Consider the following 72,089-nt stretch of genomic DNA (forward strand, 5'->3'; position numbering starts at 1 on the left):
ACAAAAAGAAAAAGTTTGCAGGACTATTCATATTGGTTTATCAGCGTATGTGCAGTGGTGATGCTGCCTACTTTATCTGTCGCGGCCTCCTCTTGAAAACAATATGGTATAGATGTACAGCAGGATCTTAGTTGTCTTTGGTGAAGTCTTTGTAACTGGAAGTGGATTTTGTGCACAATGTGGTCAGATGCATGCTTTGTTTCATGTACGTGGGAATGCCTGTAGTACAGTGTGCTGTGGAGGAATTTCTGTGTCCGTAGATGGTGATTCTGATATTCATGTTCGTTAGAGGTGTCCCATAATGTGTGGAGAAAAAATCTAGTCCTTCGGGAATACCTGTGGTACAGTGTGCTGTAGACAGATTTCTGTGTCCGTTGACGGTGATTCTGATTCATGTACACTATAGCATGTTCTATAACGTGGGATCAAGTCTAATCTTGTGGAAAAGCAGACACATTTACACCATAGTCGTGTGAGGTACGACAGAGTTGATGTGTTGGCCAAATCACTTTGCTCTCATACATGTAGATAAATTAAGCATTTTATTTCTCTCGTTTTGCTCCCCATTGGAATAGGGAGGTATGAATTCATAAAGCTATTCATAGCAAAGAACCGTGCCTCAAAGATGCAAATTGTATTTAAAACCTTTTTAATTGTTCATTGGAAACAAAGTGTCGCACACGAATTAAAAAAAAATCTATATTTTCTATCTAATAGATGTTTTAAAAATAACGGAACCTGTGCTGACTCTGTATTTTTTTTTTTTCCAGTCTAAGTCGGTTTTAGTACTTCATCCTCCAGAAATGACTCTTTGCTTTCAATTTCCATTGAAGCAGAAGCGAGGAAGTTGAAAATTCCCTACTTCTGTTATTACTTCATTGTTCGTGACCACAGCAATGTTGGTTCGGCTCTGTTTCATTCAGTATGCATTTTTTTGTCTGCAACTGCAAATCTTGTAATTTGAGCATTCATCCCATTGTTTTGTATGACACAATATATGATCAAAATCTGCATAATTGTCTTCATGGTTAAGATTGACTTTTATTTTTCTAATTCACTCATCTTGATTTTTTGTTATGGATGTTACCCGAAATTTGTGACAATTGTTTTTTTTTTTTTCTGTTGTACATGTAAATCTGCATAGCTGTGTCTTGATGGGCAAGATTGGAAAAGTTGTCTAATTCACCTTTGTTGTTTGTTTGCTTTGAATGTTTGGTATTGGTATTGGTATTGCACTAATCATGAAATTTTGACATCAAGCGTAATACTAAAAAATAGCAAATCATTGGCACAGAATTCAACAAATCAGTTTTAAACCTGATGTTTTGTGAACTGGCAAGAATCCATAATGATTGTCACAAGCGGTAGTCATAAGCTCTTCATGAATGTAATATGCAGGCACTGAATGTACCGTCTACAGTTTGGAACAGAGCTAATAAGAGGCTAATTTCAGTGACTGTGCATTTTGGTATCGTAGTGTTTGGACTATTGTATACTTAACAGTTCTCATCTTTTTCTTTTGTCCCTGCCTCTGTGTGTCTGTCTGTGTGTCTGTGTGTCTGTCTGTCTCTCGCTTCCAGGGTCCACCCGGCGGTCCAGGTGGAGGGCCTCCAGGAACTCCCATCATGCCTAGCCCACAAGGTACGCCCACTTAACCCCTACAGAGCCATCCTCTCAAAAAGTGCCACAGCATTGTGCGCACTTATAGGTCACCCTTGGTAATCACAGGGTTAAATGTGGTTAAGGGAAAGGCCTTTCAGGAAATTCATACAAAATATGTTGCCTTTCATTTTTAGAACATTTCCTTGCAAGTGATTTCAGGGAACTTGATGTCCCCCATCTCTTTGTAAAGAACTTGATGAATATGTGCAGAATATGTTAAATACGTTCTTCTACCTTCATTCTGTGAGCAGAAACTAAAATGTATCCAGGGCACCGTTTCATGAAAGTTGTCAGCCCTGACAAAATGTCAGTCTCTGATAATTCTGGTAAAATCCCTGGTTTTGATTGGCTGAGAAGGTCTCATCACTAACTGTTACTGTGGTAATTGTTAGAGACTCACAACTTTCATGAAACGGTGCCCTGGTGTGAATTTGTATCAAGTCTGTAAAAGTGGCAGGCAGGAAAGCAAATGCTTTCATTTTCGGAATAACGTAAGGGAAACTTTGGAAAAATTGCAAAATTTAGCTATGTGTCCCGAGTGTGAATGCAACCAGGGGGACATTGGATTTTCTCAATTTCGTACTCAACTGTAGAAATTGATTATTTCTCAGAATAACAGTTTGGTAGGTAAAAATCTCTCTAAACTTATATTGCAATGGGAGATATCTTGAAAGATTACATTTTTGATTCCTGTTCATTCGTCTGTATTGAATATATGTGGTGTGGATATCTGTTGTTACCTGTGCATGTATCATTCGTGCTATCATTGTCCATAATTGCATGCTTGTTGGTTGTGTGCTTTTAGATCCGCCTACTCGTCTTCATCGTATATAGTTGTACAATTGATAACCATACATGTAATTACGCTGAACAAATGGCTAGTTTCTGCATGGTGTAAATTGTTCATGAGAAATGTTAACGAGAAGAAGTAGGCTGGGACGAAACTGTAACTCTGACACACACTCTTTTGTCTTCTCCCATGTAACTGCTGCCAATTTATGAAGTTAAAGGGATCATATAGTTTTGGTTGAGACCTAATTTCAGGTTTCTAACATTTTTATGTGAGATAATGTGAAACCTCTTATGAAATATGAAAAAGCATGTAATTCTATGAGGATTTCATGGTTTATTTGATGAAAATTGGTTTTGAAATGGCTGAGATATCCAAAAAAGAGCGATTCTGATAAAGTGTGGGACCCACACTTTATTGTGATCGCTTTGTTTACTTTGTTTTTTGATGTTTCAGTCATTCCAAACCCGATTTTCATCAAATAAACTTTGTATTCCTCTTAAAATGGTATGCTCTGTACTATATCATAAGTGTTTTTTTGGTATAATCTCGCAAAAAGTTAAAAGCCCAATTCTCATCTCCACCAATACTGTACCATCCCTTTAATACTAATGGTAGCATGGCAAAGTTGACATTCATATGCTTACTGATGCTATACACAACCCTAAATACTTTTTCAGCTAATTCTTTCAGGGATAGGATATTACCTCTGATGTAAAAACTTTCTTTAGACCCATCATGCGGAAGAGTGAATTACTCAATGCTGTCGTTTTCATCATAATGCCCGAGAAAAGCCCATCGCTCATAGTTGAATTCTGGAAAATTTCTCGGCAGGAATCGTATAGACCAACGAATGTTCTTCATGTTTGAAATATTATTTCTTAAATCGTGACCAGTGCGTCGCTTGGTCCTTGCAAACCTGCAACCAACGTTTCAGCGATGCATGCTTGTCAAATCAGTTCTATCTCTTGTTGTCGAGTTTGGCGTTATCATTTTAATGTCGCCATGCTTGTGGCATGGGAAACGTTGACTAGATTGTGTGAAAGGGATATACACTAGTGGACCTGCCACCTGACCTCTATATTTTATCAGCCAAATTTGTGTACTAAAGCTTTTGACATGTACAACGCTCTGCTAATGCATTACATATCTGAATTTAACTTACTGGCCCAAATTCACAAAGGTGGTACAGTTGAAACCATGGTTTAAACCATGGACAATTTGTATGGAGCGCCAAGTGTCGCATGGCCTATTTCGTTACAAAATCAGTCATTTCATCAACGAAATGACCATTTCATTAATGAAATTATCATTTCATTGACTTAATGTTAACATTTCGTTGACGAAATCGACAAAATATCTGATTTCGTAACAAAATAGGCCATGCGACACTTGGCTACGGTCTTTGTCCATGGTTTAAACTATGGTTTCAATTGTATATGTACCACCTTTGTGAATTCAGGCCACTGTGTCCATGTGTGTGTGTGTTGTTTTCTTATGTGGTAACAGAGAGACAGAGTACTGTAAAGCGAGATCTTTTCGTGGCATGAAATTTTCTGTTAATTAGAGCCGACGGCCTTTTTCGCGGCATGATATTTTTGCGAATTGTCACTGCCATTCAATGCACATACTGTAGTGTTGTGTAGATGAGATTTCACGTGCATTTTAATTCAGCGAATCTTGGCTTCCACAAAATTTGTGAAATTGAAATGCATCTGAACATTCCTCATTTTACAGTAATTCTTTTCTTGCCAGTGAACTAACGTGTGTGTAATTCCGTGTTGCTGCTAATGTGTAATTCATGTCTTGTCTTCCTGTTACAGTACATGTATATAAATCACAAAATATAGAAGTACTTGTAATGCAAGCAGACATGTACATGTATGTTTTTCGTGTATCCAACTGCTCCATACTTGTCCAGTGCCCCATGGAATATTTTCATTGTACTCTTCTCTATTCCCCCCTCAAAATAATGTACAATGAATTGTGAATAGAAATATGCAAACATATTTTGTCCTGCATTTCCTAGTTACGGACACTGTATGTTCAACAGTTGTTTACAATTTCAACATTATTCATTACTCTGCAAGTGTTTATACAAATATTCAAAGGAACTAGATAACTGGTGTCTAACCATATCTATTCTTCTGTGATTGACTGTGTCTACCTATAAGACTTGTCTACTCATACTTAACAGTATGTTACGATGACACTCCTCTTCCTCAACCCCCCCCCCCCAAAAAAAAAAAGAGTGTTTGCAAAGTGCTCAGTGTGTTGATTGTGACCCGGACCTGATTGGTGTCTTCTTTGTGGCATTAATTTATATTGTGAGTTCTTTCTGGCCTCTTGTGAGAATGTCAGCATTTTCGTTAAAAGAAAGAAGAGAATGCTGATGTAGAGGGAAACTAGGAGTAGGACTATATATATATATATATATATAATTGATTCTTCATTTTTCCTTTTTTTCATGTTAATTGGTCTGTTTATTGATTTCTTAAAAACTTTTTATTTTATTTTTGAGATTTCTACCCAATGGACAATGTTATCAAGGATTTTCTCCTAACAGTGAGAGACTGTACATATGTCATCTTTCTATTTTTTAGAAAAATAAAGGAAGTGGTTGGCATTTAGATAATGAGATAAACAAATATTGTGGGTGATACTCAAGCTTCATTAATGCACGTAATGCTAGAGTAAATTATAACGCAGGAGATGGATGGTAGAGAGAGGGTAATGAAACTTAGTTTCTGTCATTTTTAAATACTGGGACTTTGGCCTCTATCCACTCAACCGGCGCACATAGGTAGTTAGTTTTTCTGCCACTAAAACCCTCTGTTTTTACATAACACTGCTAACACTAAAAAATAATAGTACAATGTCCTGTAACATTCCTGCTGTACCATCCTGCCTTGATTTTGTGCAGTGTTCCTCATCGGCAAGACTTTTGTGGGAAGAAAACAAAACAGTTTAATGTCATCGTAAATCAAAATAATGCCTCTCAATTGTGATCGTTGTGCCACGTGATTTAAAGCAATTTCTCAACTTTTCCTCAGAAAAGGAATGAATCTTTATTGAAGTTAACCTCTTTGCGCAAGGCTCGACGCACACCTGCAATGAGACGTGAAATGATTTCCTTGACTTTTACGTCGTTCATCCCACCACGTGATTGGCGGTGTGACAGTTGCAAATGCCATAACAGGATGAAATTCTATGGCAGGTGGGGTGGGCATGAAAATGAGGGATGTTATCAACATGTACCATTTGAGATGTGCTCATATCAAAGGACTGCTTTACTAGGCATCTAGCATTTTTGTTAATAAGAGGTCTTTGCTTAATGGCTGTGATCTGCCCTTTTCCTCATTGCAGCTTTCGCCTGTCATGTACTTACTGAAAAAATACGACAAAAAAAAAGACAAGAATGGGGATAAATAACATCTAACGGAATCAAAAAGTTTCTGACAACACACTTTTATCATTATCACTACTGCTGCTTCTACTCCAGCACAAACTAACAACAAATTCAGTCGCATTTTGTACTAATCAATGCAAGCACTGGGGAATTAAGGCTGCTGATTCTTTATCTCTCACTCCATATATATATATATATATATATATATATATATATATATATTTCTCTCTCTAATAGGTATCGATTCCTTTGAGAGACGGATGAATATAGTTTGTCTGTGATCTATCTCACTCGGGCTTGATTTATTCCAAGTTATTTACTTACTAATTGCCCGTTTGGGAGAAGACGGTCAATCGAATCCAAGATGGAAACGCTTGCTGCGCACTGGCTGTTGCCGAGCAAAAGAAAATTGATTCTGCTCCAGGAATAACAAATGTTTGATAGCCCATGGTTGTCACTTTTGTATAGATTGTTATTAGATCGGACGTGTCCCATTAGGTTTCTTTCGATTGGAAACACTTCATGCCGAGTGTATTCATATCTAAACAAGATCGCATGAAAGAAGCAGTGCAGTATTTGCTTTCTGCTTTAGAGAAGCAATTAGATTTTATGGCTTTTTGTGAAATTCAGGCAGCCTTTAAGACAGATTAAGTAGCAAAAAATTGCTTATCCAACAAATCAATAATTTGAATGAGGCATTTGGCAAGGTGTTTTGACAGCTTATGTGAATATGATGGGATGCATCTATCTCAAAAAACAAATGCAAAGGGCACAAAGCCGTCATCTTATTTGTAAGACAAGATGGAAAATGACACAAAGTTCTCTGTTGTTGTTTTTTTAAAGTGCATTTGACAAATGTGACAGCAACTTGAGGGAAAGACTCAACTAGATATGTCCCTGTGACACATCGGTCATTTTGGCACTCATAGTTGTCTTGTCTTTTCTTGTGTCCAAATATTTTGACTTGTATTAAAAAGTTAAACACTTCTGACGGAAAGAATTATGCATACCAAACCACGCTTACCTTTGACTGCCTATGTCCAGAAAAAGAAAGAAAAAACGAAAAAGACATTTCACATTGAATACTCGGATTTGCAATATTTGGTATTCAGGGGAATGTATATGAAATATTCCTAGATGCCATAGCAAAAAAAAAAAAAAGATAAAGAAAAAAAGAAAACAGTAATTTTCCTTAATAATCGTTAGTGACTCCCAAATGAAATGAAATTCTGCATCTGTAAGAAAAAGCACACACATATGATTTCATGGCATGCGCCAACATGGCAACGACCGTTTCAGCAAGTGTTTCCATGCTGAATTTGATTGCCGTCGGCTCGGGAGAGATCCAAAAGAGTCTTGAGACTTTGCTGATGTCTTTGCGACAGGTGCGTCACAGCCCATGACGTCTGACAGAAGAATGTCGCAAGGTAGTGCGAGAAGAGGTGACTATTCACATTTTTTCCGCCCCCAAACTTTTTTTCCAACCATGGTCACGTCACCTGTAGGTCGCAATTTAAACCAGAGGGGGAGGGATTCCATTATTGATTTACTTTTCTTACATTTTCCCCGTCTTTTCCATAGTCAGGTGTTGATTAGAAGTCATAGCAGTAGATGGCAATGATATCAGATTCATGGGTAGACACCCTGCGTTTTTCCTTTCTGTTTAAGTTATTTGGATTGAATTCTTTGCTGGCACACGGCAGTAGTTGGCCCTCTTGTGCTCAGTAGATCTTTCTTAGCCAGTGCTTCAAATATTGTCATTTTTGTCTGTTATTATATTTCTATAGTTAAAATATTTCATTTTTCTTTCGTTGGAATTCTTATTTATTCATTTATTTTTTCATTTGTTGTAGTCCAACCCCTTAAGGATTTTTTTTTTCTTTTTAGATTTCTGTGGACATGTCTATGTAAAGAAGACTTCGCACAGCACGCTCGAAAGGAAAATTTTGTCCAAAACTAGAGAGTGCAAGACATATATATATATTTTTTTTTTTTCGGGGGGGGGGGGGGGGGGAGGAGGAGGGAAGAGGTAGAAACCCTAGTCATCTATGTTGTCCCACATATCAGCATCCATGTTAGTTGCCCTTTGAGTTCAGGATGTGCAGCAAATCTTCGTAATTTTGTTACACATTTTCATTTCAGTGTCCAGGTTATAAGTTCATAAGGTGTATGAAAATGCTTGTTGGTATGTGTACATGCAGAGCCGAGTGTTGTAATGTGGCCAGATAATGTAGAGACTGATTTAAACTACCCTCAATCCAACACCCTCCCAAGCACCTTGTGAGATAAACTAGGCCTACAGATTGCATCTTGACCATGTCAATAAAGCTTCCATTTCTCCTGTGAAACACACTGTTTTAGGTAGAAAATACTCTGTATGATAACTAGTATTCACTTCTGTGATTTGTTTGGCACATTAGTTGCATTATGTAAATTGTAAGTGTAGGTATGCAGTATGTACACGTATGTTGCATGCATGGCTTGACCAATAATTGTACAGTAGTGTATTTGTGCCCAGAATTAGTCTTGTCAATTCCCAAATTTGTTTTGAAAGTACTCATCACTGTGGAATGATAACTATTTGATTGTGATGTGATATTGTGGCCTCCTCACAAAATGAACATGTATATTAAAATTAGGTGGACATACAATGTACAATGTAGTACGTACTCTTGTAGTGACACAGTGCTGTGTAAATGAATGTTGTGCTATGTCCTTGCATTCGTAATCGTAAAATGTTTCAAAAGGCTGGTTTAAAGAAGTTGTAGTAATGTCTTAAATGTGGTTGGTTGTTGTTGTTGCTTTTTTTTTAATTCAATTCTTTACATTAAGAGCATTTGGTTTTAACATTGTGTTCATGGCTGTTTTGTGGTTGCTTTTTTTCCTCTGGCAGACTCCTCCAACTCTGGTGACAGCATGTTCTCCATGATGAAGCCAGTTCCTGGCGGTGCCATGGGGCCAGGGGTGAGTTCAGCCTGCCATTCTCTCTTCAAATAATGATAAATGTTTATTGTTAAGCTGTTGGTTTTTTTTTTGGTCAACTGAAAGCTTGCTTGCCTGTTCCCACTCCCATTGGAAAATAGCAACATTGAAATAAACCACAGCCTGCAATTCGTGTTGTGTCAAGAACCCATCTGAACCCAACCCAGAAAAATTGCAGACTTGAGTACTATAGGGCATTTCATCAATTGTTATGTCAGTGACTTTCAGTGGCAAATTTGTTCTCAGCCAATCAGATGCAAGGATCTCAGTAATGTAAAACAGTTGTCAGTGTCAGTGACTGACAGGTTTCATGAATGTTGCCCATATTGGGCAGGCCCAAGGCCTGGCCCACAGGTCACTGTGTGATCTTGCCTACTTCTCAGTTTTAGGGAGGAACGAATTGAGGACAATATTCTGTAGTTTTGTCGTGTGTGGCAAGAATTGTCATCTGCATAAAGTGCCTGCAGTTGATTTTCAGAACATGGAGGGGGTAACAGTCAAGGAAAAATCGGTTTGTGAAATGTGTTGTACTTTTTGTCGCATACCAACCATTCTTATGCCTATATTAGGATTAAAATAAGTTACCCATTAAAGTAAAGTGGTTACTGTGTTTTTCTATTCTCTTAAGGCTTTTTCCTCTGTTCTCTTGTTGTGCTGTATTCCGAGTTGTGGGTTTTGATCCTAGCCTGTATTTTCACCCTCGTCAGAGCTTCCCAATGGGCTCTGGGCCGGACGGTCCGATGCCAATGGGCAGTCAAGACATTCCCCCAGTCATGAACGGTGAAATGGACGGTATGCCCAAGAGTTCACCCGCCAGCAACCCGCCGGGCGGCCCGGGGGGCCCCGGCACGCCCCGAGAAGACAACGGATCCATGACCCCGCAGATGTTCCCACCATACGCAGAAAACGTAAGTGGAGACGCGTGCTACAGCTTCCCTGCCAACCCCTAGAAACCCATCCCTCACGCGGTCCTCCCCCAACCCCTCCCCCACCCCCTTAGGATGGGGAGAGGGTCAACTCCTCCCCATCTCCCCCACCTTCTTTCTTGCTTCCTAGCAAAATGTTTATTTCATATAGCTTTGTTTCATATTGTACGACATGAATATATCAAAGCGATGTGTGACAGAACTTGTGTTACATGTATGTAAAGTTTGATGTTATAGACCAGTTAAAAGTGTTGAAGGCTTAGGCAAAGTACAGTGTGGTATTCATATCAGACTGATGAACAGAGCATTCATATGTATCTTAAACTGCAATGTATACATAGAGAAATCAGCAGTTTCAAATAATCATGTTGGGTTCACGTATATTTGTTGTAATGCGTTGCGATATTCCAATTGTATCATGTTAAAAGAGAGTATAGTATAAGGAAGAAGTAAGCACGGTTGCATTTTGATAAGACACAAGGGCTGATGTTTAGCATTGCAGTGTGTGATTCCAGTACTTGTTATGATATAGTATGTTTTTGAAAACAGAATTTAGATATGATTCATCGATCTCATTAGGAAAATATGTCAATTGTTTTGATGATATTTCGCAAATGTTGAGGTATGTGTGAGTTGGTGTTCATCTATATACATATATACCGAGATAAGGCTGCCTCTTTCGTAGCTTAATAACAAAGTCTAGTTTAACTAAATTTCTATCTATCTAGAGCTACTGTATCCTGCTGAACTAAAGACCTTTCCTTTACAACCCATTTCTGCATCATAATACGTAGAGCCGAATCGAGGGCACTGTATATTTACAAAGGGCACTACACTCCAGTTCGCCAACAAAATATCTTTCAAAAGCATTAAAGACCGTTCACTCTACCCCCTGCTGTTGGTAACACACTGTTTATCCACAACCCCATCCACTCCCGATACCCCTCACGCTGCATTTATAACCCTGGAATTGGTGATGGTTATATTAACCAAAAAGAAGAAGAAGAAAAAAAATTGAAATAAACCAACAATCTGACGAAATGACTACTAACAGCTGACGAACAGAAATTAAAAGATTCTTCCCGATCAAAACGATTTTGTTCACAGTTGGCGGTCTTCTAAATTGAAAATCAGGATTAAGTGATAGGTGAGTGCCTCTTTCCTCCCAGTCCAAATTTATTCCAAATCCAATCGATGTTTTAATCTTATTTGATGAAGTGCCATATACACTCAACCTGCACAGCTTATTTCTCGTCTCTCTATCTCTCTCTCTGTCTCTGTCAGTTAGTTCCTGTCGATTTATTTCTAGAGCATCCATTATTTCTGTTACTGTAAGAGCACCAAAGTGGTAGAATAGACTTGTAGAACAAGTAGAATAATAATCAGAATTATTCTAAGGGTAAGGAGCATATATATATATATGAATATATTTCTTTTATCAGAATTATAGAGGCTAGAGAGATGTTTGCTAGCATTAAAAGTAAAGAAGTAAATATTGGATTTGAAGGATATGTGAGTATCTTTGGTGTAGATTTGAAGTGCCATGATAAGAAGTTTAAGTTGGTTCAGATGGGAAACAATGGGGAGAAAAATTAATAAGAACACATTTTTTTTTTCCCACTTTGGCATCAGGCATCTTTAGTAATTTCCAGTAGACACAAAGTAGTGACACTTTTGCACTGAAACACTGTGATGACCTTAGTGAATCATTTTCTCTTTTTTTTTCCTGCTTTTTTTTTTGGGGGGGGGGGGGAGGGAGGGGAGGAGGGCAGGGGTTGTGCAAATTAGTACCAAAGTTGTTCTTCATATGTTTACAGTTTCTTTCCTCTGATTAGATTTACAAAATTGCCTTTCTCAAACTAAATTTATTTGTTTGAATGCCTATACAGAGTGTCTGTATAGTTGCATACGTTTCCCTGAGTCTGGATGTCATTTCAGCGGAAATCAAACTATCAATAAAGAACCCTAAAGTTCAGCTTCGAGAAGCATTTTCAACTGTCGGTGTCATTGAATAGTATTTGATGTTGGGTTTCATTGGGCCTAAGGTACCGTTGAATAATCATGGTTCATTCCTCAAGGGATAAAAATAAATCCCTTTATCTACAGAACTCAAATTGAATCGGCATCCTTCTCTTGAGCAGTGTTTTGACATTTCATGTATCGTGAAATGCAATATGATCACCCCATGTGGGTAATAGTGTCAGTATAATAAGTGGTGTTCAAAGTTCTTTAGAAGTGCCTAATCTGTTGCCTGTATGGGGCTCAGGTATGAAAGAAAGTGGTACATATTTTTCAGATTAAACTTGCAGAAATCTACATGTTAGAACTGAGAAGATCAATAATTTTTTAGTGTCAATGTGCACATACAGCAGCAACAACACAAGGTATCAAATGCCTAAAACACACTCACGGACACACTGCACCAGTGTACAAAAATCCTGGCCAGTATATATATTTGGTGGTGCTTTTTTTTGCCTTCTGGTAGATGCGAGAGAGGAAAAGATGCCTATCTATTGTAGCTTGGATTACAGAATGAATATATAGTACTTCTTGCAATAAAGTGTCACAATGTCAAATGATACTCAACACACACTGGCACCATTATTGCGCAATGTGCAGGGTTTTTTTTTTTGTACTTCAAAGGAGGGACTTGCTTTGCTACTGTATGTACACTTTCAGAAGTTCAGTAGGTTAGCTGAGCAGGTTGATACACTTGCCTTTAAGATGCATGACTGCAGCCGCTTTTTTCCCGTTGTATATTTCGTCATGAGTCTGATCAGTCCTTTTGAGATCAGACCAAGCACCCTCCTGTAAACATTGTTTGCACGGCAGCGATAAAACCTACAGTTTATACCTCTACTGTATACAGAGTTTGTTCGCTTTTGTTACTCAATCCTCTGATCCTTGTTGCATTATCGCACCCAGTGGCCCCCCGGGGCGCGAAAGCCGCAAGGGAATTGCCCCGAGTTGGCCTACAGTCGAGAAAGTTCAGATCAATTTAGTCTCTGCTTGTCGAAAACAAAAAACTTGCTACACGTACATGTACAGTGTATGATGCTGTTTGCTAAAAACGGAATATGAAAAGGAAAGAAGAAAGATCATGAGTTATGTATATTGTACCTGTTGCTTCTTAATAAACCAGTGCTGTGATCTGTGTACATTTACTGCATGAATATTTAGAGCTTGTACAGTACATCAGTTACCGTATGAAGGCATGCACACCGATGTTCCCATACATGTGTACCTTATATCACCCCCTTAGACCCTGAAAGAGATTTGTAACATAATCACAAATTTCCTTGTTTTTAAAGAGATGTCTGTTCCACAAACTAAGCCCCCCCCCCCACCTCAAAAAGCAAAACAAAACAAAAAACAACTTTTTTTTCCCCTCTCAGGACGTCAGTAGTGATACATGACTTTCCTCTTTGTGTTGTATTGTCCCCCCCCCCCCTCCCGAAAAGTTACTTGCAAGGAAATATGAAAGCGTGGGGGACCCTGAGTTGTCTGTTATTGACGTAAATGTAGGTTGTTGTTTAAGGCAGAAATAAATCTTGTACCATTCAGTGTCCCTCTACTGGGTCAACATGCTCAAATTGACGAGAGCAGTACTCACACAAGTCTTGACAAAATCTCAGCAATGTGTATACTACACTATCCACCAGTTGCTCTGTTAAGATGATTATATGAGTAATGAGTGTCTTAGGTTGTATTGCACAGTCCTACATGTTCATAAAACAAAGCCACTTTTGCAGTAGGGCTCATGCATTGCCTTTTGTGAGGTTTAATATGATCTATGATCTGTCTTTTTCAGATTCAAAATTACCATGTTTTTTTTTAAATTTTATTACAAATGTACATGTGCACGATAGTGATAGGAACACATATCTGAAATGTAATGAGTGGGTATGCATGTATTTGGAAGAATTAGCCTTGTCTGCCAGTTGTTATCTATGATTATCACCGTTGCAGCACCATGTCGATGCACATTGTCCTAATCTAAAGCATCTGTTTTATTTTCTGTTTGTTTGTTTCCTCTCTGCATTCCCGACTCCTGCTTTGATTTTCCTTACCTTCATCCTCTCATCCACTCTGCCCCACCCCCATCTCTGACTTGCCAAACTTTCATGTGCATCATCTACCACCCCCACCACCACCACCACTACCACCTTTCTGGTCTTTACTCCGTCTGTGCCCCATCCTCGACACCTTGCTCTGTGCAACTACATGATGTGCTCATCATATATCTCGCTTTGTGTGTCACTTCTCTCATTCTTTCCATCAAAATCCATCTATCTCTGTATTTCCTTTTCTCTTGAAACCGTCCACTTCTCCTTCCATACCTTCTATGTCTCTCCTTCCCTCTACCAACATTAATTGGCCTGTCTGCTGTCATATCCTTTTGAAATCTGTTGCGAATCGTATGTCACTCTCCTCTGGGCACCCATTCCTCATTGGTTACTATTTTTTTTTCTTCACCTGGTTAATCCCACGTCTTGTCCTTTGTTGTTTGTGGATACTCCTCTTATCGTACGTGCCACATGTCCATTTCATTCTATGCCGATCCTTTCTCACCATCCGTACCATTTCTACCACCTATCTGTCTTCCTATAACCGATCCTTTCACCCAACATCCCTTCTTTCCATACTCATTCATCTCTACCACATTCTTTCTTACCTTCTTTCATCCTTTCTTCCTTCGTGTTTTCTTCCTCTGCTCATCTCCTCTACCGTAATCCTTGTCACGCCGATCCTCTCTCCTGACATCTTTCCTTCCCATACTCGTCCCTTCATTCTCTATACCTTCTCTCCGTCATCGTCCTTTCTATCATTGTTCTTCCTACCCCGTCCTCTTCCTCTATTCCTGCTACATATTTGCCCCATGTGACATTCGTTCTTTTTTGGTACCATTGTTCTCAACTCATCTCTCTTTGTCCTTATCTCTCCCACCTGTCTCTTCCTCCATTTTGTCTCCCCCCCCCCCCCCCTCCTGCCCTGCCCTCCTCTCCTACCGCCTTCTCCCATCTTACAGTGTCCTCAAGATCAGAACGAGTCGGCAGCGATACTCAAGATCAAGGAAACGATGCAAGAGGAAGCGAAGAGGTTCGAGAAAGACACACCCGGTCCCGATCATCCAGAATACTTCATGCAATAATAGTAATTTATATTTCCACCTTTCTCCCTCCCGGAAAACTCTCTTCAACTCTTTCTGTCGATCCCGCTCTCCTCATCTTTCAGGACAGAAAATCGGGGAAGATTTAAACGAGGAAAGAAACAAATCCGTTTCACACGAATCAGAGTTATTCTTTCCCCTTCACAAAACATTTCATATGGAAGCCTTGTTCACGTTAATCCATTTGTAAACCTGGGGAGATCAGAATGTTGATTTTGATGACAATGTCAATATCCATATCGAGTTATGAAAATATATTACAGATTCTAGTTCCCCACTGAAGGTGGGTGAGCATATTTTTGTCACACAAGATGTCAGGGACGTGCATACCATGTTACATTGATTCTTAGTTGTTTTGTTACTATGGTAATGAGATTTAATTGAAAAATAAGTTGGGTTGGGGGAGGGGGCAGTTTGGGCCTAGTTGATGTATTGTACTCATATGCAAGTATGACTTCGATTACTTTCTAACGGTGCTCTGTACATTTTGATGGAATCCTCTGGTTCCTGAACTCGTCCCCCGTGATTTCTCTCAAACACCCCCCGTCTCCAAGACAACCAGCTAAATGGATTCTTCCAGTGGTGTATGTACTCCTTACATGTTGGTTGAATCTACTGGCACAAAAGGGGGGAGGGAAGGGCTAAGGCAATCCAAGTGCTTGACCCATCAACTGACAGAGTTATGTTGTCATAGTCTGCTGTATTTAAGGTCTATTTATTTGTTTGAAGAGAAATTGTTCACTGCAGCAGTTTGTGATCATAAAGTGTATGAATGACTTTTCTTTGTTTATGCAATGTTTTAAGACTTGTCCCAAACATCTGAAGATGCATGCCACCCTTAATATGTACATTTATGCATATGAAGAATGTGAAAAATGTAGTGATTTTGTAATTTCTTTTGTCTCCTGTTCTGGCCTGCTCCTCTAATGAAGGAGTGTATGCTGTAATGGTAAATCTAACTTTGTGAGGGAAAATCAATTCTACAGGGGGTTGCCTATGTGTGTTTTGGACAGGTTTTTTTTTTTTTTGGTTGTTTTCAAGATAATTCTGTCAATGCAGAAGTGCAGATTGGCATTTAGGCACAAAAGAAGGGTTTCTCATATGGCTTATCTCTTTCTGGAGATTATTTCATCGATGGGACTTACAGACAATCACAATTTTGGTACCGACTCCAGGTGACAGCGGATGTGTCCCATACTTAATTTTCTCCATGGAGAGATAAAACAGGCTTGAGGCAGCTCATTTGCACCCATTTTCCAGTCGAGAGAATGTGCATCCAAACTCCTTACCTCTCTGTAGATAAAGCACTCTACTGACACTTCAATCTACTACTGCATAACGCTTTTAAAGAGATAATACTGCTATGTACTTATCATGGTATGAATGTACTTGTACGCTGGTGTCTTGGGCATGCGATATTGTCCCTATCTGGCCAGTCAGGTTAAAGTGCATGGTAGCGCCTACATGTCGAGAGATAATTGGCCCCCATGTTGCGTGCAGAGGGGAGATATTGTGATCAATTGCATATGTGCAGTTTTAAGATATTTTGTTGGTAGTTTTTTTTGCCACAAAATCCCTTGAAAGTATGACAATCTGCCCACTGTACCACTCATCATTCCAGAAGCATTTTTTCTTCTTGACTGAGATATCGATGGTTTACACACCCAGGATATCAGGGTTTGAGCATAGTTTTGTAGCTACCATGGAAAGATACTTAAAAAAACAACAACAACCAAAAGCATAATGAAAAGTGGGGAAGAAAATATCCCTTCTTCTATCCTCAATCTCAATCGCCTTCCACCCCCCCCCCCCCCCCCGCCAAAAAAAAATCATGTTTTACTCCAAAGAGAGATATATACTTGGTGAATGTCTCATCGGGAGGTCCCAAGGCAAGAACTATATTCAACATTTTTCTCTGCTCACCAGGGATATGTTAAACTTTCCCTTCCATTATGTTGTCCATTTAATAGTAAAAGACTAACCAGGCTTACGTGCCATGCATTTTGGCCAATGTTGTTTGCAATCGTGGTTCCATCCTTCACAAGACATGTTCGGCCTTCGTTCTCTTTATTTGCCTCCCCCCCCCCCCCCCCCCCCCCCCAAGAGAAAATGATTGGCAGCTGGTCATGTTACCACGGAAAGGAAAAACAAGTTTTACCTCCTTTGCTGACAGAATATATATGAGTCACTCCAAAAGAATTGTTTGTCGTGACAAGAGCAAGAAAAGATTGCGGAGATCATTTAAAAAATAAAAAAAGAAGAGAAATCTAGTTGTATTGAACGACTGCTGAGATGATAATGATCCAGCTAAAACATCAGTGAAGTGGAAAGAGTGGGTAGACTTTTTTATTTGACGTAAATTGAAACATCCAACCTGGCAACCTGTGGTCACAGGAAAGGATCTGCCATGGTCGTTTGGTCACATGACTTGGAGCAATATGACTCTCTCCTCGGGAATGGTATAACGCCAAGATATCAATTTTCCTGAGTGACTGCCTATGAGGATGGAGGTACCCTGATCAATCACGAACAGAGTCTTGGCATTGAAAAGAAGTCTCTTTAATTACAAAAAAAAAAGAAGCTAAATTGACTGTGTTTGCATCAACGTATTAAAGAGCTCGAGTGACATCACGGTCACATGATCAGGATCCTGCATGCTGAATGGGCAGTTGTGTATATCGGTGAAATCGTGACATTTTCAACGCAAATGACTCTGTAGTTTTGTGCTAGTGATATTACCCCTTTTAATTCACTGATTTGTGCGCTCTGCTTTTGCTGCTTTCATACCAAGTAAATTCTCTTTGGGGTAGCTCTTCCCCCTTTTTCTTTAGGGGTCTGTCACAATTCCAGCAGCTTACTGTATTCAGTGGAGTGTAATATCTATATAAAGATTCAGGACAGTCTATGAAATAGAGAAGACTTTAAAGAAAAAAAGAAAGAGAGAGGTTATACTTAAGTCATGTTTTTGCTGTTATCATTACATTACTCTGTTAAATCATCAACATTTGTTCTTCACATGCTTTGGCAAGATGCTCAGGAGCAAGCAAATTAAGAAGAGGAATTGTGAGAATTCTGTAATTACACACAATGAGAGCCAAATACGAGCGCGACTGTTACAGGGGGCTGACCGCACATCCTCAAAACTCGTGGATCGTCAAGGGTGAAAGTTTTTTGAGCCAAGTTCCCGGCAGATACGTCTTTACCCCCGCCCCGTGAGAGTAAAATGGAATCCTTTTCCTAGAGAAGAGATGCCCAGAACATATTTTGTCTTGTCCCGTCCTTCCTCTTTCTTCGTCCGATGATCTCAAATCCCCCCCCCCTCTTTTTCGACTTCTCTCCCCCATCTTCCTCTGCCTCATTTTTTCGCAAATATTGTAAATACTGTGATCATAATATACTTCTGTATTTTGCTGCTACCGATGCAGCAAGTCTTCTTTCACCTCCCCAAACACATTTGTACAGTACCTCTGGATCTCACACTGGTCTCAAATTCAAATGTACAGAACTATCTACGATTAGTTAGAAAAGAAAAGAAAAAAATGAAAGATATCGAAAACGAAAAATGAGGAAAAAAAAAACGGGGCTAAGTGAGGAAGAAGGTCGAAGACGTGTTGACTTCGAACTCAAAACCTGTGCAGCTTTGTAACCATAGTGTTTTTATATTTCAGAAAGGAGGACATTCTGCATCTCTTGTTCTTTTCTTGTCATGAAATTGAATGGATGGGACTGGAGAAGATTAAATGATATTCTGTACAAAACTTTTGAACAAACGAAAAACAGGAAAAAAAAAATGACACCTCTTTGTAAACGTGTACATTGTACATGCATATTGGTAGAAAAAAAAGAATGTGTATGTAGGGGAATTATTGAATGTTGTACAACTTTGTTTAGAGAAATTCATAAGGAAAATAACTATTTATGGCATATTTTGTGTCTTGTGCAGTCTTGTAGTACAGAGAATTTCAACTTTTACATGGTCATCTGTTTTCTTTCTTTCTCTCTTTTTTTATATAAATTGTGAAAACGTCCAAGTACAGTCAATCTCTCACACCACAATTTTTTTTTTTGTGCTCTTCTCCTTTTTTTTTGTTGTAGTTATCAGTTGTGTATAGAAAATAAAACTATAGTCTAGAATATTAATATTGGAGGAGAGAGAGCAACAGTGGATTGATAAAATAGCAGTGTGTACCAAACTCATTTGGGGAACTCTGCCAATAAAACTTTATTACTGTTATTATTATTATTTTTTCTTTTTGATTTCCCAGTGCAGCAGATGAGATAAGGGGTAGTGAAGTTCACACAAGACGATATTCTTTCCCCTCACGGGCCATTCCTCACACGGATGGTTACCGGTTTGGCATCTGTTTGAATCGGATGCCACCCCCCCCCCCCCCCCCCCCCCCACCCTCCTTCTCGTCAAAACCAGAGTTTTGCTGGTGGGTACCCGTGGTCAGGTGTTATTACTTGTCCACTGGAGGATGCGAGCAAATTTGGTTTTGTGTTGCCAGCGCAAAGGAAGGATTAGCTTCCTGTGGTACAAAGGCTCCTGATACATCTATCATCAAATTATTTTGTATTTTGTCCTGCTTTGAGAGTAAGCTTGTTGTCATTGAAACATGCTGCCTTCTCTTACCCATTGCAAATGCAAACAGCTATTTTGCTAGTTTTCATTTGAGCTTGGGTGGTGTGGGGTGGGGGGTTGCAGCTGTAGGAGCCCACACTCAAAAGGAAGGCAAACATTTAGTATGAATTTTAGAGTTGCATACAGTAAAAAGATATCTGTGCATGAATGGATGAGAGAAAGAAGATCATTCAGTTTTAATTCTCAAACCATTGTTTCATTTTGTTCTTTTGTTTAAAGGACAAATAAACACATACAGTTTCTAGAACCAAATCTGCACAAAGGTGATTAGACATCAGTTTGTATTCATACACCTCCTTCCTACCTTTGCAACTCGCATGTGTGCATATTTTTACAATATGTGGGGACTCTTTTTTTTGTGACACTTATTCACAAGCTACTGTTTCTATCCCCTCATCTGCTGCACTGGCCCCCAAAGATTCCCTGGGGAATTTTGGTAAAAATTTCTGTGCCAGAGTACCAAACCTCATTTTGTCCACTCACGATATTGAACCGAAAATGTGTGTTGGACAACATTTCCAGAAAACTCTGTAATTTCTCGTTGCGCTTTCATTAAATGTCCCTGCAGACTGAACAGTTCAATGCACTTAACTTGTGCCTGCATTCCTTCATGTCAGTTATTGATTTATTATTATTATTATTATATATTTGTTTTGCTCCGGTGAATAGACGAGTTACAGAAAAGAGAGAAATATTCTGGCACAAAAATTTGTGTGCTGTGGAGGATTGATTCTGAACCATTCTCTAATACAACAGCAGTCTATCGGTGGTTGAGAGATGAATGCTCTAGTCAACTGCAACAGCATCTACGAAATGTCATGCCGTTGCATTCATGTGGTGGGATGTACTGTCATAGACCTCTGAATAGAAAGAAAAAAGGAATCTGCAACATTTATGGCAATGTTTACAGACAGCATGGTGTCCTTCGAAAACAAAACAAAACAAAATAATGGGGTGTGAGGAAACTGGCATTACACCGGTTGGCACCATGACAAACCAGTGCTGAAAAAATGGACGCCTTTGGTAGGCTCTTGACCGTGTCGCATGTTACATTGCAGGGGGAGAGAGCACAAATAGAAAATTGTATACACAAGAAGCAGATGTGCAGTTGTAGCCAGAATATTTCCCACGCCGTTTGGGTCGCCTTCTCCGATTGTCGGTTACGGAGGGATCCGGGAACATGCATGCTATCTTGCTGTTATCGTCACTGCCCAAATAAGGTCTATTCAGTATTAAGGTTGCCGTGTCGGGGGTTAGGCATGCAGTTGGCGACAGCGGCCACCGTGTTTGCGATCCCGTTGATGGTTTCACCATCATCGGTGAATCGTCACGACGTATCAGCCAGTTTATTAAATCTTCACGGATACCTATAGTGAGCTGTTGTAACTATTAGTGGAAGAAGAATGTACGTGTAGGTCAATGATATGCAAACCATCAGATGCGTGACACATTTGAAAGGAAAAAATAACATGTCCATCTTGAATCCGTGACTTAGAAAAAATATGAAGGTGCACTATATTGAGATACTATCAGTATTCATGCATCTGACAATGAAAAAGAAAAACAGCATGTGAAAAGTTTTTGAAGATATCTCTATTCTAGGATTTTAATTTAAAAAGAGAGAAAAAACTATGTGTATTCCAGTTGATGTCAGGATATTCACAGGGCCTTGTTTGTGTGAGGGACTTGAATGGCTGTTGAGTTATTGATCTGTGTAAAAGTCATTCGATTTTCGTCATTTGTAACATATTGGGTATCATAAGAAGCACAGCGTACAGAGTTGTGTACATTTACACATGTGGAGAAGTGTCTCCATGTATTATACGTCAAAAATGAATGAGTTGTTTTGTGTTTGACGATATATATTTTAACTTGCCAATTTTGTTTTCTCTCTATCTCTCTCTCTCATTTTTTTCTCTCTTTTTTTTTTTTGTTGGAGGTTTGGCACATTGTAAAAATAATGTTTCTGTATAAATGCTTATCGATATTAATGTTTAAACCCTCTTTTTATTTGTGTAGGTCCAAAAAGAAGAAGAAGAAAAAATCTTATTCAGGTTTGGGTTTGGTAAAACAAACCCTTTTGTATTTGACAGAAGCTGTTGCAGCAAATGATCAAGAGAAAATGATTTGTCGTCATGTATATCGTTCACAATTGTCTGTGGATTTCATTCCTCTCCCCCTTTTTGTAAAGATGTGTACATCTTGTCTTCTGTTTTCACTGTAAGTAATTTATTCCAGTTGTAGAATTTTGTAGAGTAAGAAATCTATCTTGTCACAAGTATGGCTCTTTTTTTTTCCTCTCCTCTTTTTTCAAAATCTACTTCATTTATGTGGATTCTTGGTATAATGGGAAAGAAGTGATTTGATTATCTGTATTTATTGAATACAGTCTCTCAATATTTATTTGGACAGATTTTTTTTTTCTTTCTTTTCCGTTCTCAGCAGAAATTTTCTGTGTGTGTGTCTGTACAAAATGATTAAAACGTGGCACATTTTTTGTCAAATCAAACCAGTTGTGCAAGGATTTTGATTTGGCACCAGCTGAAATTCTGCTGTGTGTCGTGTACTTGTACCTTGTGGTTTGTGTTTGTGAATGCGTGTTTGTGTTTGTTTGTTTGTGTGTGTGTGTGTGTGTGTGTGTGTGTTCTCGTATAAGGCTTCGATTAGCGGTATTGTACAAGTTATAGCACACTGTATTTCACTCCAGGTAACTGGGGATACACATGCCTGTTTGTTCAGAGTATTTAAAACAAATGAAAAAGTGCCCTCTAAAGGCCATAGGGGTACCTTAGGGGTATATCATGCACTTGCCAATTCTGCATATTTAGTGGCTCCATTTTGGAAATATTACTTCACACTATTCAAATGGGAAAATCCTAAAATGTTTACAGGGACATGTATCTTTGATTATTGTGTGAGCACCTTTACACTTCATGCAACCTAGTTTTTGACTTGCACCAAAACTGAACTTTTAATATTCTTTTTGATGGTTTTCAATTTCAGGTGGTCAGTTTAATATAATGAAGAAAACAAATGATGGAATGTGCGTGGTTACCTTGAGTAAACTATCATATCCCAAGCTGAACCCTTTACAAGAATGTGTGTGTGCGGGGGTGTTGGGTATCCACATGCAATTTTTTATTTTTTCTTTATTTTTGTGTGTGAGATGATTGTAACGTGTGTGATGAGATGACAGAAATATGGAATGCTAACTTGTTGATCATACGTAATATATGACATAACATATATACACATACATGTACTTGTATCTTGACAAGCAGGTGGAAGAAAAGAACTTGGGATATAGGTATTTTAAAAAAAAAAAGTCATCTATAAAGGGATGATACAGTTTTGGTTTAGATGGGGTTGCAGGTTTCCAACTTGTGTGTGTGTGTGTGTGTGTGTGTTTGTGAGTTCATGAGAAAGCTCATGGAATATCAAACACATGCACAATGTAATTCCTAGAGGAATTCACAGTTTATTTGATGAAAATTGGTCTTGAAATGGCCGAGACATCCAAACAAAGTGGTCCTAATGAAATGTGACAGTTTTTGGAGATCTCGGTATTTCAGAACCAATTTTCATCAGATAAACTTTCAATTCCTCGCAGAATTGTATGCTCTTTAACATTTCATAGAGTGTTTTCTATATATCTTGCAAAGCTCTAATAAATAGAATAAAGTAAGATGACCAGAATGGCAGAGGCTTCATCAAAATCACACCAAAAATAAGAAAGTTACGGAATTTAAATGTTTCTAATGTCTTTAAAATCAGTGGTATATTAGCTGCACCATGTATTCAAAGTGACAGATGTGATGTCATCACCTCGCATGTCTCATATTGATGTGTCCACAATCCTCATAACATTTTCCTTTTTTGATGTGAAATACCTGAAATGAGGTGAATCATTCATAGTCTGACTGAAGTCACGTAGCAGTCTAGCGATGACTCCTCTTTAACAGAAAAAGAGGTTGCAGTTTCTAAGTGATCGACAAAAAACCCCATGATTTTTATGATGGATTTGTGCAAAAACCAATGGGAAAGGTGAAGATATCACCCTACGCAAAAGTTAGTGAAAATGTGAAGCTTTAAAAGGGAAATTTACCTTGACTATTTACAATTGGATTGAAAGGATGCAGCAATATTAGAACACATCAGTGAGGTTTGAGGGCACATCAGTGAGGTTTGAGGAAGACCGTACAATTCATTAAAAAATGTTGAATTTCAACATTTTGGTACTGCCATTGCTTGATTTGAAGACAACAGTTCTAGATGTCATTGTAGGATAATAATATAAATAAAAGAGAACTCAACCAAATTTTATTTTATCTTTATTTTTAAACTAGAAATGTCGCTATGGCGACTGATGCCTCCGCCATAATGCATGATTCTCCCAATAGGCGTATAGTACAATGTCTTCACAATGTGTGATCCATGACAGTTTCACATAACTGGCAAAATATTGAAATGACAGGTCTGTTAGAAATGTCTTGAACTGGGTTTGCTATAATTTTCTATAAGAGTGCAGGTACACATATTTGGGGAATTGAGAATTTTTACTTGAATTCTGACGGACCTTTTTATAAGTTTATGCATTGAGTAATTCCCAAGGTATGAAGAAAGAGTGTAATGACGGTACAAAATAGATTTGTTTGTATATATATATATATATATATATATTTTTTTTTTTTTTTTTTTTTTTTGGGGGGGGGCATTGAAACCTGGCCTTTGACCCTTAACCTCTGACCTTTGACATTCTGGCTGGAAATTTCCTGGAGAATCTCCATTAGGTAATGCATGTATTAAGTTTTGAAACTAATAATGCAAGCATTGCATATACTAGTATATGAGGGAAATAGTAAAATTTTGAGGAGTTGACCTTGACCTTTGACCCCTGACTATTGACTCATGACCCCTAAATTCCCTAGATAATCCTTGCCAGTCAGTACATGCTATGTACCAAGTTCCATGAAGATACATTGAACCATTTGCAAGAAAAGTGATATTGCAACATTTTCACCTCACCTTTGACCTTTTGACCTCTGACCTTACGACATGAAACTCTCTCTGGAGAATCTTTACGCAGTAGTACATGTCCACACCAAGTTTCAAGAAAATACCTTTTGGGCATTGCATAGATATGGGGGAAATTAAAACATTTGTAGCATTTGACCTTGACCTTTTGACCTTTGGCCTCTTGCCAATGTCACTCAAATCTACTCAACTAATTTTCCCATCATGCATCATCCTTGGACCAAGTTTGGTGAAAGCTGCTTCATCCAGTTTTGAGTTATCACGTAAACAGATAAATTTTAGGATTTGACCTTGATCTTTGACCTTTGACCTCTGTCCGATTTCACTGAAAAACTAATCAAGTAATTGTCCTATCATACATCATCCTCTAACAAAGTTTGGTGAAATTTGCTCGATCCAGTCTTGAGTTATCGCGTAAACGGATACAATTTCATGATTTGACCTTGACCTCTGACCTTTGACCTTTAGCCGATTTCACCCAAAATCTAATCAAATAATTGCCCCATCATACTTTATACTTGGACCAAGTTTGGTAAAATTTCAGTAAATATTACTCAAGTTATCGCGTAAACGAAAGCGGACGGACGTACGGACGTACGGACGTACAGACGTACGTACGGACGGACGGACAACCCGAAAACATAATGCCTCCGGCACCACTTCGTGGCGGAGGCATAAAAAGAAAAGCACACAATCCTTTTGACTGGGGAAGGGTAAATTCATTCTTCCTGCCTTCTGAAAGAGGTACATTGTAGTGCTCTTTCATTATGCTAGAAAAATGAAATATATTGAATTCTCTGTAGGTATACATGTACACTGGTTGTACATTGTATAATATTGTCTTTGTATGGTTGCCCTGCTGTGCCATGACAAATTATTGTAGTCCTCTTTTCATCCAGCAAACGACGGCACATGGATTTCACCCAAACTTTGATACTGCATAGAATGTGAACTGATTGTTTAATTTTCCTCAGACTTCTCTGATGTTTTTCTGCATTCACCCAGCCACTTTTGTCTGATTTTGCTCAAAATGTAAAAGTCAACTTTAATTTGGTGCCATGTCGGTCTGTCATGTCGTCTATAGTACTCTCTAATATTCTTGCTCATCAGACTATTTCTTACAGAATTTTCACACTAGAAAGAAATCTGACGTACAAAATTCAGACAAAAATACACCAGGGTTTAAAACTTCAAATGATTTGTCCAATTTTATTACAAAATACAGAATGATGTCCAACTCATTCTCAATACACACTGGTCTCAATTTACACTTCAGAGCCAAGTGAAGTTGACACAGTCTGTACTGTACACAATGAATTGGGTTAAGTTCATTTTTTACGTTCATCACATCCTCGTAAAAGGCCTCCATATATATTTGGCAATGAGACGTTCTAAATTTTGTTCTGACCGACTGATAATACTTCACAATTAAAACCCAACCATAGGGGAAACTGCAGACCTTGCTGCAAATTATATACTGCAAAAAAGATAAATAAATAAAAAAATATGAGTGTGTTTATATGGCTGCTACAATTCAATCGGGATGTCATAGATGAACAGAAAACTTTTATGAGACAATACTGTGGAATATGTTGATGACACTTAATCTTTTCAGGACTTTATCTCAGCTAATCAAAACATGATTGCTCCAAGTATGAAATGGTAATTTCATATGAAGGTCATCAAAGGGAGGAAAGAAACTGAAATAAATTATGATAAAATGTAGCCATGGATACTGTCATAAAAAAAAAAAAAATTATGAAGAATACACGTTTGGAGGTACAGTTGTAAATTCAACAGCTAGCATAGGATTGGCAATCACCCAACAAGTAGTCCATAAGCACACTGAGCCGTGGCTAACCCCAGCTTCAGCCTGGCAAGTAAGGATGCATATTTTAGGCCCTTGATAGAATGAGGCAATGGGCCAACCCTCAAGTCCTCCACATTGTTCTCTGGTGGCTGTATGATAAAAAGGGTCTTATTTAAATTTCATTCACAGTTTGTTGAGCCTGAAAAACCTTGGCTGCATGCTTGGAATCATTACATAGTAGACAAAAGACTGAATTGTTGGTGGCAAATTACATGGCTTCTCGTCGTGTAACAACATCAACAGTTTGATGGTACCCTCTACCCTATGTGTAATTGGTATTTGGATTTCAAATTAGATGGAGCCAAGGATTGAAGTACTCACATAGAGTAGGGAGACTTGGCACAAATTGTCTACTGTAAAATACCTCTCCATTGTCTTTATCCATTTCCCTTTTAAATCTGTCTATTAAATGCCACTGGCATCCTGCCTCTGTAGAGTAAAGCATGATGGATGAGCTGTCCTCCATTAACCCGTTGAGGACGGTTTGATTTTGCTACAACACGCATTTTCCATAGCCACCTGCCCGAGTATACTCGGGACTCGTCCTCAACGGGTTAACCACCAGGCAAACCACCTTTTGCAAGAATCCTCCTCCTCCTCTTAGCCAAACCTGCAATTGTGCTTCTCAGTTAAAGAGAGCATGGATGAATACAGTCAATCATGGTTGAGTCAGTTGCCACTCGCAGCTTTTTCGTGGGCCAACCTGTATCTGTGCTTCTTGGGGTTGAGTCCATAGGCCCTGAACCGTGCCTCCGACATGTTCCTGTCCCCCATCCTGACCCTGGGCCTGGCCCCCTGCAGCCGCTTGGGCCCCTTCGCCCTCCGCATCGCCTTGAGTTTGGCCAGGATCTCCCGCTTCCTCTGCTTCTTCTTCTCCCTGGATGAGAGGGTGCCGGCTGCTGCTGCTGCTGCTCCTGGGGCCACGGGGGAATCCCCAACCGCAATCCTCACATTCCTCTGTGGTTCATTTCCCTGTATGGCATCAGCCCCGCCCACTTTCTGTGCAGTCCTTGTGTCACTCTCCACCAAACTTTTCCCCCTCTTTGCATTTTCAGTCCCCCCTTTCTCCTCCTCCTCCTCCACTCTTTCACTAGTCCTGGGCTTATCAGCTGTGGTGCCGTTTTCTTTTCCTCCAGAGGGAGGCTTTGATGCCACACCTGTGTCGTCCTTTGCTGTAGTGTTGGGCTCGCCTTTCTGCCTCTTGCGTGATCTCTTCCTCTTACGGCTCTGTTCCTCACTGTCTGCTGAAGCGGATGTCTGAGTCTCGGGTTGCACGTCGTCGGCTGTAGTTTCCTCCTCGTCGCTGAACATGGGAAGAAACAGCCATGGGTGAATGTTACTGTAGTGGAGCATTGAATTTGTATAATGTGACCGTGCATCACAAATGAACACAAAGTCGCACACCTTGATTTTACGCGAGGACTCAAAAAAGGTGAAATAGGTCAACCGAATCAATCTTGAGTTTTTCATATTTTCTGAAAGAGCTATCCTTCTTCTACATTATTCTTTAGTTTGGGATCATAACATGAATGTGAAAGTGTGTTTTTTAGCAGTTTTTTTACAACCCATTTTGGGGGAAGAATAGAATGATCAGGTATGTCTTAGAGTCCCCTTTTCATTTCTTGAAATCCTTTACACTCTTCACTTTTAAGTCTAATAACTTTTGAAAGGATACCTCTACTGCTTTGAAGGTTGGCATTAATCATGGACAGAATGTGTTGATAAAACATGCTCAATTTCAGCTTAAGCTGATAATCCCTTCATTGTTGTTGCTCGGGTGGTTTACATCCTGTGTTTTGTCCCTTTCATTGCACAGCTAGCACGGCTTGGTAAAGATTAAGCGCTTGAATTAGACCCTGTACTTCAGAGCCTCTTTTCTCAGTTCACACTTTTCCAGAGTGTGTGCATTCTTTCCAGTATTTAGATAGGCTAGGGGAGTCCATTTGAATTGAGTTATACATCATTTTAAGGCTTAGAGTCTGCTCTTTAAGAATCTGCCCTGAACTAAAAATCCATATTTGGCGACTTTTTGTTGGTTTTGTGATGCAGGGTCACATATTATGTGCATTTAATCTCTGGTGCGACATGGATCTAAAACATCACTTTCACAGTGAGAAATCATGTTTAACAAGACTATTTATAGAGTGACAATATCTTAATTTCATAAATTGAACCATTTTGATACTCCTATGCTTCAATTTCATTGCTTTAAGATGTTCATGCTTAAACTAGTGAAGAATTCCTTACTTTTCAATAATGAATGTATGTGAGTATTGCTAGTTAGACTCGTGCCTAGTGTAGACAGTAACTTATGTTAAAATGAGTTAAAAAGCAGTTTATCAATGCATCTAGACATTAACCTTTCTGTGTACATACAATTTATAATGTACACACATAAAACAAGAAAAAAAAACCCAAAACAAAATGAAATGGAGCAGCTCAAATTATTTGAAGTATTCTCTGCAAAGTGTGAAGCAAACATTATTGTCCCATATTCTCAAACCCTGCTGTGCCCTGTGAATTTTCAGGTAGTGCCAAGATGCTAACCATTCAGTTATTTGGAGACTCAATAATATACTCTCCAGTCCTGCAAAATACTTCTTTAACAGGCAAAATCAAGTGAGATTTGGTGACACCTCAAAAACACACAATCCCCAAAAGAGAGATTAAAAAAAATGGGATATGACATGTTACATTCTGCCATGATCAATAAGCCAAGATTATGTTGACTGCCGGTAACCATAAATCTGGGTGACCGCTTCACTATGTGGCTGACAATATGCATGGAACACTTTGTAGACGGCAAGCATGCAAGAACCTGACATGTTGAGGGTTAGCCATATTCACTTGGATTACTTGGATAGGGCAAAAATGTTAACACATCCTCACCTTTCCTGGAAGCTGAGGAATATTCTCTTCTTCTTGCCAGCATTCTCTCTCATCTTCCTAAAGAGGGCGACATCCTTTTTCTCCTCTTCCTCGGTTCTGAAACAAGCGATACACATTCAGACCTCTATGTGAGAACGGGCAGTGCAGCCTTTCATGAATTCAGTAAAAAATTAATTAGGTCCATGACATTCGTACAAGTTTTCATGATGAATAGTTTGAAAATACAGAACAATGAATTGATGTCTAAATAGATAAAATCTACTACACTATCCAATAAGAATACATAAGCACAGTGAAGGAGTTGATGACTACCGGTAAATAGATGGGATCCGCAATTCTTTGAGAGAAAATAGATACACAAAGCAAGGAGATGACGGCTAAGTACATAGAGAGCCAAAATTAATAAGAAAATTTTTTCCACAATCATGATAAAGTACTTTGATGGGAATTTCCAGACAATTGCTCACTACCTGTTATGATCAGTGCAAGCCAAATCCTTGTTATAGCGAAGACTGTTTGTGGAGACATAGTGTGCAACTTCCCTTTCATTCAAATAACAAGTCTTTAAGGAGACTGATGAATTGTTGATGAGACCAGAGAAAATGAAAGTTTGCATGAACTGCCATGAACTCATATCAGCTCTGTTGGCAGTGTGGTTACTCACTATGTAGCAAGTGACAGGTTCAAATCCAGTCTGGTTCTAAACCTACCAAGTCTCACACCCCAGTGACCTCACTCATGCTCGCCCGCCCAGCGATAATGTTCTCATGCCTCAAGGTTGGTTAGAGGATAACTACACCCTACATAACTGTTTCTTCAAGTTACAACTACGTGTATTTACTATTCTATATAAATAATCAAGAGGTCTCTATTAAAACTGTGCCATCTACCAAGTCATGTCAGTTATACAGTACATTCTACAAGTCAAGACTCATTCACACTTCAAGAAAATCTGGGGAAAATGCTCAAAATGATGTCTTTCACACCAATCTTCTATGTCACAAACAGATGAGAATTATGTAAGTAAAAGTGCATTATGGGTATACACCAAATTGCACAATTCCTAATCCCATTACAGTATGAAAAAAACAAACAAACAAACAAACAAATCCTCCCTACCACGGAATGGGGATACCATCTTCTACATCCCATCCCCACACCCCTCAGCTGTATGCTGTCTTACAGTTACTTACTTCCAGTCAGTGAAGAAACTTGGCATCACTGTGGTTCCTATGTTTTCATTTTGGTCTATCATAATACAGACTGAATAATATGTGATCCAACTTGAGGACAGCACCAGCCAAAAAAAAAACACTTTGATGATAACAAATCCTTGTTGTTTAGGAGCAAGACTTGCCACCATGCCTCACCTGTACTGGCAAGTTTTCTTGAGGGAGGCCCACTGGTTCAGTTCCTTCTCCCTCGCCTTGAGGATCTCCTCCGTGGACAAGCCAAAGTCGTTGGCCTGGACGGTGCGGTACTTGAAGCGGCACGCCAGGTCCCCGATCGTGTCCTCGTAGTCCAGGCGGTAGTACTCGTCGATGTAGTCTTCAAAAGACTTGTCCTCTGTGGGGCCAAAAATCCAAGTTGTTGTCTTTTAATCAACTAAATGAGGTCAATTTCACCATACACTGCATGATCTTCATTATCTACAAGGGGGCTTGGATGTACCATAAGGGTTCCAAGACATTTGCTCCTGCAACAATTGCTCAAATGAAATATCTGCATGCTATTAAATAAAGCCAAACACAAATTCTACCCACAAACATAATCCTAAATCCTCATATCAAACTAACTAAAATCCTATCACAACCGAAACCTTGACCTGAAGTCCTTGGAGAAAATAAGACTGGAGCAATTGTCACAGCAGATGTGGTCTCACCACCATAAAAACTTTCCTGGTAAGAACTGAATCAAACTATTGTAAAGTTGGACTTTCCCTTGCTGGGAGGGAGAGTGAGAGATAGAGTTAGATGGAGAGGGAGGGAAAAAAAATTGTTTGTTCTATGTTTTGAGGTGGAAGCTATCATAACTCGAAATTTATGTAGAGTGCAGTGCGGCATCTAATGCCACACTGCACTCTACATCAATATAAATCAAGAGATTTGTACACCACTGTAACAATTTCATCACTTATATTCGTCCCTCAATGCTTTGCACATACTGGTTGCTTGTATTTTATTGTTCCCTTCCAGATAGATTGACAGTAGTGCAGAAAAATGCAATGAGAATTGCACCCACTACCCAAGCTTTCTCCCACATACATGCGTGTCATGGTATACTGTATAAGGTGTTATTTTCGCTTACTGGTATTTTCACGAATGAGGAGATCATAGACATTTCTGCAAGATGTTGTCTTCGCAAATTGACACAAAGCTGTCGCAAGGGCACTATCACACCAGCGCATGGGCGACATTTCCGTGCGTTGTTAAGTTTGTGGTCCAACAGTGATTCCCATTATAAGGAAGTCCTTGGGACTGACAGTTTTCATTTGTTATATTGAAAGTTTGTCATAGGCCAACAGTAACGTATATACACATATATAGATGATGATTTCAAGACCTGAATTTTACTCCATTGTACTGAGAATTTTGCTGTAACTGTGGCTGTTTTAACAGAAGTGCACTGTATACAGTCAACCTTAAAGTCAACCTCGCATAAGTTGAATGATTGCCTATAAAGTCGAAGGTCTTTTCAAGTTCTCTTCACTTTATATTCTACTGATTTTGATCCAACATGAGTAAAATATTCTCCAAGTCGAAGCTATTTCTTCAGTCCGAATAGATTTGACAAAGGCAAGCTTGGCTGTAGTTGTCAAGAAATTCGAGTATCAGAGTGTGGAGGGAAGACATTGTAGGCATATATTGAAATCACAACGATTCTACCTGGGTTGAAGACGGGCTTCTTCTTGAGAAGAGACCGGGCGAACCTCGACATCTTCTTGCGCTTCTTGCGGCTGGCTCCCATCATCTCCTGAGCCAGCTCCTTCTGAGACAGTTCTCGCCTCTCGGCCGCACTCTGCTCCTCGTAGTCCGCATCCATCTGAAAACGAGAAGGAAGAAGGGGGAAAACAACGTGACTCAGGGGCCTGTTTCATTAAGATTAAGAGTTGTGATTGACCTTATGTTCGATTTACATGTATTGAGCTTAACTCAGCGAATCAAACGTATGTTCAATATTGAGCGGAAGTGCTGTTTCATAAAGACACTTACAATGTATGTGTGATTTCAATAAAAATCAAGCGTAACTTTCAGTAGATTGAGCGTTACTTGCGATCAATTGCAATGTTGTTTATGAAGTACAATTTGTGATTGATCGCAACTTACGCTCAATCTTTATGAAACAGACCCTGACCGTGAGTGGTTAAGAGTTCAGAAGTGTTCAAGTCCTTGGTTCCATTTCTAGGGAGACCAATCAAGAAGGACAGACAGCACTTTGGTCTGTTTCTTTCTTTGTCTCCAATCACATACCAGGTTTGGGGTGTTTAGGATGCTGATAGCAGTGCAACCATGCATCTTACAAACACGAAACAACGCTGCATAATGCCGTTACTAAGGGTATGACGGTACCCCGGGTTACAATGTGCCGCATCATATGCATCCCTCCAACATAGGGCAGGAACAAAATCTCTTGGTTAAGACATCTCATCAAAGTCCTTCTAACTGAGCGGATCTCAAGCTCAATAGCTGTTTAGAACAGCCAGTCGAACAACCCATATACAGATTCAGCTAAAAGTCACACAGGACAGATTTGTAGTCTTGCTGTAAGTAACTATTCTCAAGACAAAATTTGACACTTTCTTGCAGTTTGAAAGGAATTCTATATTTTTGAGGAGCAAGAAACAAACAAACAAACAAAATAGAGATATGAACTGAAAGAATTCACTCACAACAAAGTCAGCATCCTCACAATGGAGCCCTTCTGTCTCCTCAAACTCCTCATCATACCCTTCATAGTATCCTCCATCGCCATAGTTACCAGATTCATAGTCCTTCCGGTTCCACTCATCCCAGTTTTCTGGAGTGGTCAGAAGAAGATTGCTCTAACTGTCACGAGTGGCCATGAATCAAGAGTTACTGACACATAAGATCATGGCTACAGAGGATCATACTACAAAGGACCACGATACCATGTTAAGTTTCTCTATTAAAGGAAAGAAAGCCATACAAACTTGTCCACTGAAAGCGTCACAACAATCAGATAAAACTGTAAAGCACCTCATGTTTCTATGAAACAGTGATATCTGTAAAAATTACCGAAACAAATCATGAGCAATGAAGTCACTTCCTTCTATCTTTTCCAAATTCTTTACACTTATCCCATTAATTCATACATACAGATATTTCACACATTAGTTGTTTTTTTTTTTTGTTAACAACTTGACAACTACAAGACCCCATATGAAAATGTCTTCATTACAAAATCATGAGAGCTCCATTAGGACGTAGTGTGAAAGGAATATATATTTCTCTCTCATTTGATTCAATTCGAAACCAAAGACATTCAGTAAAGTTTGAGTGTGAATAAATTGGAAACATGTGCTACAATGGTATCATATTCCATGTCTTTTAACTCAGGATGTGTATCAATCAACATACAAATTATGAACTGTTCATTTAGTATGTCATTTATTGTTGTTTTTCCAGTAAGAATGACAATCCATGCATTGAACATAAATATTTCTGTTTTCAAATCACGATATATTCATCAAACTGATAAACATAATTATTCGAACAGGTTGTATTAGAAAGCTCTTTTATTTGCATATACATACAGGCATATTCCTGTCAAGAAAGGGAATTGAATCAATATCGATACATTTCTGTCAACCTACAGTGATAGTGTAAAGCTACTTTTTACATTATCATACCTTCTCCAGGTTCATCCTCTTCATCAAATGTTGGTTTGACATCCTCCTCTTGCTCATCATATTGGTCATTGAAAACTTTCTGCAAGGACATGGAAAACAGAGATAAGCATTTTTCTTTTTTCCTTTTTTCTTTTTTGGAAGATATGCATCTACAGCGCAGTTCATAAAATCCAGCCTGATGCCGCTTATCAAAATTTGAAATATTCATGGTTTCATTTTCGAAGTCAAAGTAGAATTTTATCTTTAAATCATGCAAACATTTCTTGACAAGATAACTACACAAAGAAAACAGATAACATAATTTCATTACAGTTTCTGTCAAATCATCTATATTCATTAACGTACCAGTAATTCACACATGCAATTATCATACATTTCAATAGTTTGGGTGCATGAAACATTGTGTGAGGTGGATCTGACAACTATTAAATGCTTTCACTTTTGAAGTACAAGAAAAACCCAAGTCTTGGAGGCAGTATTAACCCATTCCATACTGAATTCAGAAATCTGCATAGACTTAATACACAGGCCACCAGGTTCCCATAGGGAATGGGTTAACAACATATTAGCCAGCTCAAATATGAAGTGCACATCTGTATTGCCACTTCAAGTTCATTTACAAGGCAGAAGACTAAACTCTCCCACTGTGAAAAATTACAGTGGGCCACAGTTCACTGACCTGCATGAGACGGTCATGCTCTTCCGGGTCAAAGTCGCCCTCCAGGTCATCGAGGTCAAATCCCACAGCCTCATTCCCAGTCACTTCTTTCAGTTTGTCCAGGCGCTCCACAATCTCCTGCTTCTTCAGGTTCTTGAGGTGCTTCAGCTCCTCCTGCTTTTTGGCTTTTTCCTGTTATCAAAAGATGTATTCATACAAAAGGCTGTCATTGAGACTATTAGCTTAGTGAGTGAGCTAACAGTGGGAAGATTCTATTCAGTCGACTACGCTTTTCAAAGTGAGGCTCATGAAGGAAACTGCCAGTTATAATATACAAGTCTAGATTAATGTCCATGAATTATTTCCTGAAATTGTATACAAAATGCCTATGTGGAATCAAAATCATCTTTGAATAAAGAGTTGGCGTAAATATTCTTTTCTGGAGTGATAAATGCTAAATAAGTAAAAAACAATAACAACAACAACAAGTTCAAGGTTTGTTTTCCTCTTGAGTTAAATGAATAAAACAGAACACAAATTGTACACATGCAATTACACTGAGGCACTCTCAGCACAGAGACAACAAGAAAAGATATACAATAGATGCCCTACTTGGACAGAACGTAACTACAAATGCAGAAAAGCAAGTACCAACCTTGCCAAGAAGAGTCAAATTCAATTGTTGTTGTATAGACAGATGGCATCAAAGCTGATTTGATTGGTTTGAATATGCTGCTAATTTGTTGTTTTGTTCGTCCCAAAAGACATCAATCTCTCACACTGGTGTTAGCATACGTCTGTTGAGTTTAGCAAGTTTACATTTTTAGTATTTAATTATTGCTAAAGTATATTATGTAATGTAAATTATTGTAGAGTTTTGTAGTTATGTTGAATATAATATTACGTTTTGGTATAATTATGATATACAATGTATGTAAGGCGCTTAGAAACTGTGTATTAAGTGCGATATAAATGTTAATTATTATTATTATTATTATTATTATTACATGTCAGACTCTGTCTGTGTTTCTCTCTCTAAGTACCTCTTCTTTTCTGCTTCTCTTTTCTTTCCTTTTGTCCGACCTCCTCACATCTTTCCTTCTCACTGTGTCTGCCACAGTTCGTGGATAACGTTTGATCTGTAAAACAGAAATAAAAACATGGGAGAAATAAAAAGAAAAAGGAGAAAAAAGGGCTACAGAATAAAGGAAACAAAAAAACCCTTTCATCTAAATCATGGTGATAAGCCATCACAGATCTCTAACTGCATGAAGATGCTACACTGTGTATATATACATGTAATTTGATGGTAACCTCCACACATGATGATAACTGACAAAATGTACCAGTCAGAATCATTCATCAATGCACAAATGCTTCAATACAATTTACAAAATGCTATTTGGCTGATACATACAATGTAATAAAATCTGTGTCTTAGTCTTCAGTTTATTTTGCATAACATCAATCACAGTGAAACTTCAGGAATGCCTAGCTCCATTGGTTTGCAGGTCTTTCTAAACTTGACTGAGGTCCTGCAAAGCACATACCCACATGACACTTCATTCAGTACCTTCCTACTCTTTGTCAGGTAGTTGCTGAATGAATATTCCAAATGCGTTTCAGGACTGCGCCCATTATAATGCAATTAACGATGTTTATTCATGGCTGAACTCACATTCTTTGAAATTGAATACGGATAAATCTGAGTTTTTAATGTTTGGTTCGAAGACACAATTAGGTAAACTTGACATAAATTTCATCTCCTTTTCCGGCATGTCAATTAGTGTGTCCCAAACCTGTCGCAACCTGGGTGTAATGCTAGATTGTAATATGACTATGTTTCATCAAGTTTCTAGCATTTTTAGATCTGTAAGATACCAACTTCGCAATATCGGCTCCATTAGAAAATATTTGAACCGATCTTCTACCGAAAAATTAGTCCATGCTTTGATATCCTCTAGGCTCGATTTTGGAAACTCTGTCTTATTTAACTTACCACAAACTCAGCTCTCCATGCTACAGGGGCTTCAAAATGCGGCAGCACGCATCATTACACTATCCAAGAAGCACACTCACATCACCCCTATTTTGAGATCACTTCATTGGTTACCAGTCAAAGATCGCATTATTTTTAAGATTTTACTTCTGACTTTTCATTGCATTCAGGGCGCTGCTCCTCAGTATAACATTGACTTACTCCATATTTACATCCCTGCTAGATCTCTACACTCATCCAACTCGGGTTCTCTGATAATTCCAAGATTCATTACAATATGGGGCACACGTGCCTTTGGCCATGCTGCTCCCACCTTATGGAATAACTTACCTTCAGCCGTAAAAAATTGTTCTTCATCAGACTCCTTTAAAAGCAGTCTAAAAACTCACTTGTTTAAAGCTTCAATTTGATTACTCATTACATGTATTTGATATTTGTATGTCTTTTATCTCCTTCACTTTCTCTTCCTTCCGCGCCTAGAGCACTCTGCAGAGTGGATTTGGCACTATATAAATCATATCAGTTATTATTATTATTAGAAGGAATCTATTAAAAACGTTGACTGAATGTTAAAGTGCTTTTCAGGACTGCACTCATCCAAGAAAGAATCTAATAAGTGTGGCAGCACACACCAACAGAGCTAAGAGGCTCTTCCCATACAAAACTACATTGTATGAGGAACATCACAATTATAGGTTGGACTTTGCACAGTCTCTGACATCTTTTCCCTTTCACTCACAAAGTCTGAATCGGGCTCCTCAAATCTAAAGTTGTACTTCCTCTCAAACTCCTCCTGCTCCTCAAGAATCCTCTCCTCTTCCGAGAAGTCCTCCTGGTTGGCATCTCTGTCGTCTCCATCACCATCTTCATCATCATCATCATCATCCTCGTCATCGTCATCCATGTGGAATCCACTTCTGTCAAAGCAAGCATTTGTCCAATGTGAATTAGAGTAAAAGAATGGTACAGTGGGGCATTATAAGCATATGTCTCTTTGAATCATTTCAAGCCAAAATTCATATTATATTCAATCTCCTGAAGCAACAAGATGAAAGGAGTTGTTGTTTCTCTGAAAACAGTGAAGTCAATCAGAAATATCTCAAACTCTCACTCTATTTCTCCTTTCCCTGTCTCTTATTTTCTTTGCATTTCACCTTAGCTTTACTGAGAACTATGCTGTCTTATAACAACATATCATCTTCCCTAAGTTTTTCTCCAGTGATGTCATTATATGCCACTCATACTTTCCAGCAAAAGAATTTCTCTCCTCTTAGTTCATCTACCTGTATTCTGACATCCTTACTTCTCATAACCTCTGCACTGGCACTGATTAAAAGCAAATTGCCCTAAAGACATTTTACAGATTACATGATATGGTGCCACAGAAAATTTATCATCAGCTCAAAATTACACTATCAAAAGGATTAAAGACCATCTTGAATGCTGTAAGAATCTACTACACATAGATGTAGACAGACACCAAGCCAAATAGGCTATTTGGAGCATCAACCTTGTGTAAGGGTTAACATTCTGATGTCAACTTACAGGCCAGATGGATCTTTGTCAATGTAGCCCTTGTTCAGGATGAAATCTCTCAAAAACCTCTCTCCTTCGTCAAGCTTGGGGTCATTCCAAAACTTTCTCAATGCATTCTATAAAACGGAAAACAAGCAAAAGATCAAAACGCTATATTACGCATGAAAACATCACATTAAAAACTACTGGACTCTCGAAAGGATATATGCAAATATTTGTGTCTTCAAGATTTATCATTATCAAGTGTGAAAAAGGATTATAAATAGATTTTTTTTTTGGAGGTTTGCAATGATGGACTGATAATTGTAGCCCCAAAGCTTGGATATAATTTTGAATCAAGAAATTCAACATATGATAAAACCTTTACACATGCCGAATCCATCAAGGTAAACACAGGCTTTCACATGGTCATTAATTGGTGCATGAACAAACTTTCTTGTTAATATCCACAGAGACAGCGGGAGAGTGCAGCAATATTTCAACAAGAATTTCTGACCGCAAAGAACTTTCACACAAGGTTGATAATCATAGATTATTACACTCAAATTTCTGGGGAAATGTACAGTGTCAAATTGCCTGGATTTGGAACACTGCAGAGACCCTAGAATGGTAGTCAATCATGTATTATATTATCATACTCTATCACGATGGGCTGACTGAATTTCCATGAACAAAGCAAGTCTCGGTGATGTAACATTCTTAACCTTTTTAATGCCAGGGACGTTGGACAGTGTGTACAATGCCATTGGGTTTTCTGTGCCAATAGGCCTCAAAGCACACAAAGGGTTAATACGAAACACACATAGTTATAATTTGGATGCAAAATCGAACCGGTGTAACATTGCTGTTATTCACATCTTCATGAACATTTAGAATGAGAAAACAACAAAGACAACAACAAACAAACAAACTCAAGTACTACTTATCATGTAAGCCCATCTCTTACCATTTCTGATGTTCCCATCTCATCTGTGGCTGGCTCACTCTTCTCTCCTTTCAGCCATTTTATGTAGTCTTTCTCTTCTTCTTCCTATGGGAAATCAGAGTGAAAATAACAACAAGAAGATAACATATCACATCTAAGATCTCTTCTCATGTGTTACAGCTTTGACATTATCAATTTGATGTCCTTATTTCTTTTGTCATAATTTTGTCTTCCTGTATTTGTCAGCTGCCTTTCTGCAAAACCACTGAAAGATCCAATCTATATCGGCAAGGTGTATCACATTGTGTACAGTAAATAAAATTCTTGTGGCTATTTCAAATACGGAAATACACTGGTGTCTTGTTGTTTCCCAGAAAAGGGCCACTTCGGTGATGTCTGTAAAGTTCGTGACAGATTCCATTTTTTAAAATAGCAATCTATTCTCCTTTTGTTTTTCTTTTTACAATAAGTATAGATACATATAATTACAAGTCTTATCATTTCTTTTCCATTACCTTTATGGGGAATCCCATTTTATGATTAAATTAGAAACAACCAAGGAGCTTAAACCTCACAAAGGTCACTTACATCACAGAACTGTGCAAGTATCCTTAAAAGAATCCTGGATCTGAATTATAATCTGGATCAAAAGCTAAAACTAGTCACCTGCTTCTCTTACTACATTGAGCCCACCTTGATAATTTCACTAAAACCTTACATTCATAACTTTACAAGTAATATTTCTCACAGATAAACAAACAAAGAAATGCAGGCAAAAATATGACTCCTTTGCGCAGGATTTAACAACGTCACAGAAATATTCTTACACTTACTGTAACACAGAACAATACCTTGTACTGACAAAAAAGAGGGACTGCAAGATCAAAACAAAGAAACAACAAAAACAAAAAGATGTCTCTGCTCTTTGCACAATCACTAAAGGTGCCAAAAGTACATGGCACTTTGTTATCTCATTTACATACAAACAATCATAACTCTTTACCCATAAGGGTCTGTAAATCGATATGATACCTGCACTACACTGATAGAAAGATAGAAAGAGAAAGAGGAAAAGGTGATGAGTACGGATCTCCAATGATGTGAGTATGGCAAGATGGAGAGAATGGTTCTGTGCAGTTGAAGGCTAACAATGCAGCTTTAGGATATCACGGGTTTTATAGGATCTGAGAATGAAAGGGCTAACAAAGAGGCCTGTACACTAGAAGGGTTGACCAGAAAGGCTTCATACCTTCTCCTCCTTTGACTTTTGTTTAACCTTGAGAACGTCACCATCATCATCATCATCATCTGACACATCATGGACTGCTGAGTAGAAACTGTGATGGATGCAGACAAATGTGAGACAAATAAGTGCTTTCTCTATCAATATCACACTAGAATTTTACTTCATAATCTACATACTTCCTAACCTAATTTTAGAGACAGTAAAGATGATCCAATCTGATATCACACTATCCAGCTCCATGTGAACACAGCTACTGGAACATATCTTTACAATGAGTGTGCTCTCTACTATAACGCCGTTAGACCGTGAAAGGGAGAGAAGTCAATCAAAATTCCCACTACGTGATGTCATCTTCATATTATTTGATATGCTCCACTACGTGAGTAACTTCATATTTCATGTTAAAATGTATGCATGCTATCTATGTGGACTTGCTGCGCATTAGTGGCAATGCACAAATGCACTACTGGCACCTGATCAACTCTTTGAGATTCAGTCCATGGAAAAAGTTCAACTATGCTCACCTCTCCCTGATCTGCCGCTGCTCCTGGACGTATGTCGGGGATGCAGCCCTAAGAATCTCCTCCTGATCCTCCTCCTCATCGTCATCGTCCTCGTCTCCCTTATCGTCGGTGTACTGGCCTTCCTTTTCCACGATGATTTTCCTCTCGTAGTCCTTGAGGTACATGGGCTTATCTCCCTTGGATCTCTGCGCCTGCTTCTGTCTGCTGCCCTCTTGTGGATGTTCACCGCTCTCATCAGATTCTGCCATGGTATTTGATGATAAGGAGATTATTAACTCTACAACACACACATACACTCATGGGTACTTAACTCAGCTGAAAACCCTCTGGAAGGGTTTTGATTGAAATATGACCAATGTTCAACGACATTATCGGATGAATGTATGTAAATATAATTTGTTTCCTCCTCTAAGTATGAAATCAAATTAGATAAACTCTTGAATACCAAACCTGTTTGTGAAACCATACTGTGTGTTTGATAACATTCATGCATATCAAACAAGATTTTTTTTTTTTTTTTTCAAATTTGTCTTTGGATGACATTCTTCATTTACATCAAGCTCAGTTGTCATTCCAAAACATGATAATGTCCATGCAGTTCCAGTGACATAACAAAAATGGCCAGCTCTTGGTAAATTGTTGGACTAAGTGTCTTCTTCACATCTCAGTGATGTTGCATGGCCATATCCCAATCCATACCCAGAGTTGCCATGGTTTCAGACATTACCTTCCTCCTCATAGAAGTGGACATCTGTTTGGTACATCTTGGGGTCTTTACTTTTCACGATGGAGAGTGTCCTGAAGAAGTCTCTCTCAATCTGAGGGGTAAGGCCCTTTAGGAAACAAAGACAGGCATGGATCAGAGTCAACAGAGGATAAAGATTTTCACATAATATGATCTTATTCAAAAATACCTAAACATGCAATCAGAGTAAATCTGATCCTCACCTAAAGGGATATTCCAAATGATTAATTTCACATCATGTAGTGCATTAATCAAAAGTGCCATGTATAGATTTTTGGAATTTGCTGTTAAGTAGTACTTGAATGGATAAAGCAAAAGCCTGAATACCCCAGAACATAATACACTGTACAAGAACGATGAATTAGGAGGCTCACATAGTCTACAAATGCTGTGATTAATTCCTGGAACGATACCACTTGCTTAACAACTTCACCTGTACAAAATCTATGCATGCTTTCTTTATTTGTTCTGCTTCCTTGAGCATCCAATCATGTATTTTTACATGAAGCGGCTATGTCATCATCCTTGTTCATTGCGATTTGTTATGAATTTGTTAGGAAATCTCCTTTAACTCTGCTGGGCTTGGCATAAAATCACTATCAAAAGTAAGTACCGGTATATGGTGTATGTGGATGGCATACAGTAGTCTCATTTGCACTCGCATGGAAAACTTTTCATGGGGCCCACTGATCTTAAGACATACGAAAGTGGTTTCTGGAGTAGGTGTGCAAAAGTGAGATGTAGAGAGTATGACTTTTGGCTCAATACTGCTCATGCAGGTCTTCAAAATTCTATATAGAATGGCTACTTGATGGAGATAGATTGCACAAATCTCAGTAATAGGCAATAAAAGTGACTGGTTCAATGTCTTTCAGAGCAGCTCTGCAATGCAATAAATATGAATGCATAGAAATTTTATGTAATCATATGTTAGCGACCCATGCCCATTTTTGTTAATCATAAAAACATGCTTCATGTTTGTATTCACCACCATATTGTAGCAGCACTTTCAATATCAAACACGCTACACAGTTCATTGTAAATTTAGCAGTTAATAATGATAAGTTTATATAACTTTTGATTTAAAAAAAAAAGAAGACAAATAAAAAACAATCACCTCTGCATCTTCATCTTCAGTCTCCGATGAGCTGGAATCCTCTTCATCAATATCTGCACCATATTTATCTTTATCTACAGATATCATGAAACAAATGTCATGGAAAAAAAGTCAATATAACTTATATTGCACATCAATCCTTTCTGCAAGATACATTCTACACTTATTGACACTTGGCACAATAATTATAACGCCTTTTTTTTTGTGAGTAAAAGCCTGAAATTGTAATGCCATAAGTCTTATTGTTTGAGTGGTGAGAGCTGTTGTGTAATCAAGACATGCCACCAATAACCAAAAGATATGACAATCAATGGTGAAATTTCCTTATTTTCACAAAGTGTTTCCAACTGTCTATAAACTTTATATAATAATCCATGTCAGTGCAGAATTAAGTTGAGAAATAGAGGTTCTAGCTTAACTTCTACACTCTTAAATTGTTCATTAAAACAAAATCAAAAGATTACAATGGACAACTGTACAGATCACTCTCAGGTTGGCTTCACAAATATGTCGGTGGTGACTATTGGTCATTCTGCCCTTTGAAGCTTTTAAAAGTATATCTATTGATTCTAATATTCATTTGTAGAATTCTAATCACATTTTGTAATGACTTCTTGTGTGTAGACTACACAGAAACTTGGGTAATCATGTTGAAATGCACACCTACCGTTCGCTTCGCCATTTGTCTATCAAATTTTGTGCAGCTATTGGAAATGCTAAATTGAACCACATCAGAGATTTGCATGGAATTAGAAAGCCAAAAAGGGAAGAAGAATGAGAAATCGGAGCTGCACAGTACGTCGGTCGCGAACATAATCTCCGACGTAGTAAGTAGTGCATCGATTTCACAGAAAACGACGTCAACAATTCTAATCGATTCTGGTAGTCTCTAATTAGCTGTTTACTAACAATATCGAACACGACTCATGCAATATGTGTAGGTCCTACTTTCTTTTTCATATTTTTTTCTCATTGTTTTCATTGCCACTATCTTCACGATCTTGATTTAACCACTATTCAAATTATTGATACAGATTATTCATACCAGGATTTGGACGTCCTTTCTTTAAAAAATTGTGGCAAGTATTGATTTTATCTTGACAAAAGTTGATAATTTAATATGATTAGTGTTGAAGGGAATAGAATGAGGTTGAAGGAAAAGTGGAAGAAAAAGGTACCCTAAGGCTATTAGGAGGGAGAGAGAAAGAGAGAGAAAAGAAGATGAGAAGGCAGTTGAATTCAAAGGGGATTTGTTTCTAGTAATCTAGATAGGCCTAATTATAAACCCCAGGTCTCTATCTGCTTTTGTTTGTAGTAAAGGTCCATTTTATTGTGCAATTTTCATTTCTTTTTTTTTCATACATCTTTTACTGTTTTGTACACATCCTTCCATCACTTCGTCAGCAAAAAAATGTTGACAGATATACAGTCACACGCAGGAGAAAATTATTAAGGATAAAAAAACAAATGCATCATTGATCACTTTCTTTCTTGCACTTTTTACTGTCAAGCCAACTAATTGTGGTTAAACACCAAACAAGCGGCTGTATCACAGAATACAATGATTGATTATTTATCATCGTTTTATTAGCGCTCTTCCACATAATCGATCATCCATCATGCTACGCTGATACAACCGTCTATTGGCGTACTTTTGAGTCAAAATTAGCTACTTTCCTTCTGTAATTGGCTATTAAATTTCATGACACTGTCAGATATGGTCCATCTTGACATTTCTGATAGCCACAAGAAGTTTTCATTGACAAATTAAGGAAGGAAATGGTAGTTGTGCATTTCTACATGATTACCAAAAACTTGTAATAATAGTATAGAGCAACTGCGGCAGTAAGCGGCCGTGCAGCCATTCGCGGCAGGTACAACATACACGGTAATATACCGCTAAACACAGCATTGCACTGTTACATGCACACTACACATATACTAACACACTAGCAATCAACAAAAACCAACCGATAAAATGGGCACGATCTCTGACGAAAGTGAAATTTTCTCACCTAAATGACAACATATTGCATCCAAAATAAAATTTTCGGTACTTCTTAACATAACAATTAAGAAATAATGGTCCAAGAAACTTGATTTTTTTGTCGTTTTCCTGATGCTCATGGATTTTGAAAACATATCCTCACATAAAATAGAACTTTCGCGAGCCGATGTGGGCCGCCATTTTTGTTCCGAAAGTGGATGTTACCATCGAAAAAATTAAGAAAAACACGAGAAAGACATCAACAACACCGCCAGAATTGCGATCTTGTTTGCGGCCAATGCATGTGCGCCCGCTATTTTCATGTGCTTTTGCAATGGGAATTGGTGCTCTCATTCCTAATTTATCTTTTATTAATAAATTTTACAATTTACTAAATTACTACGATAAAGAAGTTCTAGTTTTAATTTAAATTTATGTGTTGTCAACACAATCACGAACTGAACATTGAAGTACTCAAGTAGATTCGGTATAGATTCTATCCCATTTCTTCCACTTTTCTTCAGATTGTAAACCTGATGATGACAATTAAGACTTCTTCAACGGAAGGACTAGAAGTGAGTTATTTTCATCAAAAGCCTGAACTAAGAATTTAAGATTCAACTCTCAAGAAAGTGCGGTTAAGCGCGAACTTTATGCATGCATCCGCATGCTGCCCACCCAAGGTTATGTTCCCTACAAATTCAGCAATGCATGGGACTAACATGACCAACTGAAACATGCCTCATACATACAACATTCATATCTTACTCTTCCATTTGCCAGTTAAACATAAAGATATTACTGCTTACATTTTTGGAGTTCTTCCTTTCTTCTCCACCTGTTGTAGTTATCTGCATAACCTTTGTTTACACGAAACTCAACTTCTTCTTGGTTGTTTAGCTCCATGCTTTCAGGTCACGCAGCTCCTCGACGCTTTTCGATACCGATCACTCAATCGACGATACTGGGGTAGATATCGGGGAAATCCCGAAAGCTCTTTCGCGCTAGCCTATCTTCTGAACATTATTGCAATTTTACAACAACGCTCCATATATGCCAAGGACTTTGAACAGTGTATACGACGGTATCAGAGGGTTTACAGTGCCGATCGCCCGGTCAATCGGCACTTCAAGCACACGAAGGGTTAATGAACAGATAAGAGATAGAAGTGTCAGAGATGAGAAATTACATCAGAAATTTATATTCCAATTGTGAAATTGTGCCCAATACCTGTTTCCATATCAGTCCAGCACAATTCAGCAACTACATTAAAGAGATTTTAGTACAGTATTGGCTGAGGTGAGGATTCAGCTTTTAACTTTTTGCGAAATACTTAGAAACCACTTTATGAAATTTTAAAGAGCAGTTGTAAGAGGAATTCAAAGTTTATTTGATGCAAATTGGTTTTGAATTGGCTGAGGGATCCAAAAACAAATTACAAAAAAAAAACCAACACAATCCTAATAAATGGTGCCTCCCACCTTTAATCATGATTGCTTTGTTTTTGGATATCTCAGCCATTTCAAAACAAATTTTCATCAATTTAATAAACTTTAAATTCTTCTTAGAATTATATGCTTTTTCATATTTCATAAGAGGTTTCTCGATATCTAAAAAAAATCATTAAAAAGTTGGAAACCTAATGCTCTATCTCAACCAAAACTGCACCACCCCTCTTAATCCAGTCCCCTGTGAAGATCACCATCCGTAGATGACCAATAATTACAACCTTGAAATTTGGTCGCGATGCAAAGTCTATAATTTGTATTTCATTCAAGTAATAAGACAAGTCGAATGAATATGTGTACGTTATGCGTGCTTGTGTGTGTCTCTCTCTCTCTCTCTCTCTCTCTCTGTATAAGATTTTCTGGATGATTGCACTTCACTTCCTTTATTTAGAATTGCATTGTGATCGTATTTTATATCACTGATATACAGTGAAAACTATATCTTTCTTATCTTTGACGACATCTATGCTGACTTAGTTCTACTCTGTCTATCAAAGTCAGCTTGTAAATCAGTTTCGTACACTTCAAGGAGATATTTCAGTTAGACCATGTCGATCACTTCAGTGGAACAGGAAAAGTAGAGAAATAACAGATGAACGATTGATATATTGGATAAAGAATGCTAACAATAGCATCAATTGGAGGTTCTAAGTATTTTGGTACTTTGGCTGCTTCCACAGCTTCGATTCACATCCATTTATGGAAGAAGAAAGAGAGAAGGAAGACCAAAATGGAAGACTTCAAGATGAAGCGGAAGGATCCGGAATAGAGAACAAGAAGTGATTGAAGGAATGGAGAATGAGAGAAATGGAGAAAAAGGAGAAGAGGGAGAAAAGGAAGAGAATTGGTGATAATAAACGAGGCATCGGACTCTTCAAAAAGATTGGAGCTTCCCCATTTGATGATCTCAAAAGATTAATGAAACACTAATTAGTAAAAACTTGCAAAAATGATTAGTATTATTATTTCCATGTTCCATCCTCTCCGAATTGGCTAGTGACTTTACACCAAAATAATCATTGGGTAACAGAAGTAGAAATATAACTTCAAAATTCACAAAATTCGGTTTTCTGGACAGAGAATGGTCAAAGAAATGTGTACGTCTCATAGCACCTATTTTCTTTCTGATAATCATGAAACTTGTTTGAGACATCACAAAATGTTGTAGAGTTTTCTTCTACAGAGGGCAGCACATCACATGGAATTCACTAAAACTTATTAAAGAGAAATCACATATTTATCAGGCCCGCAACTGGGGGGGGGGGTTCCCATAAAAATCTTAGTTACGAGCCTGCTTAAATGGACTGTTTTCCTAAAAATATAACGGAATACTTAGCTAAAACGCAACTATAAACTTACTTCCTCCCTTTGACATTCCGTAAAATAAAATATTAATAACGACTTGTGACTACTCTAGCTTTCTCGGCTGGCAGGCCAGGCAACTTTGTCCACGAGTACAACCAGGGAGGGAGGTGTACCGGTGGTGCGGCTTGTGTGTGATCGAACGCATCGAGATTCCAGAGTAGAAACTCTACTGATTGTTTGTATGTAGGCGTGTAGTAGGCGTTCGCGTTGCGTTGTAGCTGCAGCAAGGTGTAGCTTGACCTATTAACTATCAGTATTATAACTTTGATCTTGTGTTTGTATGGTTTCCTGCTGTCATTTGCCTGTATTTCACCACAATGGATGTCAATTTCACAGTGTTTTTCGGAGCGTTCTTGCTGCTTATAAACGGGGTCTTAGGAGGTGACAGTAAAGGCCGAGGTATGTCCTTTTTGCCTTTTGGTTCTTTCAAGTTGAATTCTGAAATGAATGTACTAATGAACGTAATAACATATTTTAGTTAAAATTAATACGTATTTTCCACTCGACTGATTAGTACATCCAGTGCAGTGCAGTCAAGTCTATTAGAAGCAGAGAGAGAGAGACTATGTAAATTCCTGACCTGCTGGTATGAGTATGATAGAAGTTTTAAGTCGATGAGTAATGAGTCAATAGACATAAAAGTTAGGGAATTTTATGTCACTTATATTTTGTTTGTACATCATCTGATCATGTGATGACATGTGGGATTATCGATGATGAGATCGCGCTCCCTCACCGAGTTGCTGACGCTGGGTTGATAAGTTTGGGCTATCCTTGACCTGTCCTTTACTCGTTAATAGGGGTAAACTTTCTGAATTGAGTGAGCTTTCCCAGCACAGCCACGAGTGTCACTGATATGAACCTTTTGCTTTTGAAATAGTAACCCATCATCCACCCTGTCCATGTCCAAGGATAGCCGATGACATTCCCAGGCCATTAGTACATCTCTCATACTCATTCGCAACTTCTTTCATGTTTCTTTTTACACAGTTAATCAAAGCCATGACCCAAATCGCATGATGGGCAGAGAACGAGATTTGTCCCAATTTCTGTTACAAGAGGAGTCTTTTATTTTTTTGACATTATCGCTCTCCTCCGTATAGGAGCCACGAGGGGATCCGTGAAGCCAGACGCAGTCTCTCTGCGGAACATATCCCCGACGACCAGATACAGACCAATCTTTCGGTCAATTACAGTACAAGGCTATGGGGATTAAACAGTTGCATTTCCATTTCTCTGTTTGAATCTGGACAGATACAAAATCATCAGACTAATCAACTTTTTATGATATCAGATATATCATCAGTCCTTACATGTAAGGGATATAAATTTAATGGTAATTTGTGTGCACCTGCAGGTTTTGGAGAAAACATTGACTGGCTTTCATTTGATGATGGTCGTATGGTTGCTGAAAGAACGTGAGTATCACTAACTGACTAGCAGAGTCACATGGGATGGATTGAATCCAGGCTAATCCTGATCCTGTTAGATAATTTTTTTTTAATGGTCCATTTGGGTGAATGAGTGTGATCCCCCTCCACTCAGATCATAGTGAAGCCCTCACATAATCCCCAACCCTATCCCTATACCAGTATACAAATGACGCACAGGTCTGAGTGCGTCAGTCGGAATTGTGTGCATAAGGTAACTATGGAATGCTTAACCCACGAGGCGAAGCCGAGTGGGTTTAGGCTAAATTCCATAGTTACCGCATGCACACTATATTCCGACTGACGCACGAAAAGACATGTGCGTCATTTGATTTATAGAATGGGTAATTTTCTTGTCAAAAACCCAGTTTTCTATCGTGTTACCCGATGACAAAATTACTGGATGCATTTCCTTTTGGCTTTCCGTAAAGGGCATGCATACCCGTACTTACCGTTTTTACTGGATGCATGGCCAGCCATGCATAAGTTTTTACTGGATGCATGGCCAAGCTGAGTGCGCGAACGCTTGCTTTAGTGCGCGAACCTTTGTTACAAGTACGCGTACTCTTGCTAAGTGCGCGATAACATGTTTACCACTGTGACTCAGCGTGCGGCCAGTAAAAATGAACACATAGCTCTCGACCAATCAGATCGCAGGATTCTCGCTACCCATTCTATAAAGGACTCTGGATGACTGTCATTGTATAAAAAATTGACAAAATTCAAACTACATGTACAATGTACAACCCCAACACAAACCCAAGTAAACCCTTATCTCTACACCTCTCAACTTGGGGGGAGAAGTTTTTGGATCATTTTTCCCCCCTTTTTTTTGGGGGGGGGGGAGGGGGTGGGGGGATGGGGGATACAAACTGCCCCATTTGGCTTTCATACTAGTTATTATACATTATGTTCAGTTTTCAGACAATATTTTGCACTTGTAAACAAAAATAGGCACAATGTACTAGAGGAATGATCGATTCATGTGCCTGGTATGCATGTACATATCATCGTGTCTACAACTGTATGTACATAAATAGAATGTTATGGCCAATACACTTGTAGTTGTAATCAATTTGCATTTGCATAACCCCTGAAGACTAGATGATTTCTACAGCAGTCACAAAAACTGCAGAGACTCGCCAACCACTCCCAACAGGTGCACAACATTGACATAATTTCACCACACACCAAACAAATGCTGTTGCAGGAAACATGTATGCAGATAAATTAACCCAGCAATTCTTTGAAGGGCAGGGCAGTCAGTTAATACTTAAATGACTTTTGAATATAGGTTTGGATGCATTTTTAGTATCATGGTGTACTTTTAAAATCATATGGGACTTGGAAAATATCCGAGTATCAATGGTTGCTGCATCAAGCCTTTCGACATTACCCACCTGTCTGTAATAGGGACCACACATGTCATGCCTTCTTTTAACAGTCATTGTAGCCAGGCATGACCATAATTATTTTCGTATTTGCTCTAAAGAATTATTTGCATGTTGAATACATTTATAATGCTGATTATGTTAAGTGAAATTTGCGGTGGTATCCATACTGCAAAATATTCTGTGCTTACAGTGATGAGAAGATTAGAAACATCATTTCAACATGACCACAGACCTTTACCTGTGAAGAGGAATGTGGATTTAATCATGTAGATATGATTAGTAGATGTAGTTAACAGAGCATGCTAAATGATTGCTTAATCATTATAAAAAAACTCAAGACTATATAAGGCCCTAGTACTACAAACATAGCAAAGATTTTCATCACCCTTTAATTTGACTAGGGTTCTGATTTTGAAACACCCTGTGGTTTCATATCATAATCATCTTTCAGCTTATTGAGAGAAACAGTTCACTATGTACAAATGAAATCTGCTCTCACTATAAATCTAAATATATACATACACATCTGGTAATGTAATATGTGAACATTGTAGTGAGAACCAGATGTGCAAACAGTCATTGTCGCTGTGTTTGCATTCACCCGAGTAAATAAGGTTACAGGCCTCGACCCTTCATCAGATTGACAATATTGAAATAAATGAATGACCGTACATTTCATACGTATGTACATGTACAAGAACTTACAATGTTTGTCTTTACTGCAAACACAGCAACATCCGTCAGTGTCACATCTATCGATTGACACTACATCAGAGGCCCCATCCCTACCATGTTACTGAACTTGAGCTCCCTGCTGTTATAATAATATATCTGTATAGATATGAAGTACATGGAGATTATGTGATTTTTCCCCTTTTTTGCAGAGGGAAGCCACTGATGCTTGTAATACATAAATCTTGGTGTGGAGCATGTAAAGGTAAGTTCTGTTTACAAGTGCTATAATCAAAATCACGATAAGCATACTCTCCCCATCAATTGAATTTTGTCAGTAATCTACTATGTCTTACACCAGCATAGTGTTACAGGTACACAAATTCAGTATGTAGAAATTCAGGAGAGGAAAGAGAGTTGTGCTATCTGTCTTTCTTTCTCTTTTTTTGTTTGGTTTTGTTATGTTATGTTTGTTTTTGTTTGTTTTTACAGGGGGAGGGATATCTTCTGGATTTTTTTTTCCTTTTTAATATTTGGCACTAATTTCACATGTGTACATAAATATTGCAATAACGTGTTGGAATCGTAACTGCTTTTTGTCAGTGGACTCAGGACTGTTGGCTTACTTCCAGATCAACAAGTATTAATCCAGCAATTGTTTGATTACTTTTGTCTTCAAAATGTGGACATACAATGTGCAAATGTAGAGTGGTGTGAGACTTCATCAGAACTTCTGTGAGCAGGGATGTTTGTGTAACCTAGAACTCATCTCTGTTTGCTTAACTGTCTTGACACTTCCTGGCATTTCCAGAGACTTTGCTTTTAAATATTGGTTTGAAACAGAGCTCAGCACTAACATTTTTCTGTACTTGCCTGTTGGGATCATTAAATCTATATTTTAAAAAAATGAAAAAATTAAATTTTGGTTGCCCAGGAGAGAAATGTATTGCTCCATAATGAAAGGAAATGTGAGAATCCATTTTGAATCTTAGCTGCCCAATCGGGCCACCAGAAGATAATCTTTTTGGAAATTTGGTGGCTTGACTTCAATTTCTTGTGGTCCTGGGCCATTGCTAATGTTCTGCCCTTGGTATAATGTAATTCTTCAAAATGAGACCCTTAATATGATGAATTATAGAGAGATACTTTTCACCTCATTCTGATGAACTATTTGTTGAATTTGATAATGTCTTTTGTTTCTTGTTCTTTTATTTTTCCTGGCATCATGGACAAATCATTTCGGGAGCTTGTAAATGTGGATATTTGCTAATATTTGTTCAGATTACAGTGCACTCCTGTTATAACGATGTCCTTGGGACTGGCAGTTTTCTTTCTTAACATCAAAATTTTGTTTAAGCCATGGTGAAGTGTATAAAGACATAATAGATGATAATTTTGGGACATGAGTGTTTACTTTGTTGTAATTAGAAGTATGTGATAATCTTGTTCGTTGGAACAGGAGAGCACTGTATTCTGGTCACTTCCTGATTGTCTTCATAGTTCCCTTTCCTCTCTGTGTTTCATTCCAGCACTGAAGCCAAAATTTGCAGCCAGTGAAGAGATTCTTGAGCTGAGCAGCAAGTTTGTCATGGTCAATGTTGAGGTAGGAAGTCAGCTATGCTCTTTTTCTTTTTTTCCTTCAGAAGGACCTGTACTATCCAAAGTATTTTGTTGCTCTTGTATTGAATTGCATTCCTAGTGCCTGGAATTTGCTTTGTGTGAAAACACACACACACACACACACACACACAAACAAAAAACAAACAAACCACAGAAAAACAAACAATTGTATCAAACAACAAAGTGATCACCTTTATTTGAAGATGCTCAATTTTCATACAAGTCATTAGCCTTTTTGTGGAACACCAGTCTTGTTTGCTGTTTAATGATTTTTTTTTTTTGGTCTTAGTGGCATCTTAGTGTGGGATTCTTGTAACTTAAGAAGGAATGTGAAGATAAAAGCGAATAAATATCTTGATTATGTGAACAAATACACTTGTGGAGTAATAGGATACAATACACATATTTTTTTCCACTCTCAGTGAAGGAGCATCAGATTACAACATCATATTCTTAGTGTGATGTTGATTTTGAAACTCTGCCCTTCGCAAACAGGATGATGAGGAGCCTCAGGGCGCTGATTTCATGCCTGACGGGGGATATATACCACGGATACTCTTTCTCAACCCTGATGGTGCCGTCCAGAAAGACCTCATCAACAAGAATGGCAACCCCAAGTACAAGTACTTCTACTCCAATGCCGCAATGGGTTAGTTTGTTTATCCAGACCTCTTGCTTTTTTACCTCCACCAAGGGAGGAGGTTATGTTTTCATTGCCATTTGTTTGTTTGTTTGTCCATGTGCAAATTAAAGGGGATGGCTAGCAACTTATTAGTGGGAATCAGTGGGAATGCTGTGGGATGATTGTTCCAATCCTTGTGGGATTCATTTAAGAGTACATTATATATCTATTGATGTGTGAAAATTATTTGCTTCAGAATAGTGTCATATTCAAGTAATGTGCAGTTCAATGTTTCCAGGTTAGCATACCTGTACAGTGATGGGGCGATCGTTAACGGCTACTTTGCACATTACTTGAAAATGAGACCCTTCTGAAGCAAATGATTTTCACACAACAATAGATATAAAATGTACTCTAAGATGAATCCCACAAGGATTGGAACAATCACCCCCCATCATTCCCACTGATTCCCACAGATCAGTTACTAGCCATCCCCTTTAACTCAAAAAGTTGCTAACGGATTTGGATAAAACTTGCAGGAAAATTTGAGAATGACACAAGCAACACATGAACAAAGTTTGGTAGTGATCTGGAAATTTTATGGATTTTATGAATGATTTTTGATACTTTGGCAGGTAAAGTCAATGAACTTGGGAGTTCAAGCTGTGCATTGTTGAGGTTTTCATACATGTACATGCATTAAAGTGCATGCTCTGGTTTCTGCTGGGACGAGGCATGCCGCTGAGGGTTTATGACATAATGAAGGCTTCTATATTGGGGAATCAGGCGATTTTTCAGAATGCATCACAGTGTATGGGTGGAAATCACTGATCTCTATGAAAGAGCAAGATCATCGGTGGAAAGGAGCTGCCTGGTGGAGGTCTGTGCTCTCATAGTGCTTTTTATGTCTCCGCCACGAAGTGGTGCTGGAGGCATTATGTTTTCGGGTTGTCCGTCTGTCCGTCCTTCCGTCCGTCCTTCCGTCCGTCCATCCTTCCGTTCGTCCTTCCGTCCGCCCGTAATGAATTTTGTGGACAGCATAACTAAAAAACCTTGTGAGGTATCCTCATGAAACTTGGCATGTATGTGTATTAGGGTGTAAAGTTGTGCTGTGCCTACCAACTTGTGAGTGCACATGCTCAAGGCCAAAGGTCAAAAGGTCAAGGTCAAATGCTCAAAATTTCAGTATTTCCCCCATATCTATGGAATGCCTTTAGATATTTTATTGAAACTTGGTGTATACATGTATTACCCTACTAAAATTCTTTGGTGAAAGTTTTGGGTCATGAGGTTAAAGGTCAAAGGTCAAAAGGTCTAGTAAAATGTTGAAATTGAACTTTTTTCTCCATTGTATCTTGGAAATGGTTCAAGGTATCTTCATGGAACATAGTGTATATGCATGTACTGACTGGCAGTGATTATCTAGGGGATTTTGGGTTCATGGGGTCAAAGGTCAGGGTCAAAGGTCAAGGGGAATACTTCAAAATTTTACTATTTCCCTCATATTTATGCAATGCCTGCAGGATTAATTTCTTTTTAAACTTGGTGTATGCGTGTTTAACCCAATAGAGATTCTCTGGGAAGTTTTTTTTTTTCCTTTGCCAAAAAGGTCATAAGGTCAAAGATCAAGTGAAGTGCTGAACTTTACTTCCTCCATATCTCGGAAGTGGCTCAAGTTATCTTGAAACTTAGTGCATATTTATGCATGTTCTGCCTGACAACGACTTTCTTATGAATTTTAGGGTCAAAGGTCAAGGTCAAAGGCCAGATGAAAATGATAACAATTTACTATTCAAACAAATTGCACTTTTCTCCGTACCTTGAAAATTACTCAATGCGTAAACTTATGAAGAGGTCAGAGTCAAGTAATAGTCCCAAACTTCCCAAATGCGTGCTCTCCCATTCATCCAATTAAACCTAGGTCAAGGAAGGTGAATATTTAACACATTTGTGACAAACGTGTCATTTTGATATTTTGCCAATTTTGTGAAAATGTAATCACACATTGTCCACATGTACTATAGACCTATTAGGAGAATCTTGCATTATGGCGGAGGCATACCAGTCGCCATAGCGACATTTCTAGTTCTAGTTTCATTCGCGTCTCAAGTTTCATGGCACCACCTATGAAAACATGTGAGGATTATGTGACTGTGCATCTCAAACCCTACGAGTCGTACTTGAGTACACCCTTAACTTCAAAGCCACATTTCTGTAAGAAAAAAAAAAAGAAATGTTTCATTCCTATGTAATTAACTTTCTAACATGATTTTGATGGGTTAGGAATGTCCTATTTTCATGAAGTATTTATCATTTTAGGGAAACTATCCACTTTCAGAAGTTGACTCAAACTCAAATTCTTATCTGGGTACTTTTTACTGGTTTGGAGATGAAAAGTCATGTATAGTATTTAAAGATTGAGATAGCTATAGATTAGGGTACAATTTTGAGGGCTCATTATACCTAAAGATATCACTGCAATTCATCTTTTTTTCATGAAGCACTGCTGTTTGCAGTTGCAGAATTCTTCTGGGTGGTATAAAGTTATTTCAAGACACAATAGGTAGAGGAGCTTGCTCACAGATAACTATACACAGCCCAGTCACTGTAAAAATGTGACAGGGCTTTACCAGGATGGTGCACAACAACAAAGCTGTGTGGTTTTTTATATGTGATTGTTTGTATGTTTCATCTGTAACACTGGATGCTTAATGTTGTCTTTTTTTATTTGAAATGGAAATAAACAAATTGAATTGAATTTATCAATTTTAATGCCTTTATGTTTCACTATTTTAACAAAGATAAATGGAATATAATGTTATTCTTTTTATTTTGTTTTCTTTCAGTGGTGCAAGCAATGAAGAATGCATTGGCCGCACTGGGCCCCAGTGTGAACGACGAACTATAAGGCCACGGAAAAAGTGTGAAATTTCCTTTCTGAAAGAGTGTGTTTTTTGTTTATAGACAAAGGTGTAGAAAGAAACTAGATGCTAAACAGTGCTACTCCAGGGATTTTCATAATTTTATAAGTCTTAGTAGTACAGTGGAAACTCGATATAACGAGATGGTCGGGACCGAGTCATTTTCCTCGTTATAGCCGATATCTCGTTATATCAGTAGGCATAAAAGAAGGCATAAAATAAAGACATTAATTTGCACATGTGGGACTACCCATCATATTTCAATCAATACTGATAACTTGATATTGTGTGTGAGGGAATTACTCACCTTTATGGGTAAGAAGATGTTTTTCGCCAAGGAAATCCAATATCAAGAATGTGTTTCTTATTAATTGTAGATGTTTGAATTTATATATTTTATATAGCTTGCGATTGTATCAAGATCGTCTGTGGATTGGTATGTGGTTATATCGTATGGGTGTGTGTTGTGTGGAAAGCTTGAATATGGTCTGCACAATGCTGTGTGTGTATGTGACACATTCTGTATGTACATTATGACTGCGTGTGTGTGAAGACGGGGAATTCCCTAAGTAGAAGGCCAATCACAGCATCAGATTGCCTCACACCTGCTAAACGTAATGATGATGTCATGTATACATTAGTATGGCCGTCCCACCACATTTTCTGCATGTATTAGTGTGCGTGCACACACACACTTCACACGTACAACATGCAGTGCTAGCTGGTGCACTGAAGAAAATGATTATGTGTGTACAAGACAGTTTTTGGCGCATCAAGCTTTACAATCTCGGAAGATGATAGCACAGGCGAAGTAAAGCTTTACCGAAGGCATTTTTCTTTACCTCGCTATAGCAGGTTTGATTTACTATGTTTTTCTTTGTTTGGAGGTCACAAAATTTATCTCGTTATAGCAGTTATTTCGTTATAGCCGATCTCGCTATAAGAGTAGCATTTTACATAGACTTGTGTGGAAGGAAATTTGGGACCGAGAAAATTTCCTCGTTATAACCGATATCTCGTTATAGCAGTGTTCGTTATACCGAGTTTTCCCTGTATTTGGTATATTTTAGGTGTATTTGCTGTGACGTAAGAAGATTATGGATGGTTTGAAGGCAGTTGGTGTTATTTGCAGAACATGATGAAGAGCTTTGTAGTAGATAAACTTCTGAAAAAGTTAAGTGCTGCTTGAAATCCAAAACAGTGCTACTCCGGGGATTTTCATAATTTCATATAAGTACATGTACATGTCAACAAGACAGAACATTTAGTGTATGGTCACATTGTAAAATGACCATTGAAGAAGAACTTTCTTTTCAGTCAATTTGAAGCTTTGCATACAAATACATGTATATTCCATTAAAGGGAGTGTACAGTACTGGTTGAGGTGAGGATTCAGCTTGTAATGTTTTGTGAGATATTTAGAAAGCAGTCTATGAAATGTTAAAGGGCATACAATTCTAAGGGCAATCAAAAGTTTATTTGACGAAAATCAGTTTTGAAATGACTGAGATATCTAAAAACAAGGAAAAATAAAGAAATCCTTATAAAAGTTGTGGGATGTCAATTTTGATAGGATCGCTTTTTGGATATCTCAGCCATTTCAAGGCCAATTTTCATCAAATAAACATTGAATCCTTCTTGAAATTACATGCTTTTTCATATTTCATAAGAGGTTTCTCAATATCTCACCAAAAAATGTTATAAACCTGAATCCTCACCTCAACCAGTACTGTACAATCCCTATAAGTTGTTCGGAATTTCCTATCGTTTCTTTAAAATGCTTGAATCTTCTGCCACATGGGGAAAAATAAGAGTTTTGAATTTCTACTAAACATGACTATGTTTTTTCCTTGTGTGTTCATCATGTTGGTAATTTCAAGGTGTTGGTCTATTGCTCTTTGTGGAATGTGACAATGCTTTGCACATTTAGGCTGCTACGTTCATTACGCAAAATGTTTTACAAAATTGGACAGTGAACGTGGTGCATACTAAAGTACCAGGTATGTGTAAAAGAATTTTAATTGGTGTATATGTAAAATTTGATACTCATCATTGGCATTATTTTGATGAAAGACTTTGTAATACTGTAATATTATTAGTGAAACAAATTTTTCAGGTAATCATGAATAATGATATTGGTAGAAATTCTAGCACACTTTTGAATCACCGAATGTTGCTCTGTTGTCTTGGTATAGATTGCACTTGTCACACTGCTCACTAGATTTGACTAATCCACACCAAAATTCTTTGGCAAACCAGATTATTTTATGGCAAAAACATAACAGTCACCCTATTAAATCAGTGCATCAAAGAAAAGAGTGACAGGTAGTCAAATTTGGAAAAGGTGCGAAAATTTCCATATATCCTGTTATGATGGGGTCACTTTAATATCAGAGTGGTCTAATGCATTTCAGAAATAATGGTTGACAAGATATCTTGCTTTTTAAGATATTTATATGTGTAAGTTTGGGGTTTGTCTCGAGAAAAAAGCTCAACAAAATGAACAGAAAAAAACCCCAAAACAGTACAGGTGATTATTGATTTGTGGTTCTGAAAGCCATTAAAGTCATAGTGGCAATTATTTATAACCTGCAATAAACAAGTGGAGGTACTGCCTCTAAGAAGCGTTGCTATTTATTTTTTTTTTTTGACTGTAAGACAATGGGTTTCTTCTCAGGTAATACTAATATGTAACATCATATCCAGAAATTGTAAATCTAGTACACTGCCCCCCCCCCCCCAAAAAAAAAAAGAACATGCAACTATCTAATGCAAGACAGAGAAATACACTTTTTAGAGGAACAAGTAATGCAAATGATGCCATGCCGTGGATATCCAAAAGTGCAATTCAAGCATAGCTACGAGTTCTATACAGGGTGCTTTGTCAGATTTCTAGAAAACTAGTACAGTGTATCCTTCTGTGCCGAGATAAGGTTTTCATGATGATAACTGTGTTCATTCCAGGATAAGTACCCCTTAGGTATGTGTGCTGATTGGCACAACCAGATGCTGGAGTCCTTTCTTCACCAACTGGCACGTGATGTCTTGAAACATACAGATATTATCAAAGGATAGAGATTACTTAATCCCCCTAATCCCTATTGTGTCTCCATGGCCTGTCCATTGGATTGAGGTGCATTGTTACACATGAGTTGGCTTGCTAACTTTACAACTACAGTGTACTGTGGTAGGCAAAGTTTGGATGGATCATTGAATGCTGAGGAAACACTTTGGTATAAAGTTAAAGGGTACTGTACCTCTGGATGATTTTCAGACTTTTACATTTGAACAAATGATAAATTAGTTAAACTGAGTACAGAGTTTCAGAATTTTTAGTGATTTGGATGAGGAATGAGAATGTTTTCAAAGTCTATAACAAATTGCAATGAACAAGGATGATGACATAGCAGCCTCACCATAAGAATGCACAAGTTGAGGCTCAAGGAAGCAGAACAAAAGAAGGCATGCATAGATTTTTCCACAGGTGAACTTGTTGAGCAAGCGGTATTGTAATGGAATTACACTGCTACATTTTTGAAATATATGAGGCTCTGATGTCATCGACACTGTTCAGTGTAATTTGTGTAAGATTTTCAATTTATTGGTTTCTCTGCTCAAGGGCCACAATAAATTCCACAAATTTATACATGGAGCTGTCGATTTATGTACTACATGATGTGAAATTATGAAAATCGTCTTGAATGCCCCTTTAAGCTAAGCGTCCATGCACATGAAGGATTACTGGTAATAAGCCTGCATATACATTGAGACATTCCTCGCTTCTGTGCAGCTGCAGCAAGAATTTATTTCTTTATTTATTACTACTGTTATTATTATTATTATTGTTATTATTTGTCCTTGGCAGAAAAAGTGTGTTTCTCTAAATGCATGTTACATCACCACGATGTGTGTGAATGGGACATAACAAGGGATAAAAGGTATACTTGAAATGTATGGCGTCTCTGTGAAGCTTTAGGCTTGCTTAAGGCAGAGATGTGACATGTCACGGTCCTGCAGTAAACACTGCAAGCTATGGAGAAATAGACTGGCACTGCTTGTGTACAAGAAGGGTGCAAGAACTTTTGATGCCATGGTTTTAATTGGAGGGAAATCTGCATGTTTGAAGACATCAGGTCAATGTTGTAGCATTCATGTTGTTCATCTGACTCAACAGTCAACAGATGGGTGGGGGGGGGGGGGGGGGGGAGGGGGGAGGGGGAGGGGAGGGGAGGGGTTGTCCGTCACTTTGTAGTTCACATGGTGCTTAATAGCAAAATACTATGTAAAAACGGATCATGTGTTTTCTCATGAAATTCATCATTATGTACAATATTGTATATCATGTCTATGTACCAAGTTTTGTCTACCCTTGGCTGAATTGGGGTCACAAATTGCTTCATTGAGCCTGACCTGGTTGAACAGGTCCAGTTTACTGTGAAATAAATACCTGTACATAGCCCTGCCTTTAATATGATGTTTACAAAAAGGTACAGACGTGTATTATGTACTTGTTGCATGTGTGAATATCTTTGAACTTGCATTTATGAGTTTCCAGAAGGCATACCGTAAGAGTGGATATTTTCACGCGACTAATTTTTTGCGCTTGGCCGGGTCAGAAGAGTTTCACGTGTTTTTAATTCCGCGGAATCAAGACATCACGCACAGGAACATATGGCAAACAAAAATATTATAATGCTTTTATTTTTGCTCTAGTTTCTGGTTGCGCGAAAATTTCAACACCGCGAAAATTTTCCCTTTTACAGTAGATGTACAGGCTGTACATGTATATCTTTGTGTATGTATTTACATAATGTAGCTGGGATTGTTTACTTGGTACAAGTTGTGAAGCAAAAGGGATAGCACATGAATGAGTGTGAGTGTGCAGGCGAGTGTGTGTGTGTGTGTGTGTGTGTGTGTGTGTGTGATCTAGCTTTAGGGAGACATATGCTCATAATTACACTACGTATATTGGAGGCAAATGACCTGAGGAGGCAATTTATGTCTCACATTGATTTTTACATATGTGACCGTGCACCTCAAAACGAACATAAAGTCGCACACACTGATTTTGCGTGAGGACTGAAAATAAGTGAGATGGGTCAACCTAGCCGAACTTGACTTTTTCATATTTTCTGAAAGAGCGGGTCTTCTTTTACATTATACTAAAATTTGGTGTCATAAAACGGGCAGGAAAGTGTGTTTTTTTAGCAGTTTATCTTGAACATTTTTGGTAGAATAGTGTGATTAGGTGTGTCTTTAGAATCCCTTTTTCATTTCTGAAAAACCTTTTCCACACTCTTCACTTTCAACTCTAATAACTTTTGAAAGGATAGTGCTACTACTTTGAAAGTTGGCATTAATTATGGACAGAATGTGCTAATGAGGCATGGTTAATTTCAGTTTAAGCTGATAATCCCTTCATTGTTGTTACTCTGGTGGTTTACTTCCTGTTTTTTGTCCCATTCATGGCACAGCCAGCACGGTTTGGTAAAGATTAAGCGCTTGAATAGACACTGTACTTCAGAGCCTCTTTTTCTCAGTTCACACTTTTCCTGAGTTTGTGCTTTCTTTCCAATATTTAGATAGGTTAGGAGAGTCCATTTGATTTGAGTTATACATCATTTTAAAGCTTAAGGTCTGCTCTTTCAGAATATGGTCTTAACTAAAAATTCATGTCTGGCGACTTTTTGTTTGTTTTTAGGTGCAGGGTCACATATTGTCACACAACTTTTGTCTTGCGTGAATTGTAAAATCCTTGAAAATATCTTCACAATTTTCTCTTCACATATATATATATATCATATGTATGTATATGTATGTGTATATATATATATTTATATATATATATATATATATATATATATATATATATATATATATATATATATATATATATATATATATACTGGAGAGAGTGAGAGTGTAATATACCGGTACACTCAGCAAAAAAAAAAAAGAAAGAAAGTAAACAGTTTTTCAAGTTCACCTTTCTCATAGACAATTTGGCTAATAATGGTGTTTTTTATACCATGTTAAAGGTAGGGGATACCTTTCACAGACCTCCTAAAATGCAGCAAAACATTCAATATGAACCTCAGGGGACTTGTTTAGGCCACTGCTGAGAAATTTGGAAGTCAACAATTATCTACAATTTGAATAATGCACAAAACTCAACTACTCAGTAGTTCTTGTGTGTCAGCCACACTTAAGCCTTTTTGTTGCAGTCTTCTGTATTTTTTATCTATAAACACAAATCTAAAAGTATAAGAGCTTATGAAATAACGTATAGAGTGTGTGGCAAGAATGTATATAGAAATGTTTGTAAGTTCTGATGAACTTTCTTCACAAAATATACATGATGGACACACATGCAGTGCATGGGTCTGCAAAGCTAGCCTAGTAATGTACTGGAATTTACGGTGAGCCCCGAAAAAAATTAAATTCAAAATCTAACGGTCAATAAAAATGTGCTAAATGTTACATTCCACTTTCAGTACTTTATGGGAGTTTCTAAAATGATACTCTCTTCAACATACCACTGTATTTATACAACTCTTCATTTAAGGCATGCAAATGGGATTCCCTACCTTTAAAGGTAATTTAATTGGCCATCAACCTAGCAGGTCAATAAAAAGGAAAACTTTACGCATGAATGAACACATTCGTTTTTCCCTTCCAAGGCACAAAAGTAAAAATTGCAAAAATGGACAAGCTGTAATTCAAGCACATATGCTCTTCCATATAACAATGAGAACAAAAGACAAATTCAACACAATAAAATTGCAAATTGATTTACAAAAATCAACCTATGATCTCTGCAATGTCTCTGTAACCCTCCAAAGATAAAGAAAGGCAAAAAATAAAGGAGTAAATTGAAGAATCTTCTGTCAAATCCAATGTCAAAAGACATAAGAGAAAAAGTAATGGTAACATAGAAATTAGGAAAATTTGAAATAATATTTGGTTCTTGAATTTGTCTCCGAATGCATTCTTAAATTTCTTAGTTAAAAGGAGAAATGAAGAGATTCTGTCGATTTTATCACCTTTGTGGCTTACTCCCTATGTCATTTAAAGTTTGAATTGATAGAAAATTTTTATGTTCCACCTTCACTTTTCCCCACTATGTATTTGTTTTAGAATATAAAGAGAAACAAATGAACAGAAACTTATTTCTGCTATTTCATTCATGTCTCTCATTGCATTAAATTGGTCTTTTGTTATTTATTGCTATCTTGGAGGGCATTCGCAAATGAATTTCAATATGGCAATTTTTGCAATTTTTACTTTTCTGCCTTGGAGGATAAAACCAAATCTGTTCACTCATGCGTAAAGTTTCTCTTTGTATCAAACCTACCAGGTTGATAGCCATTTAAATAACCTTTTAATATGGTATATGACACAATGATTTTCATCAAAATCTATGATAAATATTAAGTGGAAAATGCATTTACTTTCTTCTTTTGCTGAGTGTACATATATTATATATATGTACACACACATTCACACACACGCACACATACATTACATACATTCATATATGTGTATGTATACGTACCACATCCAGTGGTCACTGCAAAGAAAAACTATGCAATGACAAAAGCCAATGAAATAAATACACGTGTTCAACAGAAATTGCCGTATAGATCTTCTTTCAAGGATACTATATTCAAATAATGGCACAACTTGGGGGCCAGACATTGAACTGACACTAATTAACTGTGAGACGTACAGCATATTAAATTGCCCTTGTCATACTATATAGAGCGATACAAACACCCTGTAATAACACAAGAAAGGACACTCACATACATAGTGGCAGGGGAACAATGCAATATTGATGTGTACATACAGTTGTATGTACCACATAATTATTATTTGAAGAGATTGTCGTACAATTACAGGTGGAATGATATTTCAGAAATGAAATGATGGAGAGAGCTGGCATTATAATGTGTATAGTTTTCACCACTTAGTCGAAGGAGGGTAAAGTACAACCAATCAAATTCAATATCTCAACATCACAAAAGTGATATTTATAAATGGGTTCAAGAATGAATCCAGTGCTGAAATGAGTCCTCGCTTACTTATACTAACTTTCACAGACGTGCATAAAATGTGCAACGAAAAAGCAATGCAATTTAACTGCACTGCATGTTATCCTATGGCACATTACCGAAAAAGCATAACTGCATGCTCACTGATGTCACAATGCATACTTTAGCAGTGTGCACTGAATCAGATGTTACAAGAGCATAGCACTCTCAGAAATTCAGAAATTACAATCTTATGGGCATGACAATGGCAAATCTGCATTTCACTGGACTTGCAATATCTGATAAAATGAGATGCAAGGTCTGTATGGTTAAATCAACTGAATTTGCATGAAGTTGGGAAAAAGAAAAAAGGCCAATAAGAGGAACCCTCATCTTTGAAATAATGTTGCAAAATTTAGATCAGATATGAGTTTAGCATTTAAAAGATTTTGATTATCCTGTCAATGGCGTGAGCAAAGGCAAGTGACCAAAACAGGGCTTAAAGAAGAGATTTTGCCTCATTAATAGGAACGAGTAGTATAAATTATCACGATATGTTACAGCACTAAAACATTGAAATATGGTTTCTGAGACTTGTTATGATTTAATGATAATCCATACAAATGTAGCTACACACCACAACCAAACAATTCCTTGTTCTGTTATTTGCAAATCACATGTACCACCAAAGAGTCTCTGTTGTAATGACTTCAAAAAGATGGCGTATGTTTGGTTGAGATGGGGCTTCAGGTTTCCCACGTTTTTGTGAGATAATGAGAAAACTCAAGTTTACTTGATGAAAATTTGGTGTGAAATGGCTGAGACATCCAGAGACAAAGAGGTCCTGATAAAAGGTGGGAGCAACCTTTCATTACACAACTTTGTTTTACTTCGTTTTTGGATATCTCGGCCATTTCAAAATCGACTTTCATCAAATAAACTTTGAATACCTCTTACAGTTGTATGCTCTTTAATATTTCATATGAGGTTTCTTATTATCTCACAAAAAGTTAGAATTTGAATTCCCCATCTCAACAAAAACTATACCATCTCTTTTAAGCATTCCAGCTTTGCATTGTATGGTTGACACTTTGAATATTCATGGTGAAGTCTTAGGATGTTTAACCCATTGAGGACCAGTCCCGAGTATACTCGGGCAAGTGTCTATGGGAAATGCGTGTTGTAGCAAAATCAAACCGTCCTCAATGGGTTAATCTAGAATTAACATTCTCTCTGGAAAGAGGAAAAGTGCATGGAAAAGGACACCTTACTACATAGTAACGGTATTTGCACACTATGCAAGAAAAATGGAATACAATTCAACATACATTGCTGGGTTCATATACATACAAATGAAGAATGCCATATATCAGCTTAGCATAATCTGTCATTATACATTATAACGTCAGAAAAGTACTAAACAAAGCACAACAGAATACAACATTACGATGCACGTATTTCATACATGACTGCTACAAATCCTTTTTGTATGTAAAACTGATTTACGTGCAGTCATGAAATAATAAACCAACGAATATTCCCACAAGTGATAATTTTTATGCAATGTGTAGGACTGACATGACACGACTGTAAAAAGGTTGCAATATGAAACTTTATAAAAGTATAAACACCCTGCATTGCACCCCACACTCTCGCATTCCAGATATATGAGATATAAATGTACAAGCACATGTGTACTATAATTTACAAAAGAGACCACTACCTATTGTACAGAGTTACCTATCTATCACTGTCATCACAAAACATATAGAGGATTACCGGTAACTGGTTTTGAGCTCTCTGGCTGAAACAGGTTCACTACAAATACACTATGTGATAAAAGTTGAATACAGCACACATTACGACCCAAAGATACATTTGTTTGACCTTCATTTCCACACCTTTTTCCTCCACATTATACCTTCCAGGATAGGACAGATTATGTTGTGATTCAAGAAGACACTCTTTCACATCACTAATACTAAAGTCTTGTTATCAATGTATCACCAATAAACAGGTAACCACATCTTTTTTTTTACATTATTCGACGTAAGAAATATACAAAGTGCATAGAAAGTAGCTTGCATGGAGTGAAAGACCCATTGTTAAATTTTAGAGAAATAAGTCCTATTTGAAAGATACTGACTGTATACTGAAACTAATTATCGACTCCTCTATGTAGATCTTCCAAAGATCTTCCAAAGAACTATGTAGATCTTCCAAGAACTAAAATTCAAACTCTGGTATCTGTTCCCCATATATGTTTCCTAGAATTCAGAACATTCTACCATTATGTCCTGTAATTTTCCACCACACATTCACCTCAATCATGACCGACTGGTCAAATTATTGAAGCACACTGTTTCATGCTATCAGACTGATATGTCAATAAACACACATATGAACTCTACCTACAATTTACATGTACCTCTGTCATAAAACTCACATGCAAAAAAAAAAAAATAACAACAACACAACTTTATAGATAATTAAAAGCAGTTGAATGTATCACACTTATAATTTGTAGTACTGTGAAGGGGGCAAATGCGCCCCAAATTATACAATGTCAACAATAATGGCAGAATGCAAAAAGAATCTGTTCATTACACCAACTAGTTCTCTGCCAGCAGAGAACTGTTCCAAAAATCTTCAAAACTAACCTATTTTTGCCATAAATACAAGACAAGCCTGCGTAGTATCATACCTTACTGATGTTCAGTGGAGGACATCCATTGCTGTGACATAGGATTCAGGGCATTTAAAGCTTAATAAGGAAGAAAATCTTATGCTTGGCATATTTACACTTCATTCGAAAGGTAATTTCGTTGTGAACACGATCGTGATACTTTCTTTACGCCAAATGCAACCACATCGAAGTGAAAATAAGTTTGAAATTGATCCGATTTTCGGAAAGTTCTCAGATTCTTTGGAACTGAGAAATTCCATATTTACTAGTGACGTCAGCCTAAGGAGAAGTGTCACCTGACACTCCAAAGTTGTTCGAGCTAGCTAGCTGCGCAGCGAGCAGTGCAACGTGATATTGTGTTCCGGTATGTGATCTGTCAATGATTATTTTCTCACCAAATTTTGGACATGAGGAGGAAAAAAAATCATCGATGTCCAACTTGTCCAGGTGAAATTTAGGGTAGTGAAAAGGATTCATTTGTGGAATTTGTCTATCAAGGTTACAATTGCATTTAGGTTATTTGCCATACAGTGTGAAATTATTTCCAGAATGTTTGCTTTGAGAAGGAATATTGACATTTTTTATCTTTGGCCGGATGAGTTTGACCTTGGAAATTTCACAGAAATAGAGCATGAAAATAATACGGGAGATGCGTTGCCAATTGATCAAACAATAAATGATGCGTACCCCCATGAACTTTGTGTAAGAGGAACGAGCTCACCTCAACAAAATGTTTATACTGCAGGGGTGATACATCCTTCAGTATTAGCATGGGCATCCTTCAGTATTAGCATGGGCATCCCCTCCTGTTCTCACCCAGAAAAGGGATGGAGGAGTTAGATGGTCCATTGATTACCGTCAGTTAAGCTATGTCACAAAGAAAGATATCTATCCCCTCCCCTGCACAGAGGAATGCTTGCACACCCTTTCAGACAACACCTGCTTTTCCAAGCTGGATGTGAAAGTATGTACCGGTAAAGCTGATCGACAACACATTCTTTGGATGGCAAAATGGCGGCCTGTGCATATATATAGTTTTATAGCAGAGCAAGCGAAAACTATATCAGAAAAAAGGTAAAGAAAAAAGGTAAATACTGTGATATATGCATTTTTCCAACAGAAAGAGAACAAGTGTTGATAGAATAAACTCTAATCTTTTTATCAAATCCATTTTGGGGGACATTGTGACACATAGAAGCATGAATTTAGGCCACGAAAGTGGGCACTCTTGTCTTCATCTTGGGAACCTGGTAAGCCAGGTTCCCGTATATCAGTTGCTCCCACGGGAACCTGGTATACCAGGGTCCCGGAACAGGTGAAGTAACGGAAAAAAAGAAATTGGGCATGATTTCCACTCCGCCAGCGACAGGTCTGAGGACAAAGAGCTCTTCTGCTGTGATGGTTTTTGTAAGACATAATGCTGTATAAGATTATGTTCTGTACCACCTATATATAAATGTACAATGTATTCACCTCTATATTTTGTCATGTACGTTTATGAATCCTGTTTGACCCCTATGTGGAATGGGTGACCAACAAATGACCATGCCCATTGGCATGCAAGAACCATGAACCTAAAAGAGGCATGAGACATCACAGCGAGGTATCTTAGTCTCAGAGAAGAAACAGTCAGGAGACCAATTCGATCAATCTCGACTTCGAATTCGGTGCCGGCATCAGACGCGATCAAAGAAGATCAGTTTCTTTCCTTTGGAAAACAGGTTATGAAAACAATTGAGAGGTGGTTGAGTGGACTCACGGGTAACAGAGTGTCAGATCGCTTCGTAATGAACATATTAGGCCCATTTCCAACTAGTGTGAAAGGAAACTGATATGTACTCATCATTGACGACATGTTTACGAAGTGGATGGTGGCCTACGCCATCACGAACCAGACAGCCTCGACAATTAACAACATGGTCAGACGGGAGTTTATAGCTAGATTTGGAACGCCCTTGGAGATACACACGGACCAAGGGAGGAACTTCGAATCCAACCTCATGCACGAGCTTTGGCGACTTCTCAAGATTACCAAAACCAGCATTAGCCCCTACAGTCCTAATTCAAGCAGGATGATTGAACGGTTTAACAAGACGCTTGTCGACAAGAAACAGACAAATTGGGATGAAAACTTATCTCTCCTTACATCAGCGTATCGCAGCAACAAGCATGAATCGATCCGATTTTCCCTGAATTTCCTTATGCTCACTCGTTAGGTCCGAACGCCAATCGAGGTCGCCATGGGGATAGGACAGCCAGATGATGACAACGGTGGTCATCTCCCCAATGAACACACATTTGGATTAGTCTCCGCGATGACCGACACATCACAATTGGCTAGGGATCACCTCAGAAAAGCATGGGAATGACAGAAAATGACTTATGATATCGGGATTTCTGTCAATAGCTTTGAAGCGGGTGATTTCGTTTATTACGTGGATTCTACACGAAGGAAAGGACTGTTGCCTAAACTCAATCCCTATAAATTTGTTGGCCCATTTGTTGTTGTCCGAATTCATAACAACGTCAACTTTGAAATTCGGACAAGTGATAAATGTAAGGGCAAGACATTGCATCATGATAGACTTACACCTATTCAAACTGTACTTTCTGTGATGCAGGGGAATATTTCATAGACGATGATATTTCATTCCGTTGTGATGGGCTGCATTTGAACAATTTAGGAGTAACTCAGCTTTCTCAATATTTTGAATCGTTTGTTTTTGAGCTACTTCATAAATTTCAATCACCCACCTCCAATCAAAAGACAGTGTGGATACCTCCTGAATTAAAAAAAAAAACTGTACACACCCAAACCCGTAAAAAAAAACAATAAAAGGAGAAGTTCACGTGGACGTACAGCCAAGGAAAACGCTAAATTTACAAAAAAAACAAGTATGTGTATCTCATCAGTGTCACAGGACCCCTCGCTGGAAATACGGACCCATATTTTTCCTGGATGGTTTCCGAATTTCAACGAAATCTGTCAAGGAAAAGCCCAAACCTGCACTTCCACCTAACAGACATCGCCCTGAATACAAGACTTGTCTTGACCCCGTATGTCCCTTCGATCCCGTGTCACAAAATCCCATCATGTGACATTCCTTTGCCAAATGGACATAACCAATATGTTGACAGGAAGCTGAGAAAGAAAAGACACAGGAAAAGAAAGAAACGGAGACGAGAAAAAGTATTCAAAGTTGTCAGTGTTGTTAACTTGGGCATATACCATGATGTGTATTACATGTATACCACATGTGCATACACTACATGTACATTGCAAGAGACCCATAAAAGTAATGAATACCATTTGCAAACACCACCGATTCTTCTCAACTTTGGACTGAAGCTAAAGTATAATTGTCTACAAGCTATGTAATCCAAATCAATTTCTTGAACTTGTAATAGATGAAAATGTAACATGACCTGAGACATCTTGGAAAGAGTTTTGAAACAATTATTTAAAAATCGTCTGTTGAAACGACGATTACAATTTACATACAATGATGTATGGCATACCAGATAATGGCATTTCTGTGTACGTGCACGGATACTGAAGATACACGTTTAACCCAGACTTCGATCGTTTTTGTTTTTCTGATTTAAAAAGGCACCTGTCTTTAATAAATTGAAAATCATGATTCATAATTTCTCCATTAACAAGCAAAGTTCTGATGATTTAGTCGTCTCATGGGAAGACTTCTATTATATATCTAAAATATGACAGTCTGAGATGGTAGGTCCAGGTTTTTTTTGGCTGTTTAAGGTATCCACTGTCTTTAAGGTTGGTTGGACACATAACCAACACCTCGTCTTCCAAGGTAATTTTCTTTTTCCCTAGGACCTTGCTTTGAACCAAAGATAGATTTACGATTGATCATGACTCCCATTTGTTGGTATAGTTGATATAATGTGTATAGGTTTGTTCAGAGGCCCTGTGAAGTCTGAACAATTCAAATATATTTCAAATAAATTATTTTGAAAAATAAAAGAGATTCAATCTTTCAGAGCAAACCTTTAATGGATGACTTACCTTCACAATCATGATCAAATTCTAGAATTTCCCTGAATGTTTTACAAAGGTTTTCAGATTTTCGCCACAATTTGCGATGGCCTCCGGAGGTAGGCCATTCCCCCAAGGAGCATCATGATGCCCCATCATGCCTTGCTCGCCACAATTTGCGACGGCCTCTGGAGGTAGGCCATTCCCCCAAGGATCACCATGACGCCCCATCTTGCCTTGCTCGCCACCATTTGCGACGGCCTCCGGAGGTAGGCCATTCCCCCAAGGAGCATCATGACGCCCCATCTTGCCTTGCTCGCCACCACTTGCCACGGCCTCCGGAGGTGGGTCATTCCCCCAAGGAGCATCATGACGCCCCATCTTGCCTTGCTCGCCACCATTTGCGACGGCCTCCGGAGGTAGGCCATTCCCCCAAGGAGCATCATGACGCCCCATCTTGCCTTGCTCGCCACCACTTGCCACGGCCTCCGGAGGTGGGCCATTCCCCTGAGGAGGTAAAAATACAACAGCAGCACTTACCCACACCTTCCGATTCAGCAATAGCCGAGCCTTCACCTTGCCTTCATCTTCTTGCCATTATACACATATAGAGGAGGGGCAGTGCGGACCTGACCCTATCATCGTACGTTTGGGATCCATAATTGATCATGACGCAGTACTTAACGCTTTTCAACAAGCCCAGGTTCAAGAATCAAGAAAGAAACTTAGTAGTAATTTGTTGGCCAAAGAGCTAGCAAATCCGAAGGCAGAAATAATCAAAATCAGGAGGGTGAAGAGGAAAAGACTTACTAGGAGAGCAAAGAATAATATTTCAATTCAGCAATACAGGAAAT

The 72,089-nt window shown here is 38.1% G+C and overlaps 3 protein-coding genes across 3 annotated transcripts in view; 2 read left to right on the top strand and 1 right to left on the bottom strand.

Moving 5' to 3' along the window:
• Positions 1–16,747, top strand: part of LOC139733540 (single-stranded DNA-binding protein 3-like) — a 175,873-nt gene extending 159,126 nt beyond the window's left edge. The window contains exons 11-14 of the mRNA XM_071644347.1: positions 1,581–1,641; positions 8,755–8,825; positions 9,551–9,751; positions 14,799–16,747. Coding sequence (XP_071500448.1) covers positions 1,581–1,641; positions 8,755–8,825; positions 9,551–9,751; positions 14,799–14,921 — 456 coding nt within the window. The 3' untranslated portion in view covers positions 14,922–16,747. The remainder of the gene's footprint in view (positions 1–1,580; positions 1,642–8,754; positions 8,826–9,550; positions 9,752–14,798) is intronic.
• Positions 16,748–27,154: 10,407 nt separating this feature from the next.
• On the bottom strand, positions 27,155–45,903 carry LOC139733515 (protein KRI1 homolog). Its single transcript, XM_071644325.1, has 16 exons — positions 45,791–45,903; positions 42,995–43,068; positions 41,860–41,965; positions 41,133–41,373; positions 40,612–40,699; positions 39,384–39,467; positions 38,447–38,553; positions 37,641–37,818; positions 35,946–36,041; positions 34,924–35,094; positions 34,245–34,323; positions 33,264–33,391; positions 32,260–32,416; positions 30,745–30,940; positions 29,375–29,470; positions 27,155–27,788 (listed from the first exon to the last, which is right to left on the bottom strand). Exons 1-16 carry the CDS (start codon positions 45,885–45,887, stop codon positions 27,155–27,157), a joined length of 2,532 nt encoding a protein of 843 aa, XP_071500426.1. The 5' UTR covers positions 45,888–45,903.
• A 2,163-nt stretch (positions 45,904–48,066) lies between these two features.
• Positions 48,067–56,625, top strand: LOC139733483 (thioredoxin domain-containing protein 12-like). The gene is made up of 6 exons (XM_071644298.1): positions 48,067–48,253; positions 49,212–49,272; positions 51,563–51,615; positions 52,880–52,953; positions 53,466–53,619; positions 56,439–56,625. Exons 1-6 carry the CDS (start codon positions 48,172–48,174, stop codon positions 56,498–56,500), a joined length of 486 nt encoding a protein of 161 aa, XP_071500399.1. The 5' UTR covers positions 48,067–48,171; the 3' UTR covers positions 56,501–56,625.
• Positions 56,626–72,089: the final 15,464 nt, after the last annotated feature.

This window comes from Diadema antillarum, unplaced genomic scaffold, assembly GCF_040938485.1.
Source record: "Diadema antillarum isolate AM-2024a unplaced genomic scaffold, OU_Dant_1.0 seq00000481_RagTag, whole genome shotgun sequence".
NCBI lineage: Eukaryota > Metazoa > Echinodermata > Echinoidea > Diadematoida > Diadematidae > Diadema > Diadema antillarum.

Coding starts and splice junctions, on each gene's coding strand:
- LOC139733515 (XM_071644325.1), bottom strand. CDS start 45,887: ATGGAGCTAAACAACCAAGAAGAAGTTGAGTTTCGTGTAAACAAAGGT. Junction 40,700..41,132: donor CAGCGGCAGATCAGGGAGAG/GTGAGCATAGTT, acceptor CATCCATCACAG/TTTCTACTCAGCAGTCCATG. Junction 32,417..33,263: donor GTGAGGATGCTGACTTTGTT/GTGAGTGAATTC, acceptor TCTCGTTTTCAG/ATGGATGCGGACTACGAGGA.
- LOC139733483 (XM_071644298.1), top strand. CDS start 48,172: ATGGATGTCAATTTCACAGTGTTTTTCGGAGCGTTCTTGCTGCTTATA. Junction 49,273..51,562: donor CGTATGGTTGCTGAAAGAAC/GTGAGTATCACT, acceptor CCTTTTTTGCAG/AGGGAAGCCACTGATGCTTG. Junction 53,620..56,438: donor CTACTCCAATGCCGCAATGG/GTTAGTTTGTTT, acceptor GTTTTCTTTCAG/TGGTGCAAGCAATGAAGAAT.